Source organism: Melopsittacus undulatus, chromosome Z (assembly GCF_012275295.1).
Source record: "Melopsittacus undulatus isolate bMelUnd1 chromosome Z, bMelUnd1.mat.Z, whole genome shotgun sequence".
NCBI classification, from domain to species: domain Eukaryota; kingdom Metazoa; phylum Chordata; class Aves; order Psittaciformes; family Psittaculidae; genus Melopsittacus; species Melopsittacus undulatus.
The window spans coordinates 84,961,330-85,033,418 of NC_047557.1; the positions used below are offsets into that span (position 1 = coordinate 84,961,330).

The 72,089-nt window shown below is 39.2% G+C and overlaps 1 protein-coding gene across 1 annotated transcript; it reads right to left on the bottom strand.

Moving 5' to 3' along the window:
* Positions 1-3,411: 3,411 nt before the first annotated feature.
* On the bottom strand, positions 3,412-39,785 carry MMP2 (matrix metallopeptidase 2). The gene is made up of 13 exons (XM_005152222.3): positions 39,446-39,785; positions 34,698-34,924; positions 33,001-33,149; positions 30,763-30,891; positions 28,919-29,092; positions 22,470-22,643; positions 20,683-20,856; positions 19,391-19,546; positions 17,474-17,627; positions 12,151-12,287; positions 10,359-10,518; positions 6,172-6,281; positions 3,412-4,408 (listed from the first exon to the last, which is right to left on the bottom strand). Exons 1-13 carry the CDS (start codon positions 39,587-39,589, stop codon positions 4,305-4,307), a joined length of 1,992 nt encoding a protein of 663 aa, XP_005152279.1. The 5' UTR covers positions 39,590-39,785; the 3' UTR covers positions 3,412-4,304.
* Between the last annotated feature and the right edge of the window lie 32,304 nt (positions 39,786-72,089).

A 72,089-nucleotide genomic window follows, 5' to 3' on the forward strand; every position in this document is an offset into this window, starting at 1 on the left:
TACCTGCAAAATTTGAGCGCTTTTATTTCTGTGGGTGAAGACTTGCTGTTGTAGTCAGGGTGGGGGAGGCCATACAGCCAGCTTCCTGGCTAGGTGTGTGGGAAATCATGGCTGTTTGTGTGCAAGTTTAAATCTTGCAGCTGGACAATGTAACTGAAGATGCTGTTTTGCTCTCACTCTGTTTTAAGAGGAAATGCCAGAAAGAGATGTATTTCTAGTAATAGCATGTGACTGATAGGCTTGGTATACAGAATCCTTACTGGGAGCTTTTGAGACACTACCATTTCTGCCTGACAGTCTTGGGGTTGTGGGTTCTGTTGTTTTGGAGGGTTTGTTCTGGTTTATGGTTTAGTCCTTGCTACAGTTCCTTATGTTGAAATACCTTAGTACTTATGAGCATTACATAGCTGCTCTGGAACAAGTCTCTTTTCCCTTGCAGATATAAATCTGTGCATTTTCAGTGATTCCATGGAGCCCAATTCCTCCTCATTTGTTGGCTTTATCTTTTCCAAAAGCAGCCTTTGCTGCTAAAAATGTGCATGTCTGAGTTTGTAAATAGAAATAACTTGTCCCAAATGGGCCCAAAGGACCTACTTCCTCCTGATTTAAAGAGCAGCACAGTTACAGTCAATTGTTTAAATTTATGGGTAGCTGATGCTTTGTAAAATCATGACAGAATAGCAGGAAGAAAATGTGTTTTTAACAAATACAGAGTGTTAGTGAGACACAAACAGTTAAGCATGATTCCCAGTTCAGACTGCTGTGTCTATTAAGTCTTTGAAGTATGGCATTTCATTATAGCCTTGGCTGCCTTGTATGTATTGTGGCACAGAGATTACTAAACCAGTGCCCTTTACTCTATTGGGTTGGAACTGCCCTGCTGAGTGTGTACAGGCTGTCCTGCTCTGAACTGGTAGAAAATGTCCTTCAGCTCAAGAAGCAAGTGTATGAGCTCTATCCATGTTTCAACAAGCCTTTGTGCAACTCTACCCTGAAACCCAAAAGTCCCAAGTGAATCTGACTTCAATTTAATAAAACTGTAGATCAACTTAGGTAAAGACTTGATAGAGGTTTATGATGGGTTTTATATGGCTTTGAAATGAAGACTCATGCTTTTGGGCTTTGTTTCTTCCTCTGTAAAGATGGTAGGTAAAAGTCTTCGTTCACTTATGAAAATGTCTTAGGAGGAACATGTTAAGAGCAGGAAAGGCAAGGGCAGCAGCCTTGCTGACCAGGTGCAGTTTCACTGTGCCCAAGAGAGGTGAAAAAAGCAGATGTGGGGAGAATGATCTGCTTCAGCCAAGAGTCCAGGGGTCACCAGACAAGTACACAGTGTTGAGGCATGTTCAAAGTCAAACAGGGAAGCAAGTCAGTGGGACCAGTTAGCATGGGAAGTGACCAGGTACAGGCAGAGCTGCAATGCTGCTCAGGGAAAGACTTTCCATCTTATGGTTAACTCATTACAAACAGGAAAGAAGAGGTACGAAATCATTGAGAAAGTGTACAATTTCTTGAGTTTTGCCCATAGGAAAAAGAAAAGCATCCTTAGCTGCAGAAGATGCATTGAAGTAACCTTAAAGCTTCTTCTCAATTACCATGATTAGCTGATATCCTGGAGATGGAGAGGGTTGTTTCTGAGTTCCAACAGTGAGATTTTAAGAGGGGCTACCAGCAAGTGGAATAAGAACCAAAGATCTTTTCAGGCCACATTTGTGACTTTTGGCATTTCACAGGTCAAATGTGAAAAGCTACTGAGAAGGGTCAGTATTCTCCAGCTTATCTGATATACGTAGGTAATAACCTGCAAATGTTACCGTTTGTGAGCATAATCAGGTGTTTACAAATGGCCTATGATAAGCTTAAGGTTGCCAGTCTGAAACTGAACCCATAGAAGTGGGAGTTGATTTAAGGGTACAAAATTTATTTCTGTTTTTCTGACAGTGATGTAGTCATTGGATTTACAGGGGCAAGAACAAAACAAGAACCTTAGCAGAATTCCTTAAACCCACCAGATGTGCAGGGTTTTGTGGGATAACAGTCTTACTATGACAGAAAGTAAGTTGGTAGATTTGCCAGTGTTGCAAAACAAATACATAAATTGTATAAAAAAAGAAACTGTTTCAGTCATCAGTAGAAATGTGATTTAGGGAGTTGAGAGCTGAAAAGGCCTATTGCAAATGTTCCTCCAGTATATCTGTTTCTGAAACCCCTTCCATATTTAATACAGATGATAGACTGCATGGTTTGGGGCAGCATTGACTCAAGAACATAAAAAGTCTTCAGGGGATAGTTATTGAGGATGCTTAAAACAGAGCTTAAATTCTCTAGGGAGAAATTATTGAAAATCTCAAAAGGAACTCCTGACAGTCATTAAAGCTACAGAGTATTTTTAGCACTAGCATAGGAAGATGTTTATGGTCAGAACAGACCATACGTGCCTGCAGTGGCTCACTAGATCCTGCAATCCTGAGAAGGTTGCCAATTGTATGTAGAAATTGCCGCAGTGACATTTTGCAATTACAGCTACTTTGTTTTGTGCTTTGTTTTGTTGATGCTGGTGCAGGACTAAGTGGGAAGGTGGTTAATGGTTTCTGTAGAGAATGAGTATGCCGAGAAGGAGATGAGCCACCTTTTCTTTTGGCATAGGTGAAAATAGGACTGTTCATCTAGGTGAGGATTGTGTGTAATAATCAGTAGCTTCCCAAAGTGTTTGGATAGTGTGCAATGGAAAAATGGTTTGGCCACACTTTAGAAGTGATATAATTTCAGAATACCGTAGTAAAACCCACTGCTTAGAACAAGAAAGCACTTCATGTCAGCATGAAGAGGACATGAGAAGAAACCAACTGGTCACTGACTCAGGTATTAGTGGGTTACTAGCCAGTTCTATGAATCATGGACACATTGTAAGAGGTGTGTTAAGATGGATCTGGTTTGACCATTTGAGTGATGTAGTGCAGTCTCTCACAAAGCATTTCATGTGCATGGAGCAAGATAAGATCCTTGCCCAAATGATGTCTGATCTCATGGGCAGGGTTGAGGTTTTTCTTCTGTTTTTCTCAAGCTTACAATCCATATATATATATATATATATACCATGTCTATGTTGATGCTTCCTCACTGGGTTGTGGTGAAGTAGTTGCTGGTAAGGAGAAAGAGCATGGATAAAAAAATAGGTGTGTAAACTGTTGTGAGAAGGCAGTGGGCTTTGTGGAGCATGGACCATATTATCTGTTTAATGTAAATTGCTATAGTTACATCTTAGAACTAACAGAGAAGATAATGTAAAATAAATCCAGTAAGCAGTTATATACTGGAGTAATATTGTCTTTTCTTTGACAGGTATTTCACTGCAGTATACTACTGAATTTCTAATTTGAAGTGATACAAGAAAGCCTGGCATGAGAAGTGTTGACAGTGTAATTTGATTGCATTTGTATCATTGGCACTTAATATGTGGGACATTCTTTTCTGGTTTATATTTTAATGAGAAACATTGCATTACGTTGTGAAAAGAATATTTTCTGTTGCCCAATGCATAAGCAAAAAACCTAACCAAACAAACCCCAATATTATAAAGAACAGAAAAATAAAACAAACAATAATACATGACTTTTATGTATAACGCATTGACTTAAAAAATCTGAGTCATTCCATCCATATAAACAAGTAATATAGTAGTAACAAAGTGCATGAAGCAAATTGCTAAATTTAACTAAGATATTAAAATAAAAAGTACTTTAAAACAATACTTTACAGTTTCTTGCCATGATTCCATCATGCATCATCAACACAAATCAAATCCTAAGGCAACCTGTGCCTTTGACAGTCTTTCTGTATTATTATGTAAATAAATGGAAGTAATGATCAAACTCACAAGAGGGTGAAAAACACCAAGACAAACCATCTATTTATAACAGAGTTGTATTAAAAAAAAATAAAAATCAAAGTGCACTGCTGGTACATCTCATTTGAGCCTATTCTGGGATATGTGTAACACAGGGGCATGATCCAGTCTCCAATGGCTTCAATGCTTTGTTTAAGCATCCAGGGAATAAAGAATGATGGATATTCTATTACTAGCTTTACTATGAATCAAAAATTGTACCAGAATATATACGTAAACATCTTTTGTATACTGAGGAGGCAAACACTTAAATTATCTGATGTGTACAGTACTGGTACTTAATGTTTAGGTGCCAGTACCAGACTGGTCCAGTATTTAGCATTCAGATCTATTTCTAATTACAGATAAGGCATATAACAAAAAAGTAAATAAAATGGTTATTAATAGCTCATACAGTTCAGCAACCCAACCAGTCAGAATTTATCTTGCCAATTTTAACAATCTTCAAACTCTTGTCTTCCATTTGTAGATAGTACTGATCTTTGAAAAAGTAAGTGTATCCTGTGAAGGTAAATGAAAAAGCATACTCAGATTATAGAGCGAAGCTCATTGTACTGGAAAACTTATTTTCCAAAATATTGGTACGCAACAAAAAAGATTTATTTTAGAAACAAATAAAAGTTCCCACTCTGGAGAAGACAGGTCTTGTTCAATTGGAGCCTGAAGCCAGGTCACCATTTTGTGAGCCAGAATTTTCTGGGAAGAAGTGTTTGCTGGCAAAATAGATGTTGAAAATGTAATTGTGTCGAGACTCATGATACCAAGTGGTGCTTCCAGACATTTAGGCATATCTGTGCAACATAAGAGGCCACTTAAAACCATGGGCCAGGCTCTCAGCTGCAGTTGATAGGAGGGTAAAAAAAAAAGGCAAAATACAACCCATTTATGATAATCAAGAAGATTATCATACTTGAGTTCTGGTTGTGTTAGAGTAGGAAGATCCTGAAATGGTGCTATGAGTGCATGCTGGTACTGAGGAAATTACGGAGCTGTCAGGAAGTCAGGAAATTTCCAAGCCATACAGATTGGTCTGATAATGCCTTGTGGTTTTAGGACATCCTGGGTGGCAGGAGTCACTTTACTGTGTTTCAAATCAAACTGCATTAGAGAGTTCTCCACAGAGCTAATTTTTCCCATGCCCAGGTTAGAAAGTCAGCATGAATCCAGGTCTGAGCCTTTGGAACATATTGACATAAAAGTGACTGCATCAGCTTTCACTTTTCTGCATCTCCAGCCTACATTTACGCAGCAGATTTCTAGACCTGTACAGCATAGCAGTTAAAAATAGTAAGATGCTTCAAAACATTTAAGACATACTTTTTTTTTTTTTTTTAAGGCTAAGAGAGTAAATTATAAAGAGTAGTAGCAGATTAAAATTAAATGACCTTCCCTTAAATGAAAAGGGAAACTATCATATTTGCTTGATAAAAACATACAAAAAATATCATATTCTCTTGTGGTTTAACTCCAGCCAGCAGCTAAGTACCATGCAGCTGCTTCATTACTGGTAGTTATACACACACTCTCCCTAATGAGGGGGGGAGGAGAACTGGAAAAGGGTAAAAACCCCTGTGGGTTGAGAGAAGAATAGTTTGACAATTGAAATAAAGTATAATAATAACAATAGGTAAAAGGGGAGATAAATAAACCCCAAGGAACCAAAGTGATGCACAATACAACTGCTCACCACCCACTGACCAATGCCCAGCATGTCCCTGAGCAGTGATTAATCCCTTCCAGACAACTCCCCCCACTTTCTATACTAAGCATGATGTGCTGTGGTATGGAATACTGCTTTGGCTAGTTTGGTCAGGCGTCATTGTCTCTGCTTTGTCACAGCTTCTCATGCCCTTCCTCACTGGCAGAGCATGACAGACTAAAAGGTCTTTGATTAGGGTAGACACTAATGAGCAACATCTAAAACATCAGTGTCTTATCAGCATTATTCTCATACTAAATCCAAAGCACTGCACTGTACCAGTTACTACTATGAAAAAAAACCAAAACTCTATTCTAGCTGAACCAAAGACTTCCCACAATATTTCCCTTTAAAAGTCTAAACTGGATTAGTAGGGTATTTATCAACTGGTGTTTAATAGGAAAATAGAGAGACAATAAAAGTTTATTTGAACCAATAGTTTGAAAACCTGAACGGGAATTTGGCTCCATTTGGCTTCTGCTCAGTAAGAAATTAAATTCTCCAATAAGTTTCACAGCAGATGTATAAGAGCTTGTTAGTAACTTGAATCAGAATTACAGCTTACCACTGTCACCAAGACCCAGGACAGCATCAAGGTTATCTGGAATGCCATTCCAAGAGTCTGCAATGAATTTAGGGGATGCAAGTTCCATTTTCTTTTTTTCTTCGTTGTACCTGAAGAAAATTATACCACTGCATTATGAGTCTGTAATTAATGTTAAATTTTAACATAATTTTTAGGGAGTCCTCAGCAAATGTGACTATATATAACAATCAAATAAAATATAATAACTAAGATTGTAACATTTTCCATTTCATAATAATTGCATTATAATTATTCCTATCTCCTTTAAAACACCATCAAATTTTATGTCTTTCCTTTTGGAAATGCAATTCTTGCTATATAGAAAACATATTTTCTAAGCAAAACCCTTTTCAGAAATGTAGCTTTAAAATTCCAGACATAATTCTAAGGAAGGTAACTTTTTTTCTGGCAGCTGCCAACGTCTGAAGATAGTAGATTTTAATGTGAAATGGCTATCTTTTCAAAATTTTATTTGAAATATTCTTTTAGTCCATGCAATTGATAGAATGCTATTAAATTACTAATTGCTTTCCCTAATATTTCATTAAAAACCCATATGATTTTCACACAGTCTCTGATGATGAATAGATAAATGCCAGGATAAAAATGGATGTTTTTCTGTTTGAGGATGAACCAAAACCACAATGGCTTTCACAATCTATGCTTTCAAGAGGAAAACTCAGCTGATATAAATACACCTAACATGGAAGCTGGATCTAGACTGCAGTGCCATTCAGGAGAGAGTGGAGGTATTGGTGTCCACACCTGCAGATCATGAGTTGTTTCATTTACTTGTTTACTTCAGTGTGATTTCCACTGTAGAATGCAAACATAGACTTGTGCAAAGCCAGTTGTGCACTCCCGCATCCAAGAAATCCAAGATCTCCCTTTCCATATATAGGAAATAAATGTTCCAGATATGCAAGGTTCTTGAAAGGAAAGAAGGTGCAAGACTGTGGCCTGTTTTCCCCATTTATGTGATCCATAGATGGGAGTCAGTGCTGAGCAGAAGTGGAGATGTCCTATGGAGCAGTGACATGGGATATAATTTAAATCAAGCTTCCAATGCATGTGAGGCCTCAGTCACCCTAGCAGTACCTCTTCAGGAGCAATGGGCTTCAAAGAGGTCATCTTTCACTAGTACTGGAGGGAGGGTTTATGTTCTTTTTTTCTATTTATCCATATCTGTATGCATCTCGGGTTACCTTTCCCTCATTACTGTATAGACCTGGATTCTATCCAAAGTTACATCAATACTAATGAGCAGTAGGTTGGCCAAAATAAATTCAAGTGATTAATTTAAATTACTTGCTATTTTTCCTAGGACATTAAAAAAATCTAGTACCTTAAAATCATAGAATAGTTAGGGCTGGAAAGGACCTCAAGATCATACAGTTCCAACCCCCCTGCCATGGGCAGGGACACCTCACACTAAACCATATCACTCAAGGCTTCATCCATCCTGGCCTTGAACACCGCCAGGGATGGAGCATTCACAACCTCCCTGGGCAACCCATTCCAGCATCTCACTACCCTAACAGTAAAGAATTTCTTCCTTATATCCAATCTAAACCTCCCCTGTTTACGTTTTAACCCATTATCCCTTGTCCTATCACTACAGTCCCTAATGAAGAGTCCCTCCCCAGCATCCCTATAGGCCCCCTTCAGATACTGGAAGGCTGCTATGAGGTCTCCATGCAGCCTTCTCTTCTCCAGACTGAACAGCCCCAGCTTTCTCAGCCTGTCTTCATATGGGAGGTGCTCCAGTCCCCTGATCATCCTCGTGGCCCTCCTCTGGACTTGTTCTAACAGTGCCATGTCCTTTTTATGTTGAGGACACCAGAACTGTACCTTGCTGTGTAGCTTTAAAACTTCAGCTGTAGAATCTGAGCCAGCTTCTCTTCCTCTCTTTCACCAAACTTTGCTTAACAATCTAGTTATAATAACACTAAAATAGTTTGGAGCTGGAAGGAGAGAGAGAAGAAAGCTTCCAAAAAATCCACTTAAAGCAAGTGTGATAATGGCACAGGAAGGACTATTGTGTGTAACTGTTTTGCTCCCATGTGGCAGGGTCCTTGTATAAAATAAAACATACTTTAGGGTTACAGCATCTGCGTTAAACAGAGATGCATTTTTTTCTGAAATATTTGTCAACTGCTTTCTTCTTTACACAGATAGGAATAATTTAAGCTTATTTTGGTTCCTTAGAAATAAGTTATGCTTTCTACAGTGACTGCAGTTGATAAGGTACTTTGATAGAATTACTGTCTGTGATTAGGCTGATGAATTAGTTGGAGGCTCTGGAGTACAGCTAATCAAAACAATAGTTGGTACAGAGGGGACTTGCAGCTTTGCTGATTCACAGTCTGTAGGTTTTGGTAGGAATATGAAGTATTACAAATGGCTACATTAGAACTACTTGCAAATGTGTAAAATGATCTCTACATTATGACATTAAAAATTAATAATAGTCTAGTTTTTACAGTTTAGCCTTTTGGGTTTTTTTTTCTCTTTAAATAATGGAGAAGTGCACTGTCATCAAAGTAATTGAAAGTTATGAGCAAGTGGCAATTGTGAAAGGGTATTTACTTACAGGAATCCACATACATTAGGATACAATAAAGACACTCAGTTTGATTATAACATGAAATTAATGTTCACATAAAATGGACTCAATGCCTTTGATATTTTATACAGAGCATCTCTCAGGAGGAATCTTTATAGCTTGGTGAATCTTCTAGATTTCTGGTGGGTGTTTCTGATGCTATAATAATGAAATTCTATTTAAATACATTTAGTAAACTTTTCACCAGGTGTGGGGTAGGATATTTATTTCTTCCACAGTAATGGCCTTAGACATTTTAAGGACATCCCTTCCTGATCTAAGAGCGCAAGATCTTTCCTGGGTAGAGCATGGTAGCAGGTCACCTGAGTTTGGTTCCTTATGTTGTGTCATATTTTGTTTGTCATACAGTCTTTCAAACAGAAACCTTAATGTAAGTACATTCACATGCATCTGTGGAATACCATGTTTGTGGTGTTCTTTGCAACAAAAACTTCCCTGAGCATGCACAAAGACAAAAAAAAAAAGATTGTAGAGACTCTCAAAATAAATAAAATCTAAGACTGGGTTGAGCTAAGGATGGATTGGGAGCAGCTTTGAGGAGAAAGACTTGGGGCTGTTGGTTGACTGGAAGCTCAATGTGACCCGGCAGTCTATGCTTGCAGCCCAGAAAGCCAACTACGCCCTGGGCTGCATCAAAAGGAGCATGAGCAACACGTCAAGGGAGGTGATTCTCCTCCTTTACTCCGCTATGAAGATGGTGAGACACTGGAACAGGTTGCCCGGAGAAGTTGTAGATGCCCTATCCCTGGCAGTGTTCAAGGCCAGGTTGGATAAGGTTTGAAACAACCTGGTCTAGTGGAAGGCGTGTAGCAGAGGGGGTTGGAACAAGATGGTCTTTGAGGTCCCTTCCAACCCAAAACATTCAATGATTTTCCCAGAGTACTAACACTCACTTCTTGTGGTTTGTTCATATCTCCTCAGTGCCAACTCTATTAGTAGAGCAGATGTGTTAGTGACTGGTATATCAGGTGCTGAAGGATTTTCAGTCATCCCCAGCATGCTCTGCTAGTCACACTGCTGTTTCTTTTACATCCAGTGCCTCCAAAGCTGATGGTTTACTGAAAGAATTTCTAAGGTAATCTGGTCAGTCTTTGGCTTAAGGTGATTTTGGGTCAGCCCATTTTTAAGGAATTCTGTCAGAATTTTCTGCCAGCAGTTGTAATCTGACAGTAGGTAAGTTTACCCCTCTTAAGAGCCTGGCACTCATGTGGGGCAGTTTGCTGGTACGTAGGAGTTGAGGCATAGGTTGTTAGGAGCAGCCTGACTAGGACTCCCAGATATCCTCTTCCATTGCAAGCTGTTTTCAGAAAAGCATGCTTGCTCTCTGCTGCTGTACTAATGTTCTTTCCTAGCCATGCTCTGTGGTTGAGCATCCTCACTTGCCACTGCTCAGTTCTGTCCTGGCAGCCCTTATTTTGTATTCTTCAAGGATGCCCTCCCTGAGTTTGTTCCTGCTTACTGAACCTCAGTGTGCACTTAACCCTAGAGATGAGGCTTGGTAACAGTGTACCATCACCATCACCACTTCAATGGGTCTTACTTCCAGTATCTGTCTCCAGCAAAAATGTATGTCCTCTTGTTTCTGCCCCAGTTGAAAGCTGCATCAACACGTTGCACATCCGGGGGTAGTCCCAGGTTGGTGAGTTTCTTTGGATAACCCCTATCCAAGTTACTGGCTGAATAAACCCAGTACTCGTTTCCTAATAGGAGAGAAAACAAACCCAGCACTGTTAAGTAGTTGGATACAGAGGAGTATTCCTTTTTTTATGCTTGCCTCTCAGAAAAAGACATCACGTCAGTGTGCTCTTGCTTTCTCCCTTCTTAGCTGCCTTATCTTTGAGGCAGACACTGTCTTAATATGGCTGGGGTTATGTTAAAACTGATGGTTATTATTAGTATTTTTTGTATAATGAAGATGGTCTGAAAAGAGGCATGGGCACCTGAAGGTCGAATGTAGATGTTCATGCTCAACCTTCATTTGTTTGGTTGAGTGTTTTTATTGAGCAATTAACAGATAGTTTTTGCCCAGAATTCCTATTTCCATTGTCTCTTGTCATACAACATTTTCTCATGTCTGTCCAAATATGTATTAATGGAAGAGGTACTAGTATTCTGTTCTTTAAATGGAATTACAGTTTACTTAGTAAATACCCTTACTACATTCACTGAAAACCATGGAAATATTAATTAATGAAAGAACATTTCTTTGATTCTATGCTAGTGGGAAAGTTAGTAAACTGTTAATACGAAAAAAGTGTAAATGTAGGATTTGAGATCCTGAGAAGTTACTGGCTCACCATTCAGGAACAAAGGGTGTGTCTCAGTAGTCAGTGTTCTAAGTTAGTTGGGCTACATGTAACTTTCAAACCAATCTTTGATCTTATTTTTTTAAAAGCAGGTTAGTTATATTTTCCTGGAAATTATAAAGAGAGGGAGAGAGGTTTAGATGGAGTAGGATTATATATAGTATATGCAATATTTCAAGTGTTATGGCTTGCCTGAAATAAAACTTCAAGCTTCCTCTCCCCCATGTAACCAAAGCGAATGGCCTTTGAGACATATGGAATAGGTTATTATTACTTTTTTCCGTCCTGTGCAGAAAATGTACAGCAGCATCGGCCATATGGTTTTTACATGATTGGAGGTGTTTAGTCATGGTTTTTAGTAGATACTGGAGCCCAGTTTTGCTGGCTCAGTTCTTCACGTTGAAAACAGTTTCCTAGCTCTGCTAATTTGGCCAGTACAGGGGAACCATGTGTGGCTTAGGATAGACAGAGCGATGCTTCCTGTTATTCTCCTCTCCCATGGAGGCACCTAGGATGACTGCCAGTATCCTCTGCATGGTGAGCCACCAAGGAAGACACTTGGAAGCCAGAGTGGAAGTTAGTCCACAAAAGAGGAGGATGAAGGAAAGGCATGGGGGAAGAGGGAGATCTAATCTTCTCAAGCAACTGTACAGAGTCAATAGCTTGAAATTAGAGGAAACAGAAGGAAAACAGAGCAGTGACTAATGAAACAGAACTCCTGCTGTGGTTGCTTTTTGGTTTAAATAATTACTCTTGTTTAGTCTTGCTTATTTTTGAATGTGTCTTTTTTGATGCTTATAGCTCCCCTTTGTTGTAATGGAGGCTAAATGCTCTTCAGTCTTTCAGATGCAGCCCTTGTCCTAATATCCTCTCCACGGGATGTTTGACATCTGTCACCCATACCCTGTGGCTATACTTGCTCTTAGGCAGGCCATTTCCTGGCCCAGTTACAGCTGGGAGGAAACTGAGCTTGAATGCAACATTTATGCAAATAGTTGCTTACATTTTAAAGCTTAAAACCAGTACCTGAAAAGAATACAGCCTTCTCATCCTGGGGGGCCTCGTAGACAGCATCGATTTTCTCTGGCAGATCAGGCCAGAATGTAGCAACAAGAAGAGGACCTGTGGGTTTTCCTCGGGGGTTTACAGTCCTCCACATGAATCTGAGCAGAACAGAGCATTGTATGAGTTTACAATGAACTAATTCACCAGCACATCTGGTTTTCATAATTTCTGGCAAAGGCCGCATAAGCGTGCATGCACACACACACATGCACACACACACGTTAGTAGCAACGCACATTTGTAACTGTTTTCCTACAGTGACTGAAAAGCAAATCATCCATTTGGAAGCCTGTTGCTAAAACAGCTGCACAATAAGCTGCATACTAGACTGTGGGTGATATTGCTTGCACTGATTGCACTGGTTGCTTTGGAGTTTCTGTTGCTTTTTGAAGCAGGGCAGAATTTATTCTGTGCTTTGAGTATAAAACTAAACTCCTTTACAAGGCATTTAAATTGTTAGAGCTCTCGTGCTGTTGTGTATGGAGCAGATGGACGAGTGAGAAAAGCAGAGATTTCTATTCCATGAATTGCTCTTGCAATTACTATTGTAGTGACTAAAAGTTCAAATTTAATGACAGTATATCAAACTGCTTGGAAGTGAGCTTGGCTGTAAAGGAAACTGCTAGCACTAAAAATGTTCATTAGAGAAATGCATAGGGTAATTTATTAGCTATTTTATGTGTAAGTAGAATCATCATTTGATTTAAGCTTTAAAAAGCTGTAATTATCTTTAAATGGCAGAGCTTTGTGCTGAGGGCTTTTGGTTAAAAATGGTTCTGCTATTTCGTCCTTTGCAGAAGGAACAAATTTTTCCTCAACAGAATGAAATTTTTGCCATGGTGATAAAATGAAAAATCAGCAGCTCATGGACCAAGCTATAGCTCTTACATTCTCAGGTCAAACTGCTTTTACCACTATTGCGTTACAGAAGCTCAAGGTGCTATTGGCATCTTACTTTTTGCAAGATATAAATAGCCATTACCCATTCCCACTTAGAATAATTATACCTTGAGAAACACAGCATCTGACACCGAATCTTGGTTTTGCCTAAAACTTGAAGGAGAGATTCTAAATTCATTTATTAAATTGCTGTATTTTTATCAGTGAAGTTTGATTGCAAACAGAGCTAGACAGGACAAAGAAAACATCTTGAAACCCATTTTTTCAATCTCTTAATTAAAAACATGTATTTATTTAATATGACATATGATACTAATAATTATGATAGTAATATGTTAACCTACTCTCATTTTGCATACATATATGTATTTTTAACCTGTACAAAAAATATCTAAGCATAACTCATCATAATTTTCATTTTAAAAAAAGGGCAAAGAATAAGGTATTTAATTACTCTTGCCCTTGACAGTATTTAGACACTGTAAAAGGGAATAACATTTTTTTCACGTATCTCTCTTTAGACAGAAAAGCAGATCCTGTATGGTATGAAATGGAAACCCAGATAACAAATCTTTCTAACGCTGCATTTACGAAAATATCTCCTTTGAAAATCCAAGTTACAGAATTTCAATCAGATTGGGACTTGACTTATTGCTGAGTCAGCACTAATAATCACTGTCCACATGAATTCCGAAATCTCCAGAGCCAATGGATACTTGAACATCAGGCTTTTCTTAAAGCACACATTTGAAGGGACGTATTAAAATGATGAGGTTTTCTTGTGGAAAAGGAAGCTTGGTCAAAGCTGAATTTTCTTTTGCTTTTGAATTGGGCAGGAGGTATTTTTATTGCTACTCATCTTATTGAGGAATGGTGAAATAAATTATTTGATTTTCTCATTTCACTTTGAGCTTGTTGAAATACTTTAAGTCATTCAGGTTAAATTTTAATATTATCTTTATAGACAGATTTAATACCCTTTTAGAGTAAGTATTTTATATTTTAACATAATCAAGATTTGCCATTATTAGTATAATTATTATTAGCAGATATCTAAAGGGACTGAATCAGTGGGTCTTTTTTAATGTCATGGTAAGCTTCAGAAGTTTGAATTTTGTTCATTTTCAGAGCAAAGCCATCTGTGTAAATGCTATAGTTGGGCACTCTGGTTGCTTGGAGGATTCTGTGCCCGGTGGAAAAGCTCTGTAAATGGCCCACAGCAGCTCCAGTAATTCCCATTTATTTCCTTGCATTGAAGAAGGATTTTTTTTTTTTAATTCATCTTATCTGACTTCCTTTTTGCTAACTGTTCCTTTTGCCTGTGTAATATGACAGATGCTGCAGTCTTTTGCATGAATCATAAAAGTCACACAACATATGATAGACATTTGTTTTTAGAATTCCAAAAGTGAGTCATAATGCTGTGTGCCTGATGTTTGAAAAGCTGCAAGACTGACAGGCAAAGCCATTCCAGAACAAAACAATGCAACAATTGTCTGCTTTTGCTGCATGTTAGATAAAGCATGAATTGGTTGCAACAGACTGTTTTGGTATTTGCATGGTTTTTTGACCAGCTGTATCTGAATGTGAAATACTTCTGTTGGGATTAATTATATAGAATACTGAGTCACTTTGACACTATGGATACTATGAAACTTCAAATAATTTCTGCTGCTGCGAGGGTATGTTTTAATTTTTGTTTTATGCAATGAGCTGAGGTTGATACTTCAGCTTCCTGATGACTATGTTAGAAAAAGTGGGTACCAGTTTTGGCAAACTTGTTAGACCAAAGTGATGGGGCCAGCTCTGTGCAGCTTGGTGGAAGAGTCCAGTGCCGGCATTCTGTAGTGCTGGTCTGTTGGTACTGTGGGACCATTTTGTTGCCAAGAAAGAGCTGTTTCTTGACACTAGGGATTACTAGATTGTGAGGAATTTTATCCTGCCATTGACAGGGGCCAAGAGGAATAGTACAAAAGCTATTACAGGTGAACCCTTTGTGCCCCTCGCAACTGTAATGGAATTATATTCTCACGACCAGAAGTTTTAAATCCCATTTCTGCATTGCTAAAGCATGAAGCCTGTGGTAAAGGTTAAGTCAAACTTCAAACCCAAAGCACACACCTGTGATTGGGTATCACGCAGATGGGAATTAGAAGGAAATGCACTGAAAAAATTGCAGTGTACCATAGCCTGTAAAATTACCTCAAAGTCCATGACTTTTTGTTATGAAAAGCTGGTAAGTAGAGTTAAACCATGCAGCATAGTAATAATTATTCATAGCTTCTAGTTGAAAATGTAAATCTGGAAAAGATGGCTGGACTTTTACAGCACCAGGAGACACAAATAACTGGTGTTTCATGAGGAGGACCTTGTTTATTGGTTCCTGCTTCCTCTTAAATTTCACCTGACATCTGGGAAGAAGCAATGAACAGGTTGGTTGTAATATTTCCATCAGCTTCACATGCTTGTGTATGTTTCTATATGATAGCAGACAGTGTCTGATTTATACGCACACAGTGCATGCATGGGCTCAGACCTTCAGTGACTTTGGGAAAATGTTCAAGGTAACTGAGGATAAATTATTTCAAATTGGGCATTTATTTAAGGTGAAGAGAAAGAGGATTTAGTGTGTTTCACTGTGGTACTGCCATGTCCTGTACTTCTTAGGAGATGCTTTTCATTGCTGAGCAGCTGGGTAATACAGACCCTGGCAAAGGCAGCAGGAGCTGCAGCTGTGCAGCTACCTTATTTTATCAGGAATATCTCTGCTCTTGCACCAAAACTGCCTTTTGTGTCTTCTGCCTAGGAGGCCTTGCACGTGTGGAGACTATCCCAATCACCGGTGTCCTTACAGTACCATGAGTCACATAATTTTGTTACTTTATGGACTCAACCTGGATTCAACCATTCAGGCACAAGACTTTTCTCATATATTTCCAATTTTGTATCTTTATGAACATGGGGACCAGTCTACAAAATGCTACAAAAAGCATCCGGAAATACTTTATAGGGAATGAATCTTTATTTGGCAGGTAGTAGACTGGCTAATGCATCTCTTCCATTGCTAATTTTGTTATTAACATTACAGATGTGTTAATCTCTAAGGATCTGGGGGGTCATATCTGGTTTGCATAAACATTTAGAGGTTTGGATGCATCTCCAAACTACTTCACTCTTTTAAGCAACCCTTGTGTGACTCCATAGAAGCCAGCAGGGGCAGCATCAGGGTTAATTTTGTTCTCCAAAATGTGAAGCTGGGTAGCAAATATGAGAACAGGCTTTTATGTGAGGTTTGTGGCATTTTCTTGTCCTGCTTTTAGCTAGAACTACCACCAGCCTGGTTGTTGTCATAACATCTTGTCATGTGTTATCCCAGTCTAGTGCAGAAACCAGAAATCACAAAATACCACAAAACTGCCTAAAATTATCACTGAAGTTGAAAATTCCACATTCTTGAAGAAGTTTGAGGGTAGCTCTAAGAATAGGTGAATTTAAGCATAATCATCTCACATACATCTGATTACAGACAATCTTTTGGACATGAATGTGGTTGGAAGTAGTCAGCATAATTCTCAAATGGGAAATCATGCTTGACCAACCTGATAATGTTCCATGGTGAAATGACTGGTTTTGTAGATAAGGGGAGAGCATCTCAAAAAGGTTTGTGATCTCCTTTCCAATGAGATTCACTTAGAGATGCCATTGAAGTATGGGTGAAGTAAGCAGACAGTGAGGTGCACTGAAAACTGGCTGACTGTATAGGTTTAGAGAGCACAGTCAGAGGTATGAGGTCAAGCTGGAGGCCAGTAGGCAGTGGTGTAACTGTCCCAGGCATCAGTACTGGATAGAAGACTGTTTAACATCTTCAGTAGTGATCTATCTGTATGATAGGGCAGAGTGCACCCTCAGCAAGTTTGCTGATGACCCAGTAGTAGGAGTGGCTGATACACCAAGGGTTTGTGCTGCCATTCAGACAGACCTTGATCCCTGGAGAAATGGAATGTCAGGAACCTTACACAGTCCAACGAGTGGCAATGCAAAGACATACACCTGGGGAGGAAAAGTTCCAAACAGCAGTTCAGCCTGGGGGCAAACAGGCTGGAACACAGCTTTGTGAAAAGGAAGCTAGGAGAGCTGGTGGAAACCAAGTTGACCATGAACCAGCCATGTACCCTTGTGGCATAGAAGGCCATATTATTTAACCATGAAATCAGACTTCACCATCTCTTTCCCTTAGGAGTTGATAGGACATTTTGCTGTCTCTGAACACACAAAAGAAAGGGCAGAGATTGTGCCTGGTCATAAATGTCTAGGTTTTGATGAATAAGTCTGACAGGTTCCTCCATGTGTGAAGCCCCATTGATAAGAAATTTATCTCACTTACCTATCTTTGAAGAAAAATGTTTCTCCTCTAATTTGTGCGACTCCATCAAATACAATGTCGTGCTTGCAGAGCTCTGGAGTGACAGGTCCGAGGGTTGGACGTGGGCCGGGCCCTGGCCCTGGCCCTGGCCCAGGCTCTACATCAGTCGACACTTCTGTAATGGTGAACAGAGAAGTTCTGTTACACTGAAATACAGTGTGGCATAGGTTCCACATAGCACATGAGCTACCATCATTTCTAGAAGACTAAGAACTTGGAGGCAGTGCTTGAAGAAGGAAAAACTTATAACCTTTTCAGAGGAAGGGTGGTCAAATATTGCTGAGAAGGCCATAGCTTTCCTTCCTGCATTAGTTTACTCTGTGGGCTTATTCACATTGCCTGTGAATGTCTATTCATGCTGAGCTGTCTGTTTAACTTGAAAGATACTCAGAGGTGGCTATACTGGGTATAAATGTTAACATTACAGGTTTTATTTCACTGGCTTCTAAAAAGATGAGAAATGCATTTCAAAGTCCTTCTACTCAGAATTATCTGCAACTCCACTGAGATATATATCAAAGCAAATTTCTGTTCTACAAAGAAGTACCAATATTTTGCAAGTTACAAACATGCATTTTGAGCCATTTGTATGATCTTTTTGCCCTCATCAGCAATCAAAATGTGCACTTACAAATATGCACTTTGCCATTTGGTTTATTTTGGTTTATTATTTGGCTGTGGCTGTATTGCCTTATGAAGCATTTGCCTTTTTTCTTAAATATCAGGTTGATTTACTATTGAAACAAAGTGGAGTGTAGCTGACGGAGATACCAATGGAAGAAAAAAAGTTTTTTTTAGTACTTATTTTATATAGGAAGCAGTTTGTAAAGGGCTCTATCAGTATGAAGAGACAAGAAAGATAGTTTTGTCTCAAGTTTTGAAGTGTGCCTTGAGACAACCCAGTTAAATTCTGAACTCTATCAAAGATATGTTATGTAAGCTTAGAAAATTCATGGAGCCTTGCCCATGTCTCAATTCCCAGTCTTAATTAAAGCAGTTAAGAACAAGGGGGAAATTGAAGATTCAAAACAGATTTTTGATAAAAAGGTATCTCATGTGGTAATCATTCTGGTATATTCCTATTACCATTTCTAAGGTGTTGAATGCTGTAGTATATAGTGACTTACAATTAGGAAGATATCTCAGCAGAAAAGTGAAAAGCACAGAAAAATAAATGGCATAGATTTTCTCTGCTTAATTGACTGTAGCAGATTTGTGTCTCTACAAGGTAGAAAACATATATGTGGAAGGAATTTTCATCATAATAGTACCTATGAATTTTACTAAGTATATCTGTGAGGAAAATAATAATTTTTTAAAGATGTACCAACACAAGAACACTTAAATCCACTTTTTCTCCAGGAGCTTGACAAATACATTTATGTCAACAAATCAGCTCCCATACATTCTGCAAATGTTATTGTGATGGTACAGTCTGGATTGTGAGCAGGCAATGTGAACTGTTTCCAAGCTGGGACAGGAAGTAAGGTCCTTTCCCTCCCTTTACAGCGAGTTGCAGTCTGGAAAGCTCAGAGTGCTGTAGACAGTAACACCCAAACCCACCCACATGAGGTATTCCAAGCTAGAGAAAAGCATGGGATTTCATTGTCCCAGTAAAGGCATTAGAAATTTTCATCTAACGTTTTGGCCAAGGGGAGTTTTGGGCCTTCTATTAGTTTAGTAAATTTAGTGACTCCTCATCCTTAAAATGTGATTTTTTAATTTAAGTAGGAGCCTCTTAATAACATAAAGTAGGGAGAAAGACACAGGGTTTTTCTGGCATTTCTGGTATTGTGCAGTATGTCATTTACTGCAGGTTCTGAGTCCCATATTTCAACCTGTGCTGCATGCTTTTCTGCTGCCAGGGGAGGACCTTACCATATAGCTCCTGTATCCCTTTAATATCATCCTGAGAAAGTCGAAAGTTCTTGGTGTAGGTGTAGATAGGGGCCATCAGGGCTCCTGGATCCTCAGAATGCTCTAATCCCATGGCATGGCCAAATTCATGGGCAGCAACCAAGAAGAGACTGTATCCTAAATAACACAGCAAGATAGTATTAGCTGCTTGCATCTAAATAGAAGTGTCCCACACAGGTTATTCATAGTCTTACAATTTTATTTTCTTTGCTACTCATAAAAAATCTCCCAACAGTAAATATCATCATTATTTACAGATGCCAGTGGTGAATGTTACATATATATTGCCAGAAATGACATTTCAATAGAGAGATTCTGAGGTTTTAGAGGCTGATATTTGCTCTTGTATCAAATGAGAGTGACTTTGACTGCATACTTCATGCTTGCTGTAAAAAAAAAGGAAGTGCAGCAGATAAAATCAAACAATTTTTTTAAGCATGGAGAGTTAAACTTGCATTCTAGACCTCAAATCTTACTTTTTGTCATGAAGTGGCATGCAGGTGATAAACAGGTCTGTATACCTGTCTGTCCATGAACAGAGCCTGGCTCACCAGTGTTATACCAAATATTGCCAGGTTAAAAAAAGTCTTTTATCACAAGATGACATTTTATCAATTATGCTCAAACAGTCTTTGAAATTTGGCAGTTATTTCCCTCTTAAAGGAAAAATACCAAATCTTGCATTTGTTTGTACATGTGTAAAAAGCCTTTTGCTATATTTAATTTTATCCATGTTAAAAATGACAAATATTAACCAAAATAATTTAAAATATTCACCAGATAAAAATCATGCTGCCTCACTTTTAAACATGTTTTTCACCCTCAGCAATATCAGTCACAAATGTCTTTTACATTCAGCATTTGTTCCTAATTTGACCAATATCAGAGTATAGTTATTATATATGTAATGCACTTGTGGCTTTTAGCCTTGGAAGGAAAAACTGGTGGTGAGAAAATAATTTATTTATCTAATTTATTTTTAAAAATGTTTTTTGGTTTTTGTGATTTCAAAAGACACTTCATGGTTATAAATTACCAAAAAATGTGAATGTTTCGGGCAGATGAGCTACGGGATTGATTCTTGAAAGAGTCTCCAATTCAGATACAGAGATTTTGCTCAGATTTCAGGCTGGGGAGAATGTAAATTGTAACTATATATAAGTGCTAAATGTGAGGATGAAATCATCCTGAGTGTGATGTCATCAGTGGGGTCAGTATGCTGGTACCAATGTATTGCTGTGACAATCTATTACCTTGATCAGGACAAAAGCCCCACTTGCGGTCATCATCATAGCTACTGGTAGAAGCACACCACAGCTTGCCATCATTGCGACCTGCACTTGTACAGGACTCGTATTTATTCCCAAGGAAGATGAAAGGGAATACGCAAGGGGCTCCCTCTGAATTTCCACCAACTGTTGACATGGCTGTGGAAAATGACAGGAAAATGCAGAGAGAAGGAAGTCTCTTTTGTGAGATTAAGCTGATGCAACTTCTTCTAAAACACATGCTAAAATCAGAATGCAAGCAAAAAAAAATGTAATCCTCTTAAGAACATGAGGAGTCAGATTGAAAGTAATATTTGAAAATAAGATTGCCTGGCACAGAGGAAAAGGGAAAAGTCTAGGCATTGCCATTGCAATTAACTTGCCAACAGTTTTGGTGAGAGTAAGAATGTGTTCACAGCTCTGAGAAAACAGCAGTTCATAATGTTCTGTGGAAGATGATTATGGAGCGTCTCCCTTTGTTATTTCCCTTATCATTATTGTTACTGGTTGTAGCAGTAGTCATTTGTGTTATACCTTAGCTGCTGGACTGTTCTTATCTCAAACCATGGGACTTGCATTCTTTCAATTCTCCTTCCCATTTCTCTGGGGGCTGGAGGGAGGAATAAGTCAGGAGAGAGTGAGCAAGTGGCTGCGTGGTTCTGAGTTACTGGCTGGGTGTAAACCATGACAGGAGTGAAAAAAGTATGATTTAAACATTTTCTATAGAAAAGGATATAAAATGTGGGTTACTTTTTTTTTTACCAATATTTTTTACAAGAACTTGTAATTATTTCCTCTAAGTATGTTCTTGTCTATGTAGTGTATGGTGGTAGTATATAAGAAATAACATTTGTATATGAATGTGCAAGTATTTTCTGGAAGAAAGAGGGTATATTTCAAATGACAGTTTAAAGTAGGTATTGTAAACAGAATATGAAAAGAATATAAAACTAATTTAAATTAATTTACACTGCTATCTGGCCATTACAGTTCCTTTTAAACTATGGTTTATCTTCTGGGAAGGTAGAGGAGGCAAAGCTGATTGTGTCCCTTATTATTTATAATTATTTATTTCTCATTCATTATTATTAATTAATAAAACAGATTAAAAAAAAAGAAAGAAATCACATCTTCCTCAATCAATAACTATTATGCTGAAAAAAGCATAAAGTGTATCTCTTGGTTCCAATAATAGACTGTTACCTAGGACTCTGGATATATTGAGTCTAGGTTCTTATGTTTGTTGAACTAACCCTTACATGTTTTTCTTCCTATATAATAAAGCTCAAGTTAAAAAGTATAAAAAATTGTGAAGAAAGCAGAAATCTATTTTTGCTGGCTAAACCATTTCCCTTAGTTCTTCTGAATTGCTGAAAATATCTGATGACACAAGCTTGACGTACTAAACAGGATTTTTTTTTTAAGTATAAACGATAAGTATTAAGCTAAAATATTGTTCATGTTTTCTTCTGTCACATGAGACTTCTCTTTCAGGGCCATTAGCAAATTGTAATCTACATGTAATTATCCTGTAGTGGTAGATGTTTATTTCTGTGGTTCAGTCACATATGTGTGTCTTTCATAAACTTGGTGTGCTATGGCATAGCATATCCTTCACATAGACCTGTTCTTGTTATTTCCTTGGCCACCTACACTGAAATGGTGCCTGCTTCATCAACTTCTGTGTGCTCTGATGGAGATGTAAAAAAGGAGACTTTTGCTAGTTAAAATAATGACAAATTAGATTGTTATACAAGTAATGTTCCTCATACCAGTCTCTGGACAGAATCCATATTTCTTATCTCTGTCATAGTCTTCAGTGGTTCCACACCATCGGTATCCATCTGTCCTGCCTTCGGTTGTGCACTGGTCATATGACTGTCCTTGAAATTTAAAAGGGAATTTACATGGCTGCCCCTCACCATTGCCACCCATTGTGAAAAGTGCTGTAGGGAGAATGAGAGAAATGTCACAGGAAATGCTCAATATAAACAAGGAGTCACTATGTGACAATAGTTTTTACAGAGATTAGACAGCTATTGTGTGTGGAGCTGTTCACATTTAGAACCTCTATTTTACACCAACAGTGAAATGCTTTGGAAAGATAGACAAGGGATGTTACAATCTCACAATTGTATAGAAAAGAATGAGTGGTTGATCTTTATGAATGAATTGGGAGTGAAGAAAATTCTACCAAACTGTTTGAATGTGGTTTGAATCCTTTATAGCGTGCTCATAAAGGAAATTAATACCCCTTCTTGAAGCAACATTCAGAGGATTCTGAGAAAGTCACTCATGTTCCTTAGTGCTCTGCAGATTTACCTTACATCAAAAGTGTTAGATAAAATGGCAAACTGCACAAAGCCACAGAGAGGCCAGACTGATTTTTCCTGACAGCCATCTGTGTATGTTCTCAGTTTCTTTAAGATGCTGACATACATTAAAGCTAGAGTCAGATAATAACCTGTAGGCTTTTCCTCTATGTGTTGTTTCTCATTTCTGAGAATCTTCACAGCTGGACTCAGTCACTCAACAGACAAGCAAGAGATGACCAATATGATTCCTCCAGCAAAGTTAGGCACTGGAGGCCTCTCCTGTCTTTTGCTTCATTAATTTTCCTGGAGGTAGTGTACCTTCCAGGGGTTGTTTATTGTCCAGCATACACAAACAAGGCCCCATGGCTCAACCCTGAGAACCAGAAATCTCTCCTGTGAATGAAGAAGTACAGATTGAACTCAGTTAAGAGTTCTGGGTCCTGTTTTAGGATTTTAGTAAACTTCCTGGAGTATTTAGAGGAAGACAGAAAAAATATCTCATGCTGATAGTTAAAAAAATATATATATGTCCAAATTGAATCATATGAAAATGCAGATGATTGGAAGGATCTGACATCTTGTTAATCTGCACGTGTCTTCTCTTGGCTGCTGTGGGAATCCTCCATGGTAGAACAGTGTCTGGGGGTGCCATGTGCTGGTGCGAGGAAACCATGAGGGCAACAAACTGGTCCAGGCCTTGCACTGAAGCAGGGACAAATCTGTCATGCAGCCATACACTAATTCTCCTTGTATTTAAGAACAGCACCTCAGAATGAAATGTGTCTGTTTGAATTCCCAGTGCAAAGTATACACTATTTGGCCTTTTATAAGGTGACATGGGGGAATACCTTTCTCTCTTCTTCCTCAGTTTAAAGCTAAAACCCAAACGTGTATGTGGGAAGGCTTGGCACGTTATTTTGAAGTTTGCTATTGTCATTTTTGATGACCAAAAAGCCATGATAGCCTCAGCATCTTTGTGTAGGACTTGAAGGGTTTTGTCTTCCCTTGGTCTGACATATCCATGGGAAGAGATATTGTGAGTGTACTTGGTTTTTTAGAGTAGTAATAAATAAAAAGCAAAGGCCTTTTCTGGCTGAAGGGTGACTGGGAAGGGTTCTAATGATGGAGTATTTTGACATAGATGATTCATTTTGCCTTTTCCATTTAAATCAGTAATTGGCCACAGTATCAGGGTCACGAACCATTAAGTTACTGGACTAAATTCCAGTCCACCAAGGAGAGGACTTAAAACTTTGCAGTCTGGCTCACACACACAAGTTCACTGAGCTTCTCATCTAGCCAAGGTCTCATCTGTATCCTTCTGCATCCTGGAAATGGAAGCAGTCACACAGAGGTCCTATCTGTAGGCAAAAGTAACTCCAGCACACATTGTGCCTCCCAGAAGAGAAAGTTGCAACTGTTTGGTTTTGTCTCAGATCCTGCCATAAGTTAGGAAACATGCATTAACTGGGACTGGAGTTATCATGATTGGAAAGAGACTTTATTTTTTATAAAGAAATGATAGATTGCAAGGCAAAATTAAACTGAGTTGTTTAGATGACTCATTTACCACATGAGCAGCTTCCAGTTCTAGATCTGGCAAACTCTACTGGTCTTTTTTTTATTTTTAAATTGTTTTAAATGTGGCTAAGTTGCAAAAACCTTATGGAAAGTCAATCTCTTACTGCTTTGCATAGTCTTTCTGAGTCATTGTCAAAATGCAGTTTCTCATTTTGCTTGAGGTAACATCATGTGATGGTGACAACAACAGTTTATTAACTTTTCAAATCCTTCCCTCTGCCTTAACTAGAAAGTTCTTTGCTTTAATGTAAATGAAAGTTAAAGACAGACTAGCTGAGTTTTCCCCAAAACAAACTAAAAGCTTTTTTTACTTGCAAGGGATCTTAAGGGGCCTGCATCATGGTAAGCTCAGCAATTTAAAAATACGATCATCATATATCCTGATGTGAGAACAGATTCAGACTGGACATTACTGATCTGTGACCTACATTGTATGGTTAGCTCTTCCCAGAAGGTCAGTCAGCTGTGATGTAAGGAAACTCATGGCTGGAAGGCTGCTGAAAGCCCTGCAGCACAGACCCAGGGTGGAGGTAGCTGCAGTTTCATGAGGGCTCTGCCTTGGAGAACATGAGAGCAGCAGCCTACAACAGCTGTGACCAGTGTGAGGGAGGTACAGGCAAAGTAAAGATCTCTGTACCATTAAACATGAGAGGGCAAAAGTCAGGAGCCTAAACTCCCTGTAGTATCAGTGAAGTCTGTCAAAAAAGAGATTCAAGATCCCTTGATCCTATATGGCAAAACGGAGTTTCAGCATGCCTTTGTAAGATTTGTGTAGTAGGTAGATAACTTTCTGCTTTCCATTCTTCTGCTTTGCCAGATAGTTGAAACCTACAAAATGAGGGTACAGATCTGGGATTGACTTTAGAAAAGCCTGGTGCAGTACTAGAGCTTTAAAAATATTTCCAAACTTGCAGCCTGGCTCTATAATGAAAAGAATTGAAACTAACTTCAGTGAATTAAACATGAGAGAAGAAAACACAGCTTGGAATGTTGACCCCAGTACAGCCTCTGTGATGTAAATCCTTTCCTGTCTGAATTGATTAGCTGGGTTTTAGCAAATGGTGTCTTGGAATAATGAGTGAATAGCACCACTCTGTATTTAATAAGAAACATGTGTGCATAACTGTTCAAGGGTCTTGCGAAACAATTACATCAGAAACAAAAGGCTGAAACCCTTCTGTTTGATTTCAGAGACCTTGACGGAAGCATTTCAGGAACATCAGCTTCCAGACCAGTTCTCCCTAAGAATGATTTTCAGTCTTGTATGACTTAGAGATTTCACAAAGGTATCAGTTAGGGAATGTGGACCTCAGTTTGTCCCACTAGGTGTAATGTGAGCTTTGTTCTGACTATATCTGAGTATTTGGACTACTTTACAGAAATCCAATTTTGCTCTTTTTCAGGTGGAGGGATTAAACTGAGGGAGATGAGGACAGGAGATTTGGGGAAAGGTGCAGAATAAAGGAGATGGCAGAGTTTTAGGAAAAATTATGTGATGGGCACACATATGATCTCCTGAAGTAAATGTTAGGCTAAAGAAGCCAGTTCTGAAAGCCATATGACTGACAGTAACTTTTGGGTTTTTTATTAGCTCAAGTTACATGTTCCTGCTTCTTTGTCTCTCATAGTCGTATAAATAGCTGTCACCATGGTAGGTCCCAGCTCTAGATGTGACCTATAATGGGCAAATAGGGTTTTGGAAATTAAAGAATATTTTTTATCACATCAGGGCTAGAAGACTAGTATGTTCTACAGCAGATTATCTTTGCAAACCACAAATGCCCTGATGCAAAAATATTATAATCTTATACTGGAAGCTGTATGGTCTTGCAAATGAACTTGAGAGATCCAGAAATGGTGTCAAGCAGGAATCTAGTGTTTGGCTACAATAGGATATCAGAGAATATACAAGGACAGGGTGTCTGAACTTTTCCTATGCACATGTATTTGTGATCTGTTGAAAAATTATGTACTTGACTGACGCATACATATTAACACACATACATGTGTTTTTACAGTTCTCACGAGACTTATCTGGGAGTGTGATGCTGCACTTGTGCATTCTTGTTTTGGCAAACACCTGAACATGTCTTGTTTTGTTAGCTGTGCCTCTCAGGCATCACTAATTTTCTTTCAACAATCTGCATTCTCTTACGTTGTACTGACTGCATGTAGCCATGATATTTAAGAAAGCCTAGTACTATTTTTCCAAGCAGGATTATCATGAGTCTGATAAAAGCTCTGCTGTTTTCTGTTTCATTCTTTTTCTTAACTCTTTTATCATTTGTTATGACATGGCAGTAACAGGCAGGAGGTTTAGTAACCCTGTGGATCCATTGCTCAGGATGTAAGGTAACAAGAGCGATGAAACACTCCCTGCTGCCAAAAGCTTATAGCAATCAGTTATGTACAAAGAGAAAAAAGAGGATGTGGGAAACTGCAGTACTGGGAATGTCTGTGAATACAGGTGCTAGCGCTGGAACTGGCAAACAGGAGATGGAACAAGTGTCTGAAAGCCCTTTGCCTTTTCAACTTGACTTCCTGCTGATAAATTAGCACAGTAGGGTATAGCCCATTATACTTAATTGCTTCTTTAAAGATTTCCTGCTGTGTGATATACAGGAGATCAAATTAACACTCATATGATAATAAATTGTCTGAAATTTTGTATCTAGTATACTCATCAAGGTTTTCAAGTGTATAAATAAGTTTCTTGATGTTTAAAAGGAAACATAGTGTCATAATTTCATTTGAAAGACAATAAACGTGTATATTTTTAGAGTTGTGGCTACATAGAAACATTATACACATTGTCTAATCAGAATATGAGTGTTTCCAAATATGAAATAAATTGCTTGTGAAACAGAAGATTCTGTTCACATTCCAAAAAGTTAGAGATTAAGTAGGATCTCAGCTTTCCTAGACCCTCTAACAGTTTTGTACAGAAACCATTTATGAAATACAGTGTCATTCTGGTACCTAAAGTGAGCTGTTGGCACTGCTTTGTCAGGAAGAGTCGTAAGATGTGGTTGAAAATAAAAACCTAATTTCTAAAAAAGTCAGTTCTCTCCTGGCTAGCAATTTCCAATGCACCAACATATAAATAACTTTGCTCCAGCATAGATACTCACTTGAAATGCAGTCATTTTTATTTTGAAAAGCAGTATGAGGTCATTTAAAGGGTGATTTGTAACAATAATAGTGTCACATTGCAGTAGAAGGGTTGCTAGACTCAGAGGACCTGGACCACAGGTTGGTAAAATTGGTGTGCAAAGTTGCAGAGGTTTAGCTTAATGGGTTTTATCCTTAACTGCTCATTTTTGTCACTCCTCTTGATGGAGACACAACTTTGGTTGTTTGCGGAATGTGTTTAGGGAGAGATTTCTGTCATTTAGTGTGCTCCATCTCTGAATTTAGTTCTTTTCTTACTCTAAAAGGTAGCTGCCTTCCTGGGTTGCAAAACTCAGCATGTAAAATATATGCATATATGGGGCCAACATTGCTTCAGACCTATCTTCAGTATGTCCTCGTTTTTAGAGAAAGACCTCAGGCTGGGTCATTATTAGTGTCCTAGGTTCAGCAGTAGCAGTCATTTTTCTCCTTAGTAGCTGGTGCAGTGCTGTGATTTTGAATTTCAGCCTGAGAACAATGCTGATAACACCGATGTTTTTACTTGATGTTCAGGAATGTTTATCTGACCAAGGACATTGTGAGTCTCATGCTCTGCCAGGGAGGAAGGGCATGGGAAACTGGAAGGAAACAAAGACAGGACACCTGATCCAAACTAGCCAAAGAGGTATTCCATACCACAGTGTGTCATGCCCAGTATATAAACTGGGGGCAGTTACCTGAAAGAGCTAGATTGCTGCTGGGGTTGGGCTGGATATTAGTTGGCTGGTGATGAGCAGTTGTATTCTCTTCCCTTGTTATTTCCTTTATCATTATTATTATTTGTGGTAGCAGTAGTGATTTGTGTTATACCTTAGTTACTGGACTGTTCTTATCTCAACCCATGGGAGTTACATTCTTTTGATTCTCCTCCCTATCCCCTCGGGAGCTGGGGGGGAGGAAGAAGGGAGGGAGTGAGCGAGTGGCTGCGTGTTTCTGGGGTACTGGCTGGACTTAAACCACAACAATAAGTTACCCCAAGGGAATCTTTAGGGAGCTTTGCCTGCTTAGATACTGAGGAAATATTAAAGACCGGTAAATCTAAATCTATCAGGCAGGAAGTAGAAACACTAGAGAAGTGGACGGTCAAATAGGTAGGAACAGTCTACCAAAACCAGCCTACCAGGAAATAACAGTCAAAACAGTGGTTTACTTACACTCATGGGGACAAAAGCCATATTTGCCGTCTGTGTCAAAGTCTTTGGTTGTGGAACACCAGAGGAATCCATCATTACGTCCTGCATCTGTGCAGCTGTTGTATTCCTTGCCATTGAACCAGAAGGGAAATTTGCAGTATTCACCATCTGCATTTCCATACTTCACTCTAACCACTGTGAAGAGAACAAATGCAGAAGTGAAATCTGCCACCAGCTGGTATAAAAAGTATAGTTTCTGTAAACCTTCTTTTCCTGAAGGACACTTGTATAGAAATGCAGTCTGAATTTGAAATTCAATGTGCTCCTGATCTCTCTATTGTCAAGATGATCATAACTGAAATGATAAGTGGTAGTTTTGAAAGAATTAAATGTATATAACTCATGGGGAACTGTTAGAAGGAACAATCCTTAAAAGCAATCAAAAAATACATATGTTGTTGTTACTATGCCAAGGCAAACTTATAAACATGCTGTTAACACATTTAGTAATTTAATTCTTTGCTAATATGGTCTAAAATGTTGAGTATAGTTTGAAAGGTTCCAGGCAGCAGCTGAGCATGAGCTGAATATGCCTTTTGTATCTTAAACCACTTTAGTATTTCCAGTTTGCCTTGAATGAGATTTGCACTGAGGGATAGGGTGGTACTGCAGGCAAACCCGAGCTAGGGGTGTATTTAAGTTTGTCACATGTAGTATTGAGGCTATAGTACTAGTGTTGTAATGTCTGTTGATGTACAGATAATTCATGTATCCATAGCATTTCTTTTAATGGCAGTAACTAACTGGATGCTTGTGCAGTATTTCCACTAACATGGAAAACAGCTTTTTCCTGTTTGTTGTTAGTCAGAGCCAGGGATCCAGTCCAAATAGTACAGCTACTGGTCAGTGCTTCTGTTAAAGTTAAAAGAAAGCCAAACAGAAGGACGTTAACTGTTTTGGTATTAAAGTTCAATTATCTTTTCAATGAGAAGACAGCTGAGGAAACTAGAATTTGAAATGCAAGGCAAACATGAATTTTGCATTCATCTTGGAAAGTGTTCCAGTGGGGCTGGAACTAGATCATATTTTAGGTCCCTTCCAACCCAAACCATTCAGTGATTCTGAGTTTTCCAAATTATTTTACAGAAGAAGAATTATAATCAGAACTATATGATTGTGGCAAAGTTTAAGCAGAAAAAAAGTTTCCAAACTACTATTACTTAGCCTTGTATGTCTAGTTCAGGTGATATTATCTGTCCTTCAGTTTTTTTCTTCTAAAGTATATGGCAAACTGCCTGTTAAGATTCTTGGAGATGTTCGTAATCCACTGTTTGATGTCAGTTTTGTTTCAATCACCACCATGAGGGATTTACATTCTCTTTGGTTTTAAGTGTATAAAAACTCATTTAGGTGGATGGGTCAGTTTTGAACAACTGGAGCCACAGCTTGAGTTGTCTTAAAAAGGGTATGTCAGCAGAAGAGCCCTGTCCAGTCTGCCTCTTACACATGAACTTTAAGATGTTGTAGTTGGAGTCCTGAGAACTGAAAAATTCAAAATTGCAGTTGAGGCTTTGTACTTTTCCTAAAATTCATGAAGGTTGTGCAGCATCAGGGTCATTGTAAATTCAGTTGTTCAGGAGGCAACAGTGGAGGGAAAGGGAAATCTTAGGTAACATTTATGTAGGTAACATTTTTATAGGAATTATATAGATATCTTGTAAAGAACAATTTAAACTGTATAAATTAATTTTCACATACATAACATTTATTGACATGCCAATGAAAGCATTTAGTGCGGTGCCTGAAATAGCATTGAAACAGCAGCCAGCAAGCCATATGTTCTGAAATATTAGAAAGTCTGCTACCTTGCCCCTCTCCAAGAGTCCACAGTTCATCATCATCAAAATGGGAGTCTCCTCCGATTCCTGGCCCCGGTGCAAAGGCATGAGCCAGGAGACCATCTTTGCCATCAAATGGATAGCCATCACCATGTTCTGCAGGAGGAAGCAGGCAAAAAATTACCTCAGCTGTGTCAGAGTCTATATATGAATGATAATCACCATCCCACCCAAGACAGCAGCAGAGTAATCTAGTAAGTATCGGTGTGGGTTGTGCTGAGAAAACTGAACCAGTAGGGAAGAAGCAAGTTCTTACAAAGAACAGTAAGTGTCAGTACTGCAGCATGTTATTTTGTATCTTATAAGTATTATGGAAAGGAATCAAAGAGAGTGAAGAATAGTGAAATATTGTCCATTAGATGTATGGCTGCATACACACTGCTGTTTCTTAATGAGACTGGTAGGCAGCTGCAGAATAATCATTATAGATGATGGGCATTTTCAGATAATTTGTATCAATCTCTAATAGAAATATTTGGAAAGTAAAGGCAGATTTCTTTTTGAAGGCTACTCTTTTTCTGCTGCACCTCAGACTGCTATGGTTTTTGTGCAGGATAACAACTACTTTAATCTGGAAAGCATATCATCTGAGTGTTTCAGCAGTTGAGGTCTGGAAAGCTAGCTCTGAGTCCTGTGAATGAGCCTATTCCTCCTCCACATCAACCACTCCAAGACTTGGGTCCTCCTCCACATCAACCACTCCAAGACACAGGCAGATCTCAGGGCAGCAGCAGGTTAAGTAGTGCCCCTGTTATTACACTGTAGGCTTTTCTTGGAAGTACACCGCATGTGGGTAAGGCAGGCTGGCAAGGGCATAACTCTGGTATTCATAGCTTTCCCACCACACTGACCTGTGCTTCAGAGCTGTCTGCCAGCATTTCCAGTTGCATCATTTCAGGCCTTTTGGTCTGATGTCTTGCCATTTAACAGAAGCCTTAAATACACAGGCCTGATTCTTTGCTCTGTTACACTGTTTTCATCCTGGCGATACTCTCTTAATACTGGCTCAGTCGACTAATATCAGTAGTCTAGTGTGTCAGTTGTGAAGGACAACATTCTGACATATAGCAAATGCTCTACTCCCATTTATTTCCAAGAAGATCCTTGCTCAAGAGAAAGCTTAAAAAAGGAAAAACCCTGTGGACGTCCCACTTTCTGTGAATCTGACATGCAGTAAAGTGATAAGAATGAATGAATGTGGAAGAAGCTCTTCTGAGATGACTGGAACTAAACGCAGCAGAAACACTTCTGCTCTTGTAAGACTTCTGTTTTGTGAACCAGGTCAGCCTGGATGAGGATCTGAAGTTTTGAGTTCTGTACAGAATCTCTGAAGCTTTTGAGGTCAACTCATCTGTAGCTAGAGCACAGAAAACCAACTGGAAATAGAAGCCTTTACAAAGAGCTTACTTATTCTTTGAACTGTTCACTTCCAAAGTCCACCCCCAACGTGGCTGGCTGCACAAGTATCTTCATTAGAATTAAAAAGTCCATGACTGTGGATAAGGAGTTGAAATGCACCAGGTTTACCCTGGAAAGCTATAAACCTTCTTTCAGTGGAAAACAAAATTAATTGAGAAGTCATGTACAACAAGATGAATCAAGTCACTTACCATCAGCTGGACTCAAACCGTGCTTCAGCTTATGATCCATATTTTTTAAGTTTCTCAGGACCAAAGAAGACCTTTAAAGCCTATATTCTGCTGTGCTAAAGAACTGAGGCTAGCTAAAGAATCAAAATTGGAAGGCACAAATCCAGTTTTAAGCTCCAGTATGTTAGGACCTCCACCATTATCACTGGAAAACTGAGTATGTAGCTATAAGCAGTACAACGGCATTCCATTCTTTTCCATGGCAGAAAGCCAGCTCACATCATCTGAAAATTTGTAGCAATATTTCCCAGTTCTATTTCTGATTTGTAAATTTAAAAATAAAATGTTGCCCTTAGCGATTCTCTTTTGAAAAGATAAATATAGTATAAGCATATTGTATAAATACGTCTCTTTCTCCCTCTCTCTCTCTCTCTTGTATAAGAAAGAAAAAAAATCTTATTGAAATTAGATCTTAGCCTGTATAAGCCAAATGCAAACTAGGACAAGGCTTGCCAGAAATTCTCACAGGTACTACTTATTGAGGGTAGATCATTCCAGTACTTAGGATTAAGCAAAGGAACAAAACCAAAAACAATGTAAAAATAGAAAAATATACCCCATCGGCCAAAATTAATCATTATGTCTGCTTCTCCATCATTTATTCGGTTAAATCTCAGCGGTGTGACATCACTCCAGACTTGAAAGGCTCGAGCAAAGGCATCATCTACTGTCTCAGGGTCCAAATCTGGGGTATAGCCTATAATCCTTAGAGGTAAAAGGAAGAGTTAAATAACACATAAAACCCCTCCCAGTATTTGCTGATTACTAATCAAACTGCTGAGTAAACTCAGTAGTGAAACTGTTAAGAGGTAATACTGCTGCAGTGGAGATGTGTGTTTAGATGTGGTGCTTAATATTTATTTTCCTTTGAAACTGATGCAGTAGGATGAAAATAATTCAGCCAGGGGCTGTAAGGTCTGCATGGCAGTGGGCCCTGCACAAAATATCCAAGGCTTTGCATCAGTGCTGAGGTGCTGGCAAGTCATGCTGTCACCTTGGACATGAACATACAAGGACATCTTGATATGTAAGATTTACTTGTCAGAAAAAGAGCTCAATAATGTGAAATCAATAATGTCAAAATTAAATTTGATTGAAATCAATAATTTGATTTAAATCAATATTGATTGAAATCAATAATGTGAAATCAATAATGTCAAAAATGATTTGCTCTTTATTACTAACCAGCCTCACCTTTATAGTTAGCTGTATATCCCTGTTTCATCTGCGATGAAAGCTGTTTACTGTTTCATCCCAGCTGAATGCTAATCCTTTCCAAGTGTGTTGGTTACATTGGCAATAGTATATTGTAGTAGTAGGTAAAGCATGTAAGATAGAGCCATGGACCCAACATGGGAAAGGGACAAACTCTTAAGTGCATTGCCTTCTTCTTCTTAGTTTTTAATTGGACCTTATGTTATAACCTCCACATAAAAGAGGTTTCCAATTGGCTGCTAGGGCTGTGCATAGTGAGGGAAACTGCTGTGTGCCTAAGGAGAATGAGGAAGAACCAGAGGAAGCACATCAGCAAGCAGGGGCTGTGAGAGCTGCCATGGGTTTTCAGTATTTATTAGGCTGGTCACAGCATGATGGATGCTTTGAGTCCTAACTTGTGAGGGAGCAGCAGGTCAAGCAGATAAGACAAGTCTTCTGTTTTGTTCTCATTGGTGCAGAAAGTTTGTTCCTGAACTACCTAGGATAAAGAGAGGGTAATTTTTATTACTGACTTAAGTGAGAGCTATACTGGTCCATAACTCTTCAGAGTAAGAGTAAGAAATTAAAATGCGCCAAACCCTATCGCAATGTCTGTATTTATGCAAAATATGATTATTTAATTTTAAAATTTATTTGATGACCTTCATTTTTATGACTGTTGAATGCAGAGGAGTTAGTCCTCCTACATGGCCTTTGCAGTTCATGAGTGGTTCCAGATGAGCCTGTGGGCAGGTGAGATACTGCTACTGCAGTACTTTTTGGGTGCTTGCAGCAGAGCAAAGAATAAAATCAAAATCTCCTTAGTCCCAACTAGAACAATGAAGTTGATCTTTAGATGATTATTGCTGAAATTTTACAATGTGAAGTTTCAGAGGTGTTTGCTAAAGCATCTAGTAGTTATCCGAACACAGAGATATCCTAACTCAAGAAATCCTGTCTAGCCCTCTGAGCAGCTACTCCAATTCCAAGTGTCTGGTTTGATGGCTTCTTACAAGTGCTTCTTATAGGTGAGCAAAACCCAACACCACCAGTCAGTACCTGTATGTTATATGATTCTTCTCCCATTTTGGTTTTCTTGGAAAGAAGTTGTAATTGGCTACATCAGGGTTACCACAGCGAGGTTTCTTCATTGTCTCAATAGTATTTTGATCCAAATCTCCTGTTTCAGGCAGCCCAAAAAATTTCTGCATTTTCTTCAAAGTGTCTTTCAGGACAAACAAGTTGCAATTGTCTTTTGGGCACCCATAGTATTTATTCAGGTATTGCTTGGGAAAAATGTACAGAACAAAGACTTTAAAAATCATAAAAGAAGTAATTAATCATTGCAAATAAATACTGTAATTCCATGTTAGATTTCCATCTGTAATTTGTAATTTTTTTTTCCAAAATTACTATTGTTAGTAACTGAGGGACCATCAGAATCTCCTTAATTTACACAAACCAACCTTGATCACACAACATTGTTAATTAAGTAGTCATTTCTACTATTAGCTATCAGCTTTACTTAATGAATTGCTTTATTAGTAAGTAGAGCATAGAGCTTTAATGTAGAACTACAAAGTAAAAATGGATTTATCTTTCTGGGTTTCTTTATGATGTATAAATCTACTTATAGTTTTAGATTTTGTGTTTTTGTGTGGGTTTTCTGTATTTTTTTTGTATTTTTGTGTATATTCTTGGAAGGATCTGGAATATTGGGAAGCTTGTCAAAGTATCAAAGCAACCACACACGTGAGACCACATAAATTGCAAAGAAAAAAATCCACCATTGTTTAGTCAAACTGCACACAGGTATTTGCATCCTGTGTATGTTTGCTTTTGAGTCAAACATTGCGAAGACCTGAGGAAGAAGGTTGATGGTAACAGTTCAGTTGCCTGGACATTGCTGCCAATCAACACCAGCAACTCCATCAAACACTCCAGCAGATTGTGGCCAAGCTGATCTTTGTGATACAGCCATTATGGTGATTACAAAATTATCTCTCCTCAGAAAAACAGAGGTCATAAAGATCAAACAGGCAGCACAAATCCCATTACCTTAATGTCTTATCTAAAATGATACCCACTCAGGTCTCCTTCACTTTCCATTTTGATCAATGTGACCTAATCAGCAGGTGTAGTGCTGTAAAAAAAAGGAAAGTCTGCCTGTCTGTCTGCTGCTGCTTCTAATCCTGGAAGAGCAATGGGTTAGTCTGCTCCCTGGTGATTCTTCCAGGTAAGCAGCCACTCTTTCAGATGCGTGTTGATAAGCTGTGTATTTATGTTAAATTGAACTGTAGATAAGCAGCTCTGGTTCTGGTTATCCATACATGATCCCCAAATTTTGTGCAATGCACATGTGAGATCGCACATTTTTACCTCAAGTTCAGTGTTGATGGGCAGAATAACTGTGAAATCATGGGGTAGGGATCAACCCAGAGAAAATGCCTGCAGTCTCTAGCATGTGGTGAATCATAGAATCATTGAATGGTTTGAGTCAGAAAGGGCCTTAAGATCATTCAGTTCCAACCTCCCTGCCACGGGCAGGGACACCTCACACTAGACCATGTCACCAAAGCTTCCATCCAGCCTGGCCTTGAATGCTGCCAGGAATAGAACTTTTGCCACTTCTTTGGGCATCCTGTTGCAGTGCCTCACCACCCTCACAGTAAGTACTTCTTCCTTATGTCTAACCTGAACTTCCTCTGTTTAAGTTTAAACCTATTACCCCTTGTGCTGTCACTACAGTCCCCGATGAAGAATCCCTCTCTGGCATATCTTCAGCAACTGCATAAAATCGTTTATCAACTCTGTTCCTAACTGGAGACTAGCAAGCACAGCCACACAACAGGCTGCTGGCTAGCAAGAGATTCAGTGTTTGGATTCAGATTGAATCTGAGAAAATCTGTAGCTCAAACTGTAGCTTGGATTGTAGCACAAGTAGGCTCAATCACACAGCTTAGGCTACATGCAGCTTTAGAATATTGAATTTACCTCCTTATTGAGTAGACAAATGGATGATGATGATGATGATGTTAATTTTGGTACTTTAATAATAATAACAACAACATATCATTACCGAATTACTTTTATTCACAGGTTCTAAACAGCTTGACTAAACTATCTGGAGTTGTAGGGTTTATCCAGTAAAGTGGATCATATGGTTCTCTTGCTCACAGATTTCAGGAACTCCAAACTCAAGTGGGTTTGCAATATTTTTATGCCTGTATCTGAAAAAAGCTACAGCCATACCAAAAGGCAGGTGTTCCCAAACTGATGCTTACGTTGCCAGTGGTGCTGTTAGACAGGAAGGTTACAAGTTACCTATCTTTTTGGTAAACCTGTCTGCAACAGATGCAATAGCATCCTTTGGGTATTGTATACAAAATATTACCTACAAATTCACGGTAAGAAAGCATCCCAAATAAGGTAAAGGAATATTTGCCAAAAACATATCAGAAATATCAGGGAGAATTATTTCTGAGGGTCATGAGAAGCTTGACAAAATGCGCAAAGTTCTTGTGCAAAGAAATATTCCTGAGGAAAACCTTACTTTATGTATCTAATTAATTGACTGAAGGTCACCAGGGAGACTGGGAAAAAGACCGCTACATCAGCAAAATATAGCACAAGACACTTGATGACTGCAGTTGGTCAAGCCTGGATTTCACCGCCCTTTTCATTAAGTCCTGGCATACCTCATCTGTCTTGCATAGGAAATGGTTCAGAGCTTACTCAGAAGGATTTAATCAAGATGTTACACTATTTACTTCAGAGGGTCTTCCATCCATCTACTGGCTAAGCACAGACTACGCCTATTTTTTTATGATTTTTATAATTTCTGATGTGGCATTTCTGCAGTGGACTGGCACTGCCAAATAACAGACACAGGATGGTTTCACCTTCCCCACCAATAAGAATCTGTCCACTGTATTACTAGGGCCAGGTTGAAATAATGTGAAATGCACTAAGAATGTAATCAAGCAAGCTAGTCTGGAGGACCTGTTCTTATCCCAGTTTTTATTGTAATGTAGTTTGATAGATAAAGCTTCTATGTGCATCTGCCAGTGAGCTACCATGATGTAATATAGGCTGCACATCAGAACTGAAGTTTAGTTAAGAAGCATGATGCACTGCTGTTGCCATTTTAGGTTTGGGAGTAAGATACACAACCAAAAATATAAAATAAGGCATGGTAAAGAATCTTACTTGGTAGGATTCTAAGTAAAAGCTAACCCCTCTCAATTTTTCCTAAAATGGAGTTTTTACTGAAAATGAGAAGTGAACATAACCAGCTGTTCTATGAGAAGAGAATCCTGAAGAAAATGTAGTGTCTGTGTAAACCACATCTTGGCCTAGGCTGCGCAATTCAGTTTCCCCAGAGTCAGCAGGGAGCTGTGGTGATCTGGAATTCTGATCCAGCCCATTAATGAAACAGGGTCCAGCTGCAACACAGCAATCTGTGTTCTGATGCCGACTGTTGGGGCTGCTCTGATGGAGAGTGTGAGGGAAAGGCAGCCTGTCAGCATTGCCCTAGAATACTACAAGGAAGACAAAGAAGAGCTGCAGTTTTAAACCAGTTTGTAGTTTTCTTTTGAGTACACATAACAGATAGGTTGTTCAAAAGAAGCAGAGATGAGGGGAGATGTGGATTGCTCTTATAAAAGCCTTCCCATATCTAAGAAAATAGATTATTTAAGAGTGGTTAAACTGCTCTTTGACATATGGGACCCCACTTTCCTCTCCCACATGCACTGGCCTCCCACCCCCTGGCTGCTGTGCTCCTAAGGCAAAAACTTGGGTGAATTTGTTTTGTTAAAGGCCGAGGAGTGCCCTTTTAGGGTCAGTTTCTCTGTGTTTTTCCAACTTTTCCCCCACATCTCCCATCTGGATATTCTCTCTCTACCCTCCCCCAAACCTTCTTTAACCTGACAAGCTTTCCCAAAATGCACACCAGTTTCCAAAGAAAAGTGATCAATTTTCAAACCTTTATGTCCTGAAATAAGAATAGTTTAGCTCAATCTTCCTTAAAGCAGACTTACTGCTGAAGAAGAGAAATGTCTATAATTTACATGCTAAAATAAGGATAATCCATCTCATTCTCCCTTTAAATGGACTTCACAATGTCATTTTTATGAAGGTCCACAGGACTAAGGTTAGAATAAAATGTTGTAGAGTTATAGCTATGATTTGTTAATGTCATAGAAATCCAAACTCTTTTTTTTTTCAGATTGAATTTGGAAAAAAAATATTTCTTTAAGCCTCTGATGTGATTTTTTTTTTCTTTTGTTAACGTTAGAACTAGTCACAATGGCTCCTGAGCCTCCAGCCAAGCCTTCAAGTGCAATTGTCCCTTAAAGCTATGTTTGTGCAGCACACAGTAAACAATCTGGAAAACAAACTGCCAAGAGCTGCAATACATGTGTTAAGTGAGCCTCCACAGCCCTCACTTCTACTCGACTTAAGTAAAATATTAGATGGCTTTTAATTCCCCTTCTTCCCTTTTGCTGTTTCAATCTTCTGATTATAATCATGGTGACTTAATGAAATCTTTTTTATGTTCAGTCTTAAGGAACAAGAAGAAAAAAAGACACTTTCTTTGCCAGCTTTAAGAAATTTAAGAGAAGAAACATTACATGGCACTAGCTTTAACTTCTGAAAGCTGATACCTTTACTAGCTAGCTAGCACTTCCAGAGACTGGGGAGAGAATGCTAAAGTCACTCCTTTCCTCAGCTGAAACAAGAAAGAAACATCTGCTTATGAAACAACAATAGAAAACTGAAGCAAAGATGAAACCAACACTTACCACTGCTAGTTCTTTGTCTGTTTTGGGAGTGCTGTCTCCAGGAAACTTAATAATTGGTGACGGTGCAGCTAAAGTTTTGTTAAAAAGATACACTTGGATTAATACTACTTTAAAAACGAAGCCACAGACACTGTGAGTCTTCATTCTGCCTAAACTTGTGCTCTTCTCTTTGGAAAAAAGCTTTTCCCCTCCCGCCTGTCCCTTCCTTTAGCTGCACAGTACACCAGTTGCTTATCCGCACATCTTCTCTCTGTAGTTTTCTCTTTTGCTTGCTCTAGCGATTCCCTTGTATGTTTAAAACCTCCAGATGCGCAGTCTCAAGCTACCACAAGAGGAAGTCTGAAAACTAGTGGAAACATGAGAAAAGGGCAGTTACCAGATGTGATTGCTGTGATTTTAAGGTAGCAACAGGCAGATACTTATTACTGCTGAAAGAGGCCACCTTTTCTCCTTATTTGCATATGTGAACGCGTTTAGTTACATCAGGGAGCAGAAAAAAGCAAACTATGATCTTGATGTGTCCAACATATATTTTAAATTAAAAATAAATAAATTCATAAACATTACCTTCCTGGCTAAGTATTGTTTTTGTGCCAGAGACATAATAATCTGCTTTAAGCATATGTGGTTGCACTCCTTCTGTGCCTTACAACAGACATTTTGACGAGGGATTCTGAGGCAGAGCCTGTGCAGTCCAGGGAGGCTTCTTGTCCCGCTGCTGCTTAGGCTGTGCAAACTGTAGGTCTGTCTACAGAGTGCTCACCAGTGCTTGGTGCCAGCGTCCTCCCTCCCTGCTCTGTGCAGAGCTCTAAGATTCTTGTGGCTTGTTTGGGTTCAGAACCAGCTTGAGGCTTTGCACCAATAGGCACCATGTATCACCTTGATAGATGGTGAGAGATACAGCGTTAAGAGATAATCAGACAGATTCAGCAGTAGAAATTATCCTCAGTGGTTAATGTCATGGGAATTGTACAAAAATCAGGGTTTCCTCATGCTGAAATTTGGTCTGCTGATGCAGCTGCATTAGTCTGAAATTTTGATGTAAACACCACCATTGCCATGGACAATCTTTTATTGTGTCATTTATAGTATTGTCAGCTTTGAGATGTTTTTGCAAGTGGAATATTTTTGTAGCTGTATATCCCTAATCTAGGCACTTGGCTCATGACTTTTTAAGACAGGAGGCTGGCAATTCTGCATGAATGCAAACTGTGTTCTGGCCAGCCAAGTGTCTACAGTTTATAATAATCGTGAGTACAGCCATCCCTGTTTCTGTGAGCTGTATGTCAGTGTAAAGGTTGTCACAGTCTTTCACTGAATGTTAAATGAAAGTTTTTCAGATATGACTCTTGTGGTAATAAAGAGGAAATACTTTTCTGGTGTTTGGTATTCGCATTATTTTGACACTTAATTGTAAATAGTGAATATTGACAGTTTTTTGATTTATGCTAATATCAAGCTATTTTACTAACTGCACCCCACCACCCATGAGCTGACTAGTCTCAAACAAAGGGAAGAAATTCAAAGGGTGTGCTGAGGGGTTTAGGAAGGAAGCATTAGCAGGAGGTTTTGCTGCCCATACAGTTCCACTGTCAACCCAGCATGGCAGCTGTATGCATGGCCACTGGGTGAATCAGCCGTGCTAAGCAGCACTTAATGCTTAACGGACAAAGAGGAGTTGCAGGGACTTTGTACATGAATGGAGCTTTCTTTATAAGATTTGTATTCATGCCATCTTATCCTTTCTTGATTCCAATGGCACTTAAGTTACAGTTAACAACTTTCCCCTATTGGTTTGGCTTTGAAATTACATCTTTTTTAGATTTTCCCCATCAGCAAAAATCCACAGTTATTTCTAAGAGTTGCCTTGATAAACAGCAGTTCTGAAAATGTGATCCATATTTTTCACAGCCCTGCACTTGATTGTGGGAAGTGATTCTCCTGCTTTGTTTGTGATGGCAGCTTATATTTGTGTCCAGCTGTGTGAAACTGTAAGAGAAGAAAGGCTAAGAAAGCCTTCAGTAGATGTGCCAAGATACTCTTAGCTTCTCCTTAATTAAGCAAGTGAAAATATTATGTTTTGTCGCAATATTCTGCAGTTATCTCTCTGCTCTGCATTAGGTCAAGAGCTGCTGTAAATCTTAAAGCATAAGAACCATGTAATTTTCATAAGAATTTAAATGTAATTTATGATGGCTTAGTAGCTTTCATTTAGCAGGGTACTGCAGTGAAACCATTTAAAGCCAAATGTGTCCTGGCACATTTCTGTTGCACTCATAAGCCTCACTGAAATCTAATGAATGTTCAGTTCTCAGTGTGTCCTAATGAATATTGAAATGGATGAGGGAAATTTGGACTCTGATGTCTGTGCAGTTTGAGAGTCTCCTATAGTTTGTTTCTTATCTTTGCTGGCAGTGAGTAGACTGAAGTCACCTTCTAAATACATTTCCTCAAAGAAAACAACAAAACAACAGAAATCATACAGACCTGCAGTAGGCCGTTGTTTCTCACCTTTGATTGCAGTTTTGCTGGTAAACTTCAGTTAGTGAGCAGTTAAACAAGTTACATTCAATTAGAAAATGTAATATGTAATGGAATATTGGATTTATGGGTTCTGGCTGAACCAGCCTATTGAGTTTCTGACCATTCAGTGGAAGGTGTGCTCTTCCATTAGCATGGGAGATCAGCAGCAGTTTATCAGATCCTGGCTGAGGTGCCCTCTTTTAGATAAACCAAGCAAAATAAACACTGGTGACACTTTGTTAGAGTGGAAGTCCTATCGTATTACAGCTAATTATACTATTGTATGACTGTTTTCTGTTCTCAGACTAGGTAAGCTAAAATAAGTGAGGCTCTGAAACGTTTGAACTGATGAGTTTTGACATTGATGGTTTAACTGCTATTAACTTTTAGTGCATAAACATTCCTTGACATTCCATACTTTGGAGAAGCAATCTCTAAATTAATTAGTTACTTCTAAATAAATTAATTCAAGTTAAAAATTAAGGAAAGAAGCAATACAAAACAAAGAGAAAGAAGCCCCCCCTCCCCCCAGAAGAGAACTCTATGGAAGAGCTGAAACTGTAACCTAAATCTCCTTTCTCCTACCTTAATAGTCACTCTATAAAATATTTTGTTGCTGTACATAGATATTACCTCTGGATTAGCTACAGGAAATTAGCACAGTTATAACTGCAATGATAGTCTTTTTGCATTTGTGGAAAATATTCAATTCAATGTTGTGTATAACTTTTATTTTAGATAAAATATTTATCTGATATATACATTCATTTATCTCTTCTGAGTCACAAAAAGCTCCTCTCTAGTTACTGTGTGTGTTTCAGGTTAGAACCACTCCATAGTGAAAACTTTAAACCATCTACTTTGAGTAAGATGCCAGATTTGCTTTTTAAATGCCTACTTTCATACATTAGTAGGAACTGTACGGCAGAAACCACACAGTCTGAGATGGCAAATGCCTCTTTTAAGGACATACTTCAGTAATAACAGTAAAAAAGGAATCATGATGTCTTTTAAGCTGTAAGCTATATATCTCAGGAGTTCTGACTGTGATAAGAGACACATTCATGTGTATTAACATGCTGTTTTTATCAAAGGCTTTTTCTGTTTCAGAAAATTATTTTTGAAATTATTCAGGAGCACTCAGCAGTTCAGGATTAGACTTCAGATGGTGCCCTGGGTAACTTGCTGGCAGAGTAGTCAACCCTCCAGAAATGCACTGTAGCAATTCCTACCATCACTAATTTCAGAGTTTTATCAAAAGCTTATGACTTCCTAGTCATTCCAGAGGAACATGTTGGGCCACAAGAGAATGATGGATTTATTGTAGTGCAGTTTCATGTTTTAAATTGAAACCTGTTGCTAGGCTGAAGAAATAAATAATCATCAGGACAATTAAGACTTCAAGAAAGCAGCTGATCCTCTGATTACTGAGTCAGCTGACTAACTGAGTGCAGTGGGATGTGTGTCCTCAAGTAAACTATTGTGGAATATGTATGTAATCTCTTCTTGTATTTGTTGTTTCTAGGTTCTGTGCTGTCAGTTTAGGGCTTGTAGTTTAGAAAGCAAAACAAAAGCTTGATTAATGTAGATGGACTTGCATTGATTTTAGCAGGGTTTGTGAAAAACAAATAACCAATTAAAACTGTCAGAGATAATGTGGTATTCTCAGAGTGTTCCATGCAGAACCTCCAAGCGGCTGGAAAACCTGAAGCTCAGATGATGGAGAAGCTTGACTGGGCATCACCTGGTGACCCATTTTCCTTCAGCCAAACCCTATTTTGTCATTTCTCCTGGATCATCATTTCAGTGCCACCTTTCTTCTTGTATGAGGAAGAGAAGTTTCTAAGTACCAGGAAACCAAAGAGCCTATAAAAGAAAGCATGTGACTGAACTAAGCTAGAGGAGGAATTTTGATGCATTCTGTCTGACATGTCTGACATGTAGGGCACTGTGATAGAGGGCAGCAGGGCTACCAGTGTGAAGCCAGGCTGAAGCCCTGCTGAAACTCAGGTGTATAAGACTCATTTACCTACTCACTGCTTGCTCTTAGTGGTACCTCTGAGGCAGATGGACCATCTATACAAGTAATAGTATTGATATACTAATGGACTGCATTCTGTCTGGTGTTTGGCACTTACAAGACCCCCATGTCTGTATAAGCTCTGAGTTCTTGGCATTCAATGACCTTAACAGAAATACTGGGTGTCTGTTGCAGCTGGCTGCTGGAGACACGTGTCTGTGTAGGAACAGACAAAGACACAATATTAGGCGTTTATCTGTTTTAGTAAAGTTGTCTCCAGGAAGCAATGATTAGTCACAGCAGTCCCCATTTGGCTTTAAAAGGATTAATAACTTCAGTGAGAACTCATTTATACTGCAGGCAAGTGAGCTCATCAAAGACATGTACATTGAAGGCTTGCTCCTACCAGAACATGTGCCTTAAACATCCACATCATTTGTTATCTGGAAATGCTCTCTGTCTGCTCTGTGTCTGGCTAACTCCAGTCATCTAATTCACCATATCTGACCACCACATGAGGGAGTCTTTAAACTGTTTCAAATCAGTGCGTGTGTGTGCACAGAGGGGTGAGAGGAGGACAATGTACAGAGAGTCAACAGTTGGTACCAGATGTGATTTTCAGCATTTAAGGTAATAATTATATTTTTGCTTTTTTTCAATCATCCCCTCTGTTTTGGGAAGTTAAGTCCTAGGATGTAAAGTTCTGTTGACACATGGATTTCATTTGTTAGCCTGCAACTGAATTAGAGATTAATTTTAAGTAAATCTGTTGCTCTCAACAAAGCATTTTCCATTGCATTTGATCATTATGCTTCTGCCTGAACCAGAAACTCCTGCTTGTGTCCTCAGCTGGTGTTAACTCCATTGCAAAGCTTCTGTTGGGTGAATTAGTTCAGCAGAAATACACTCAACTACTTTGGTCAAAACACACTGCCAAGTTCACATGTGTCTCCAGGGCAAATTACTTTGTGCCTTCTTAGCACTGATAGATGGTCTAGAGAAGGTTTAAAGTACAGAATTCTTTGATAAATTTATCTCTTGTTCCTACATTTTTCCCAATGATATTACATGCTTTATCTATTTTAAGTTCAAGTATCTAGTAGAATAAAGTGACATCTGATGAGTTCTTGTATCCTGAATTTGGAGTGCTCCAAGTACTTATTGCTGTTAAGCTTTCTACTAGATAGTTAGTTCAGAAATCATGAAGCCTTTGTGAATTCAGCTAGAAATTAATTTAAAACACTTCTGTGTGCTGTTGGTCATTGCCTGCTTGCCACCCCTGAATTTCATACAGAGTATATACAATTAAAAAAAATGTGTATTTTTGATATGCCCATTTGTAGTAAGTGGCATATGCCTGACCTGTTAACGGTTAATGTCACTAATTGAAATGTGACTTCAGTGAAAATCATGCCAGTAAAATGGAAAATATAGTGCTTTCACTAAAAATGACATAGTTTAATAATGTAAGGGATGTGAATGGGGAAATATTCCTAAATTGCCATAAATGGAGCACACGATAAGGCAATTCCTTATGATGAAACTATGAAGAGACTCAGACAAATAGTTTCTCTACAAGAACAATTAATAATAGAGATCACAAATTGGACTAGTGTGGAATATAGTGAAAGTGGGTATTGATAATGTCATTTAGAATGAGTCCAATAAAGTCCTTTCTAGCTTAAAGGACTGAATGTAAAGAAAATCAGATTTGTCTGTCATCAAGACAAGATGTTGAGGAAAGAAAAGCTTGAGCAAGGAGATGGTTCTGACTTCTCCTGGGTCTTGCACCAGCAGAGGTGGCTGCCCACACCACCCGTGGGTTAGAGAGATAAAACAAAGTTCAAGCTGCTCCTCAGCAGTGAGATGAGAAAAAGGTGTTAGGGTCAAGCTTTCCATTGCAAAAGTAAGAAGAAGCCTTTATTTTGGAGAAGGAGTCAAGCTGATTTTGAATAAGGATATTTTAGTTTTTTGTTACCAGCATTCTCTGAGGCCAGTGCATCTGTGAAGGGCACAGTAAAACTGAGTTGTGTCTAAAGTAACCCTAAACACTCTGCTTAAAACATAAAGTGCATCAGTTTGTTTTAATTCAAATAAAAACATCATGACTATTAGTATTTGTATATTTCTCCTTTTTCTCACTTTTCTGTTGTTGATTCTTTCCCTTATTTTCCAGCATCCAATTCCACAGTGACTTACTTACAAATGAGGTTGTCACCATTAGAACTGCTCAGTTGATTGCAGTGTATGAAACCCACCTAGCTATTTCGTGTTTCTTTGTATTTCTATTTGTGAAGTGCCTAAAGGAAAAAAAAAAAAAAAAAAAAAAAAAAGAAAAAAACGTGTGGCTACTTGTAGGGAAAAGGAAGGACATCTGGGCAATGATTTCTCCAAAAAGGAACGGGATCTTGCAGATATAATGCGCAGAACTAATTTGCCTTTAAAAGAGACTCTGCAGCACTGGTGGCTCAGCAGAAGAATGAAGTGTGGATGCTGCTATATTTGCTTGGTAAGCTCAGCATGATCATTAACACTGGCAGCAGGTCCTGCCATCCATGGTGGTGTTGGCTTGTTATATTTTGTTGGTGAGCCTTCTGGTCTTAATGAGGCACCTTGCAGGGAAAGATATAAGGATAATGGGATTAGCTCTTAGCTAGTAGGGTAGCCACGACTACACAGTAAGAGTAACAGCTAAGCTGATATGATTGCATGATCAGCACCTAAGCCCCACAGTATAGAGCTATGGAGTTTCTGCTTTCAAATTTCAGAGGCAGACCTTAAGGATTTCCTCACCAAGTGACCCATATCTCAGGTTCTGGGAAGAGACAGTTACAAATGGCACCACACCAAAGCTGACTACTCCACACCATTGTCCCGCTTGCATTCATAGGAGATCTCTGCTGCAGTAGTAGGTAAAGTGCAATCCTGAACTTGTCAGAATAATAGTTCTGCTTGCTTTGCTGCTGCTTCTGTGCAGCTGCTGGTTGATAGGCACTGTACACCTCACTTGTCATTACAGTCTCAGTATTCAGACACTGAGGGGCCTTAATTAATGACTTTGAAGATCTGGTCTTTTATAATTCATGACAGAACCTTAATTAAAATCAAATATATAGCAGTTGAACTAGCAAAGGATTTAAAATGTACAATCTCTGATGGAGACAGTGATTCCCTCTGACCACTGGTGCCATACACTGAATGCAAATTTTGCTTCATCACAGCAGATTCAGAGAACAGTATGGGCTTTTTTGAAACAGAGGTCCCTGTTGTTACAGACTCTGGAAAAAAGGTAAGGCCAAGGGGCCTGCAGTCATCTGATTCCCCCTCCTACCCTCTTTTTCTTTCTAACATCCTTATGTATTTTAAATGTCTTTATTGGTAGGAAAAAAAGGACACACATTTGCATGATGCTTATACACTCATTTATTCTTTGTAGAGAAGGTGTATTAAAATGTTGTGTATGGATCAGGTACTCACTCTGGGACTCTTGGCAAGGCAGTAGAATTCTTATCTTGTGTAATGGGAAACTGATCCAGTGCTTTCAGTCAGACAACACAGAGGAAATTCATGTACTTTTTAAGAGTTCAGCCTCGTGCACTCATCAATTATATCGCTTTCTGGCCTACATTATGATAGCTGGACTTAAGCAAATATGTAGCAGAATATGTTGCTGTAGATTAAATGTGTTGTGCCAGGGACCATGGTTTGCTTATGACAGTTGAATCTGTTTCAGTTTATTTGGTCTTGATTCACCTGAATTTCTCATCACATTTGTTTTTTATCTAGGGGACTTGTACTGCTATCCTGTTATTGCAGTGACTTCCATGAAGTTCTTTGAATGGTTCTTCTTCATAGTCTTGTTGTTTACATTGCCTTCTCAGGGTAAAGATTCAGAGGATGTTTGTGGCTCTGATTTTACAGCTGTGGGTTGTATTTTAAGTTTTGTCATCTGTTCTGGTCTACTAAGGGATGGATTTTCCTTTCTGTGGGGTTAGTTGATTGTCTGGGGTTGCTAAGTTTCCCTATCCTGTGTATGGAGGCCAATCTCTGATCTTTCCATCATAAACAAATCCAACCAAAAAGAATAACTACCAGCTGGGTATACAAATCTAATAAATCAAACAAAATTTGCAATTTAATAGAGCTAAGCGAAATTGGTCAATAAGTCACATCAAGATCTTTAAAAAAAAATCCTTTAGAGGGAGGTGAATGATGGAAATAATTGCATTTGAATGAATTAGTCACAACAAGCTGGCAAAAATCCATAAATGTCTCATTTAGTAGCTATAGAAATTGTGTAACTGTAGGAAAGTATGATTTGCGGTTTTTCTTTGGTTGGTGAAAAATGCGTTTGATAAATCTTGAACATCATTCAACCATCTGTAGTTACCATCTTGACTGTTAATGGTGCAATAATTTCTTAGTTATAAACATAAAAATAAGTAAATTTTATAAATATAAAATAACTTCCCTGGAAAGGAGGCATTACTTGATTTCTCGAGTTGTTGCTCTTTGTAATGTTGCAAAAAATTTCTTGGGTTTATGTTAATAACTTTTTGCATAGTACCTTAACCAGCTGCTAAAACTACAATTTGTGAAGTGTTAACATTGAGCTTCTGGGCACAGTCATGGGTGAATTTTATCTGGAGATTTTTTTTAATCAGCAGTTGGCTACAATAACCTGTTACATCAGGTATTTCATTATTTAAAGCTGTTTGGGTGGCAGGTATATTTGTATATGAGTTTTAATAGTTACTGCACACCCAGCTATTGTCAGGGCAGCTGTGGCTGGGCTTGGGTCATTTTCAGAGAGCTCAAAGTGAATATCATCTAATGGCAGAGTCTCCTCTGGTTGAACAGTATTTTGTGGCATCGTACTAAAAAAGCTTTTGATTATTTTCAAGCTCAGATGTGCAGAAGTATATTCAGTGCGTATACCAGGAATGTTCAGACATGTGTGGCAGGAACTGTTTGAGCAGGCTGTTAAGGAAATCTGGCTCACAGCTTTTATTTAGTGACTGCCTCTCTTGTGTAATTAGGTGTCAAGGTCAGCTGCTTTTCCTTTAATAAGATGTACTAGGTCATTGGTCCATCAAGATAATCTCAGGAACAGAAATACAATCTCAAAGATGCCAAAAAGGAGAAAAATCTAAGGGTATCTTGGGAATTCCGAAAGGGAGAAATGAGGGAAGTCCACTTGCCCTCAGTTGTTAGGGAGGAAGTATTGAGTTCAAAGGGAGACCTCCATCCAAGTGAAAACCTGGACCAGAAGTACCACCTGCCTATCCTTCAGCATCTGCTTAGTGCATAATGGGAATGACTGAATAAAGGCAGCATTTTAATGTTTCTAGAAAGGGATTAAATTCCAGCTTTTGTCTTTCAGCATTTTTATTACTCTTTCTATGCCTTTTATGAGCCATTAATTTCTTCCATACTTGACCATTATTGATACAAGACAAATAAATGGCTAAACTACTTCCAGAGGCAACCTGATGGGCCATAGAGCTTGTCTACATTTCCCTGTGTTAAATAGAATACAGGAAAATACTGTATTTTCTGAGGCCATTTGCAGAGGTTTTACACTGGTTTTTATTCCTGATTTTAAGATTGTATGTAATAATATTAGTACTGTTGTGCACAAAATTCAGATCACATATATTTTTCTCTTTCAAAAATAAAGTACTTAAGGTTTTACTCTAAAACGTAAATGGAGATTTACTTTGGATTTATTTCTCGATTTCCTTCCTTCTCTCTGTGCCTCCCCCGATGTAATAGACAAAGATCTGAACCAGGAAGTATGATCATAAACAAATCAATACATGTTTTCTGATAAAAGTAAAATAAGCAGTGGGAAGTTTTCTGTACAGTGATGGATTTAAAAGCATTACTGAAAACTTGCCATCTTTCATGGTACAGCAGCGCCTGTACAGTATTACTAACTTTCCCTTATTTAATTTTTTTTTTTTAGCATTACCATCTGTGATGGAGTAATTTTCCTATTCCAGGAGGGGATATACTGTAAAATGCAGCAAGACTTCTTGCTTCCAGCTCTTCACATTGAGAGCCTCTGCAACCTTAGTAGACATAGTTGATTATAATTTTCCGTTTGATCCCCTGAGCAGCTTTGGGAGTGGCATTCCACACCTCACCTGAGATGAGACATGATTTTTGCACTGGTTGCATTTTGTAGGCTGCTTCACTGAGCTTTTGTCCAATCCTATGGTGCTCATACCTGCAGACTACAAATCTCTTGCAGGTAATTGCAGATCAGAAATCTGTAACCTTAAAAAAAAACAAATTTATCTATTCCCAAGGGAGAGTAGGACATTAAGCTTATTTGGAGAAGGAAATAAGGATTTACTGGTCTACAGAGATCTCATAAATTAAGACAACAAGCTTTTTCACATGTGTGGTCCAAGACTCAGTCCTCTCTTTCCACCACCCCTTTCTGAGCATACTGACACTCTCCATTTGCTGTTGCTGATTGTATTTAAGTTAATATTAACCATATTTTACAAAACCTGATCCAATACCTTTCCTGATGACAGAATTTACGTTTTGCTTGGCTTAATACTACCTGAGTTTGAGGAAGGAGGGCTCTTCAGGTTTCCCTGCTACTCAAATACTTTATTAGGTTTTGCATTGCATGCCCACTAGAGGCTTTTACACATTACCTTTTCCAGTTTTCTGCTCCAGACAGAAAGGCCCTGGCTTTTCCCCCAGGATTCACCATTTCAAGAAATATTTGCATATATGTTGCTCATTAATTCAGTCTTACTATGTGCTGGGCTTTTCCTCAGGTGCATTATCTTATATGCACAGAAACTTCCATTTTCATTTGGTTCATCAGGTCTAGCTTTTCAGTAAAGCTGATGAGATCATTTCAAGAAGCTCTTTAGGACTCCACAGTATGGTGTACGGAGTTGGGGCTATGATTGTTTGTCTCATCATATCTCAAGATTTCGAAGTTTTGATGCCAAAAGGGGGTAAGGGGAAGGAGAAAGATCATCATCTGCCTTCTGGATTTCATTTCAATTAAGGAAACCTGTTTATATTGCAGTCAGATGAAATCCTAATAATCCATAATATTGCAGATCACAAACTGCAGCCCTCATCACAGTGAGTCTCTGACCTAAACAACATCTTAGGAAAACCAGCCTAAGTGAGCACTGTTTGTATTATTTTGTGGTTATTGCAGATAGCATACACATTGATTCATAGCAGTTATTTGTTATTATGTGAAAATACAGATCTGAAATATGAAATGAAATATGCATGTATATAGCTCATTTCACTGCATGAAGGGGGGGCTATATGGATGCTGGGGAGGGACTCTTCATTAGGGACTGTAGTGACAGCACGAGGGGTAATGGGTTAAAACTTAAACAGGGGAAGTTTAGACCGGATATAAGGAAGAAATTCTTTACTGTGAGGGTGGTGAGGCACTGGAATGGGTTGCCCAAGGAAGATGTGAATGCTCCATCCCTGGCAGTGTTCAGGGCCAGGTTGGATGAAGCCTTGGGTGGCATGGTTTAGTGTGAGGTGTCCCTGCCCATGGCAGGGGGGCTGGAACTAGATGATCTCAAGGTCCTTTCCAACCTTAAGTATTCTATGATTCCATGTTCTCTAAAGGGATTCAAGAATTTATACCTCATAGGTTGCACAAACCTCCATATATCCTGGATCAATTTTTAGATTGTGTAGGAAATATAACTCACTGATACATGCTAAACAGAAAGAGAGCAGAAATGGTCACAGTCACTGTTGGTGTATCAGAGCTTTAGGAAATGCATCACACTTGGTAAAATTGCAGAATAAAGCTCTCATAAGGCTGCTGAAGGGGGAAAATTGCCTCTGTTACAGGCGATATTGCAGTTCCAGAGGAAGAGTTATGTCTATGCTGGAAATTTGTATATTTTTTTTTGTTTGCTTGTTTGTTTTTAGCCTGTGTGTACATATACTACATCACATCCACTTTGGTGGGATGGCAAGCAAATTATTGATAGCTTCTTCAGGATCTGGAAGAGATCTTTCTTCAAATCACAGGGCTCAATTCCTGATTGCTGCTCATTCTTGCAAAAGCACTTGTGGCCTCAGTTTGACAAAGCACTTGAGCACTTGGTTTTACACAATAGTCATGTGAAACAAAAGATTAGTCTTATACTTAAATGCTGGATTGGAATGTATTTGCTTGAGGAAAATTAAACGCATTTATCATTGCAAAGACTGTAAATTCTATACTGTCAAGTTCCAATGGGATGAAATTCAGTCAAAAGAATGTCACTACTCCTGAACAGTTTGAAGAGTAAAGCAAGCATAATAGCAAGAAGAATATTTAATACTTTCAAGGTACCATTCACCCAATGAGTTCACACTGCTGTGTGCATAAAAATGATCAACATTTCAACACCTGTGTGAACTAAGCTGAATATCTCCTTTCTCAGATTGGAAAGTCAAAGCACATAGACTTTGAATGATTTATCTGCATGAATTGGTAGCAGAGCTAAGAATCAAATCTTGGCTTGACTCAATCTGCCGTGGTATTATTGCTCATCCCAACTATTCAGTCATTTATACTGCGCAGAAGTGACAAGCTCTGTCATTCAGCTGGATAAAAATAATTTAAAAATATGATTTCAGTACAGCTCTTGCCATTCTCCAAGTTCATTTTGTAAGAAGTTAGCCTTTTTCTCTCCTATGACACCAAGCCTTGGATTTAAATTTTACTGCACTTGTTCTGCTTTTCATTTCCACCAAACAGTAAGTTTGAGCTGGCCAAGTCAATTCCTCCAGTGTCAGTACACTGCTGTAATAAAATTGGGAAGAGGCAAGGCTGTGTGGAAAAATCATTCTCCCCTTACTGACATATGATATTAGTTATGAAGTCTGTTACTGGCTTCTCATTCTGAGAGCTATGCAGCAATGTAGATGTGTAATGTACTGTGCTGAAGCATGGGCAGAACCTTTTCTCATACGACTCAGCGATACTTCTCTCTCTCCCATTCCCTGTGAGCTAAAGGTGCTATCTCTGCTCTCTCCCCATATAAGTCATGAGAATGTTTTTTTTACAGTCCTTGTTGCATAGAATCTACTGCAGAAAATTATTTTGTTCTCATTATGTAGCAAACTGGAATTTCTAGATCCTAAGGAAAATTGCATAAGGAAGAGCCTTAACATTATGAGGTTTTTACAACAAAAACCTTTGTGTTTTGACAAAGAGTGTTTCAAGTGTAGTAAATCAAATAGCTGGTGTTTTACTCCTGAAAGGTTTGATGGTGGACAATTCCTCTTGTAGACCTTGGCAGATTGGCCATTCACTTTACTGGTGAATAGGAGATGGTCCCTTACTTTAAAGACCTTTAACACTTTAAGGTTTAAGATTACTATTGTACAGAAACCAGATGCTTTTCTTAGTCCAGCTGTCTCTTGCACAATGCCTACATGCATGTCCTACTTCTAGTTTACATGCTGCCAGTAACTTTTTAAATGCCATTACAGTGAGTGAAATGACTACAAAGCAACAGCACTCGCCCCTGGACCTACTCTCCATATGTCTGATGTATCTGCTTACTTAACGGAAATGAAGTTCTATTATTGCTGACAATTAAGAGACAATATCATTGTGGGAAAGAGAGCTGGTTTCTTCTCTGACGCATTAACAGCATCACTCTTCGGCAAATTTTAGGTACCTTATTTTTATTATTGGTGATGATATTTGAGCCCTTAGGATCAGACCGCTGATTCCAGGTTGCATTTGCAGAACTGGCAGCATGGGAAAAAGTTTAAAAGGAAAAGAGAAAATAACTTGATATGTAAATTGAATAGTCTTAGCCTGGAAGACATTGAGAGGTGCTAATAGTTCATTACAGCACATTTTCATCATTTTTAAGCTCAAACGAATTTGGAGGATCCTGAGGAGGGAGCTGTTAATGGGTTTGTAGAAAAAATATGTCAAGGTATGAGAGAGAAATCATGATGGATTATGGGTCTGTCTTTTTGAAAAGGTGTTACATGTTACCTGTGTGACCTTCCCTGTTACCTCCAGGACTTCGGCCTCACCCCACACACCCACTTGTCCTCCTGCCCTCCAGCACATTCCCCACAGGCACAGCTTGCACATGCCATTCCATATAAAACTCACTGCAGGGACATTTCTGGCCATTCTGTTTCTACTTCTGGATACTTTACTACACAAGTCTTACCTGACTAGTACTGTCAAAAATTCAGGGTTTTTGTTGTTGTTTACGTATAGTATTAAATAATTCAGAGAGTAATTAGTTTTTCTGCATAATTAGTTGTTTCTGCAAATGCAGTCAGAAGGCTTAGCACCAGCTGTAATGATATACAAGCTGTTGTAGTTTAACCACTAGGTTGCTGGTGATTTAAGACAAAGCCACTTGCTAAATGGTTTTTAAAGTGAGGCAAGGGGCTCCCACCCCATGATTTAGACACATTAGACTTCTAAGCAACGTGCACCCCCTGTTTTATTCAGATGTGACATCTGTAAAACTAATTTTTTCTTTGATTGTGCATGTTCCTTGGAGGCTCCAGCCCATAGGAACCAGACACGGCTCTGTGCTTTGCAAAATACATATCCTAAGTCTGAAAACATAGAATCAAATTAACTTGGAGGGGAGCTGTGCCATTCCCAGATTCTGGACATGCCAGGAAATATCTGTTGTGTTTTTGCTCTTCAGCACCACTTGAGTATACACAGCCAGAGTTGGAAGTTTAGGGCTTTGTTTTTTTTTCTGCCTGGTAATGCAAAACAATAGTTAGGGCCCTTTAGCAGGCAAGTTCAGCTGAGGTGATGGTGGCAGAGAAGCCAAACCTGGTGAAATCTGTCCCAAAATGTAACACTGGCATGCTAATTCATGCCTATAATGTCTGGAGCACAGGAACTGTCGCATATATTGCTGGAGATTGCTGCCTGGTCTTTCCTGCACTGTCAGCAGTTGAATGAGACATGAGGATGACAGGAATGTCAACAAAGAGAGGTTTGGAAGTGGGCCCAGCTATGTATGTGTAGATATGAACAAGAGAGAGAGTAGAATGTGAAACTCCACATTTTTTGACTTACCCATAACAATAACAAAGAATAAAAACCCTCACAAACAATGGTGCTGGATGGTTCAAAACTAACCCAGTATGGTTGAGGTGGGTTTACACCAGCTGCCTTTTGCTTTGGTTTTACTTAATATTTGGGAAAGAACTAAAGAGTCAACAGGACAATAAAATATCTGTTGTACTCATGTGGATGGTTGACTTGTAAGAGGAAATTTCTTTTCCCTTCATAAACTGGGGAGCTACCAGCTCCAATATTGCTTTGTGAAGTGGGGAGTGTTGGTAATCCGTTAGGATATTGGTGGTCCCTCTCAAACTGGAAGGTGCAGAGGTGCCAAGCTCCCTCTAAATCACAATTTTATGCATTCTGTGACTTGATTATGTTTTTGTATCCTCACTGGGGTGGACAAAAAGCAGGTAAATAGGCAGGTCTTTATCCCTTTCATGAAGCTGTGACTTGCAGTCTCAGACCAGTCTGACTTCTGGGTCACTAGTGATCAACAGCACAAAGCTGCATGTCCTGACTCTTGCTGGGAGCATCTCCTGGGGCCAATGTCTCTGTTCCTTTAGACCATGGCTGAAGGGTTCCATTGCCACCCCTCCTGTTCTTTGACATCACCTTTTTAAGCCCTACTTTTCAGAAGTCCCAAAAATATTTATAACTGGAAAGATGTTTTGTGTCTGTTTGTCTGAGGATGCCTGTGGGAATGTAATAGATCATTTAGGCTAAAAAAAGACTTTAAGATCATCAAATCCAACAGTTATTAATCCTGTTACATCATTAATCCTGGAAAAGGTCTGAAATACAGCTTTGACTCCCAGTAAAGGCATGTTGGGATGGGTAGGTTTAGGTTATATATTAGTGGAATAGAGAGCACAGCATAAAATCACGGATATGCAAAAAGAAAGTGGTCATTCTTTGTGCTTTCATTTGTGCACTAGGAAGTAGCTGTAGTAGTGAAAGAGCTGTCCCACACAGATTTGCCCATGGAACAGTGTGTTTGATTCCCTTTCAATGGACAGTGTTACAAGCAGAACGTGAACTCTTAGTGTCTTCACTCTAACGTATGATATTCAGGAAAAAGTTGAGTAACCTACTAGTTAGCCTTGTGTCTGCAGCAGCTTCAGGGTAAAGCAACTGACAAAATGTCAGTTGATACAATAGCACATAATTTCCTGTGGACTACCAATTCTTTGCTAAGTATCAAGATTCCTCCTTTGATGAGACTTGATATTCCTGACTGTATGCCTTGTTTTGTTCTCAGTATTAGAATACTGCCATGCTTCATTTATGAGATTTGCATAAATCTACACATCCTCTTCTTTAATGGGATGTACAGTACTAAGATCTTAACTTAGGCTAGAGTTGCTTCCTCCCTCATATTTTATGGAGCACACGGACTTGATTTTTTAATTTTTAATTCAAACACATCTTATTAAACGTGCAAGCATAGAGAAGCGCCACCGGTGAAAGACATCATTATTATATGCATGGAGGGTTATCTTCTGCCTTTCTACCCTCATCATTCATTAATGATGCACAGAGACTTGTCATTTGTCTTTTCAATTCTTTGACTTTATTTTATTGCTCATATTTTATGACACATGGAGAGCTCTGTAGAAAGCATTTATCATCAGCCTTACATATCTATGGAAATATCACCTCTGCTAGGCCAGAAAAAGTACCTTTTGTTCTGTTTATGTTTTGCTTATGAACTTGGTCTAACATCACTTTCTTTCAGTCTTCAATTTTCTAAGAAAACTACTGACACAGCTGTGCTGTATGTTGAAAAAGCAGCTAATCCATTCAGCCTCACCTTTGTCTCATTTCATAGCGGCTCATATACCCCTCTACACACCAGGTATCTTCATTTGAACCTTGGCTGTAACTCCAGGTTACCATTCAGATAGTGACCTTAGATGTGATTAAGATGCTGCTTAGTCTTTGTAAACTGCCAGATAGAAATTTCTTCTGCCACCTCCATTCAGTGAGTGTCTTTGCAAGGCAAGTTGTGGTCCTCTGGGAACAGTGAGGAGACTATTAAAGCAGTCCTGACTTCTGCATGTCACTTCGGAAAACCCCCCAGGATACTCTAATCAGAGTGTTTGGAGTGTTTTGAGTTTTTCAAGTTCAGTTTAAAGAGCTTAATCAAACTTTCTGACACAACTGGCACACATTAACATTTTTCAGCTATAAACACACAAACTCAGGAATTTCTAATTGCCAGTAATTAAAGTGTGTGGTTGGTTTTGAAATGCTTTCCTATTTTGAAGAAGTCTGAAGTGGTACAGCTCCCCAGTGACATTCCCAAGGAGAAAGAGGCCTGCCTGAGGCTGCCTCTCAGAAGGTAACAGGGAAGAAACTGGGCTGTGTACTCATCTTGTATAAACATTTGAGCTGAGGATACTGTTGTGTATGTTCACAGCAAAAATTTGGTTGGATGGCTCCCTTTAAAAAAATTAATTAGTTCACGGTGCAAAATATCACTTACTGCCTGATATGACATTTAAAAGGATCCTGGTGTGCATCATTTTTTTGCTGGAATGGGTCAAGAGCTCAGAAGCACAAACCCACATTGTCCCAGCAGAATGTGGGTGGCTTCCACTGCTTTATTAAAAACATTTACGAATGCAATGTTCTTTGGACTAGAGCTAACCCTGCATTACTCTGAGAGGATCCAGAGACGTACCAGTTAGGAGCATTTCCTCTGAGCTCTGTAAAGTGCAAAGGGAAACAGTCCTCCACTGGTGCTTCAGTGCTTTATCCAGATGCTGACTCTGGGAGACAACGGGATGGTCTCCTGGGGAATATGATACACTAGAACTGTCTCACCTCCTCTGGAGCATCTGGTGCTGATGACTGCTAAGAGGCCATAGCTTAATCTAATATGGTAATTTCCAGATTTTCCTGATAGTTTGATGCTTGACAAAAGCCACTGCCGCTTTTCCCTTCCTTTCTCCACTCACAGAAGATTCTTGCATAACCTAGCTCAAAAAAAAAAAGGAGAGCTGCTGAGCCAGGGCTTGGCAGTCCATTCTCTGGGGATGCACTTGCAAGTATTTTTGCTTCTGAGAGTGGTATTTCTGGTGGCCACATCACAGTTCAGTTTTCAAGTGCTTGTCTTTTATTATCTTTCACAGGGTTTCTTGATCTTCCTGTCTCTTCTAGTCAGTTCGAAAATACGGTAAGAGTAGCCTTTATTGTGGTGTTCTGGCACTTCTGTTTTCAGTTTCATCTGTAGTGAGGAAGCCCAGAAGGAAAAATGCCCCTTTTTTATCTTTTTTCTTGTAAGAGGTTAAACATTTGGAACCTGAATTGGTTCATCAAGTACAGGATGGGGTGATTCTTACATTGAAGGTTCTAATTGAAAGAATTAAACATAATCTAATGTACCTGTGCTTACACTGACATGAAATTAATTAAAAAGATTTAATATTTAGGTCGTTAAAATGTGTTCCATTGCAGTGCTAGCAATCCACAAGAAGGACATTCTTTTACAACTTGACCAGTCAGTAAGTGCACATGCTTTTAAAATACTGTCATGCATTTTCAGAGTATCAGTGAGACCACGAGGAAATGTTAGGCAAGTGGGCATCTGAATTTGATTCCTATCTGCCATCTTTTATTGTTGCTTCTGCTTCAGGCCAAAGAATTATGATACAGCAGAAGGGCTATAGTTAACGTGTACTAGAGCAATGATTGCTTTTCCTGTAAATGTCGTGTTTCTTGTGGATACATATGTGTGCCAATGAAATGAGTAAATATATTAAAAATGTATCTGACATCCTGACAAACGGAAGAGAGAGTAATTTACTGACAAAGTTAGGTTTATAGTTAGGTACTTAAACAGCAAGTGTGTTGAAAGATTAAATGAAAAATCCTAAATTCCAATCACTTCGTTATTCTAAGGTGTTCGGCAAGTGCGTATTCTCCAGAGCACCCATTTCCTACTGGCTGTGCACAAAGTCACCTATCAAGAGGAAAGACATTTCCATGTCACACAGACTGGGAAAGAACAAGAATCAGCAGCTTAACAGTGCATTTATTGCCTAGTAAGAAGAACTGATGCATGACTTCTATTTTGTTGATTTGTATTTTATTTTATATTTTTCAAAAGGGAACATGGTGTTGGGGGTTTTGCCAGACTCAGCTCTGCTCTGCTAATGGAGGACATACATTCAGCAGTACTTTGGGTCACTGTGATAAAATGACTAAGGTGTTAGCAATTCTGCTACTTCCTTTGAAGACTGTTTCACAGCTGAATAAACAGTACTACAGGAGTTCTTCCCGCTGTGCTTTCATTCAGAGGAAAAGTAAAAAGAATCGTGGTCCCCTCATTCTGTAGGGAAGAATAGCAGTGGGATCTCTGGGAAACAACGTGAAGGTGTTTGGAGCAGAAAAGAAGAAAGTATAAATGTGTGGGAGAGAAAATGTGTACTGAGAATTTATGCTTTTAAAACCAGACAATGAATAAAAGTAAACCAGTAACAGAATGAAAGTAAAATATCCATTCTAATGAAGAAGGCTGCAGAATATCAGACAGATGGCAATTATGGGATAGTGATGTTTTCCTTTACACTCCTGCTTCCAGGAGATCCCACTTATAAGCAGAATCTGTTGAGTGGCAACATTAACTACTCAACTTGCTGTCAAGCAAATTGTTTCTTAAATATCAAAATCTTGGAACACCAGGATTCTAAATGTCCTGCTTAGAGCTTTTCCATGGCATTTTTCAAGTTCCAGCTCTGACTCTTGGAAGTCCAGACCATAGCTCTGCCATTAGCCTTCCAGAAACTCACTGAGTAATTTTACAGGGATTTACTCAGGAAGTGATCATGCATCTGTCCCACCTCTGCGCAGGAAGGTTCTAGCTTTAGGGCTAGAAGCAAGTCCCTGAGAGACTGAGCAAATTGCTAAAAATACAAGATTATGTGCTCTTGGTAAAAATTGCTTGCAACCAGGATCCAAGGGGTGTCTGCCTGCTTCTTTTGTATCCAGGGTAATGAAAATTTTTCCACTTAGTTTATTTTAATGAGCATAATTACACACACTTGCTGTATGTAGTTTGTAATGCTCTGACTTCTCATGTTTGCAAACCACAAATCAGAATGCTATTTTTAGAGGAGACAGTGTCTTGGATTCATACTGCATATAAATATTTATGAGAATATGGAGCCCAAATAATTCAAGAATGTTAAATTCATCTAAATACTTCCAACACATGGGTGAAGTTAGTTGGCAAGTAAAGAAGCTAAAGGTTAGTTTCTCTGTGCTTTTACAGAATTTACTGGAGTTAATACATATTTTCCAGACTTGTATTTACTCAGAGATTATCTAGACTAATGGCAGAAAAAAGAGACATTAGAAAGATTTGGCATTAAAATCTGTTTTGTGTTCTCTGTGTTAACAGATGCAAGACTGTGTTCCTCTGCAGGCAGTGAGTACTAATGGAGGGATCATGAGTGATAATGAGATTTATCAAAGTTTGCTACAGCCATTTGTGGGTGACTTTCAGACACTTGTGCAGTACACATCACCTGGGATCATGTGTAGCTGAAAAGCATTGCTGCTTCTACTCTGGAGGTATCCAACTTTTCTTCTGAAAAGATTCCCTGCTGAAATGTCAGGAGAATGGAGCCATGCGAAGTGTTACGGGACTTGGTAAGTCTGCATTGGGTTGTGATGCAATGGAATAGGGTGAAAGAAGGAAATTGCAATTTATTCTCCTTGTTCTAAACTTAAAATTAGTCCAAGACAAACAAGACCTTTACTCCTCTTACACTGACAGCAGGAGTACTTACGGGAGTACCATACATATGCTGTACTTAATGAAGGGAGCACATCTGGGGTGCTGCTAATGCTATCCCGCAGTTTGAAAGCTCTCTTGTGACACAGATGCTACATTGGTAACTTCGCATCCTTTGTGTGTGGTGAGTGTGCCAAATACCACATCAATGAACCAACTGAAGAAGATGTGAGAGTGGTGGCTGTTTATAGCTGCCAAGTAGACTGTTTTCTCAGGTGCTTCAGTTGCTCATTAAGAGCACATATGGTGATGAAAGCTCTTATGCTACAGGTCTGTGAGCTCTTATGAGCAAGAAAGATTATGAGCTACCTCAAAATGAGGGTGCCCAGGTGAGCTGGCTAACTCAATTTCATTCACTTTCATTAAGCAGTGAAATACAGTCTCTGCAGTTGGTGTTCACAGCCCACAGATGAGGTAGAAAGTGTTAATGCCAATTAATATACATAGAGTCATGGTGAGTATTACCAGGTGTGATCCTCAGTCTAGTACTAAACTTACCAAGTTCATACTAAACTCCATGAGTTCACAGATCAATAAGCTGCTGTTGAAGTGGTCTAAAGGCATCCTCCAGTTCTGGCAGCCCCTGAACCACTGATTCATAGAAGCCTGTAAAGTTTATCCAAGTTAAAATCATGCTGTGTGCTTATTGTCTCATGGTCTTCTCTAGACATGTATCCTGATTAGCAGGGAGAGCCACAGCAGAGTTAGATCGGACTTTTTTGTTTGAATTACAGCCTTTCTTAAAGTCTTAAAGGCACCTACTAAACTTAACTTTAGGTCTAAGAAGGGTTGTGAATACAAGAGCTGAGAAATATAAAATGCCTCTTGGCATGAACTTGGGAACATTTTTATGTGTGTCCCAGAGAATTTAATTAGGAGTGACACTATTCTGGGGAGAGATTCAGTTTCTCAGACATAGCAGAAACCCACCATATTAGTCATTTTAGATCAAGATCATTTTCTGTTATACCAATCAGTAAATTGAAAGCAGACTGAAAGGAAAGGTATTCTGTACTATATTGGTTCAAGAGAAGCATTCAGCAGTAACTATGCCCCTTCAGGCTGGCCAACAGGGTCAGCCTTATAGAGGGTACTGTGAGATTTCCAGATTGTAAAGTTTCCTCAGCCACACTGTGGTAGGCCGTTGTACAGCATTTCTATTCATCCTTCCTGCATTCACTAGTGCAGGTCAGAGGGGCAATAGTAGACATCAACTCTTAGTTTTTGGACATGCAAAGAGTTGCTAAGAAGAATTTTTTTGCTGAAATGTGAAGGACAGTCGAACCTCTTCGTGAGCAGTTGGCCAGAATCTAATGTTTGGATTTCAGGCTCCTCAAACCATGTGCTTTATGTCTGCATTTATCTGCAAAATGCCTTTCAGCACCCTATTAAAAAATGCAAACAGTTATAATCTCAAGCCATTCCATTTGTGCTTGTCTAACCATGAACAAAACATTCCTCTCACCCCTCATTCTCATCCTAGTTTTTATCCTTTCTCAGCTTCTCACTCAGACATGAAGGAGTGAAGGTATTTCTAGGTTCTTTCTGACTCTTCTATTCTGCTATATTTCCCAGTGGAATTAATGGAAATGTAGCAGGAATTAATGGAATTAATGGTTATGTAGCATGGCAAGAAGTGAATGAAACAAAGGCCTGCCTTGTGGCTTGTAGATTGCTAAGAGAGAAAGGCAAGGATGAACTCTACATATACACAAGAATGGTGATCCCACTTGGTATTCCACTGTCAGGTACTATATGGGATGCAACATCAAAAAGGAAAAGGAGCAGTCACTACAAACATGATTATCAAGTTTTTTTATAACTGCCTCTCATAGCTTTCAGTAACTTAGTGAGAGATCCTTTTGTTTAATGCTTTCTGACACATGAACAAAATCCTCAGCACATCTGATTTCTAAGGCTTTAGATGATGGCATGTATTTCTCTGCCATCCAAAACATAAATAAATATGAAAATACCTCTTTATCTAATACTGATTATGGTCTCAGTTCTGAGCAATATGGAGGAGATTAAAGCCTGATGCTTCTGTGTACAGCCTAAGGCACTCTCACAGCAGGAGAATGGTGGTCCCCTTGTTCCATGTAATGTTCCAGATTCCATAAATGTCTCTGTCACTGCTGTCACCTGCTACCATGTAAAAGATCAGTCTGGTTCTCTGCATCAACTTAGCTAAATGCTTGCTCTTCTTAGGTTGAACAGTGCCAATTTGTTATTTCAGGCTGCTCTGGGATATTTCCCTCTCCTATAGTACATTGTTTGCCAAATCTACATGTTACTGCATTTGTCTCCGCAGTGCAGACTGCTTGATGATGCTAGGTTTTAAAGCTTGAACACTTTGTAGCCGTAGGTCAAATTCTGTTCTCCATTACATCTGATCAGATCAAGACTGGCTTTTAGTCATGTCGTGCAAATACCTCTACTCTTTCATTTACATCAGGATAACTGTTGGCAGAATTGGTCACTCAGATCTGGATGTCTTTGGTTTAGTAAAATGTAACAAAACATCTTTTCTGTTAGTTTTATTTGTAGACTTTCATATAAGTATTAGAAACAACTAGGTGTTTTGAGAATCATTAAAGATGCTTAAGAAAACAGTAAAGTTATTTTTGGGGTAAAGTATAGCAGGGCCATTTGATGGAGCAAACCAAACACTTTTGCAATCACTTCTATGATGGGAAGCTTAGGGTAGCTACATTAGGGTAGCAAGGAGTTAGATGCATGAAACTGGATCAGTGAACCTCACAGGGGCATAAAAAGACTATATGTCTCCAGGAGAGCTGTGGTGGTGATATCTGCTGCACATCCTTAGCAAGCAGTGTGGATGAGGAAGTACTTAAAATTTCTGTGCCTTTTTTTTTGCAACCTAGTTCTCTGGAGAAATAAAACAATTCTCTTACAAGACAACAAAACACTGATTTTTAAGCAAGCAAGACGGTTGTAAACCAAACACAACCAAAAACTGAACTGCTCAAATTACTTTGGTTCCTGGCCATCCCTATGGTTACTGATAGACTTCTGACTCAGAGCTATGCTGTCCTTAGACAGATATATCTTTACCTAAGAGATTTGCTGCATTAGGTCTCCATAAATACATCTACATGAATACATCTACAGGAATGTCTCAGCTGATGTAACTGAGAATGAGTTCCATTAAAGTCAAAGGGAATTGAAATCACTTGAACTACCTAGATTTTCAGAAGCTGAAAATCTCATTGATAATCTGCATTGCAAGTGAACCCAATGTTTCTTTTCCCTCACTCCCCAAAGGTTGCTTTCACTTAGGAGGAGTTAGTCTGTATGAATGCTGGAGTGCATCTGAGCCCTTTTGAAGGCATTATCTGCAGCAAAGTAAGTTTTACTCAATAATGGATATTTTTTAGTAGTAGTTTTTCTATGTGTTCCAAGGATAGCATGAGTAATGCAGATTTTTTTAGAGTGGTTTTACTTTCCTTGTTCTTTTCTCCCATTAGAGAGCAAAAGAGTTTTAACAGAAATATTGTCTATTTTCTGCTTTAAATATGTAGCTGATTCTGTTCAGTTGGTAGTTGAAAAAAAGGCTTGTTTATATTTGGGAATAATTAGTGTCAATATCATTTAGTGAAAAATATTATGAAAACATTTCAATATGTAAAACTCTCTCACATACCTTCACTGAAGATAGCAGCCCTGGACTAGTTAAAATTTCAGACATGTGTAGCAAGCACAGAAATTAAGTGCTAGAAATCTTTCTTTAAATGGTATATAATAAGATTCATATTCAACATTATAAAAATAATTAACAGTTAGCTGTTAGTTTCAGGCTACTGAATAATAAAGCATGTTGGGCCTTAAAGGAACTTGACAGCAATGTTCTCTCTCAAAACGAAGGGGGCTTTTTGTGGGTCAGGTTTATAGGTATCTTGTTTACCTAGCAGCTGCATGTGGATAAAGCTGAAGTACAAGAGGCGAGTAACTGTATTTCTGGGCCTATCTGCTTTTTGGGATGTCTGGGTGATAAACTGATGTGACCATTGCAAGTTTAAACAAACCTCAGAAAGTAACATGAAGCTTCTGATGTGGCAACTTGAAAAGGTGCAGGGTTTTTGTCATTAGATTAATTGAATCTTTTAAGGTGTGTGGGTCTGATTAAGGAAAAATCATGATTGTGTCATTTCTTTAATGCACTTATGATTGAGGCTGGGCTGGTTATTGTTATTATATATTGTAGCTCTGCCAGGACATGATAGAGGTACTGCAGACTTCTTAATGTTTAAGAAGAAAAGAAAGCAAATGTGTGGGATGGAATGTTTTCTAATGGAACACACTATCTCAAATATTTTCTTCCTATTAGAGAACTGTGTCTTGTAGTGGGCATTGATGCAATCTCAACAGAAAGAAGTTCACTGAAACAGTGTATTTTGATTAGCAACTATTCCTCATTTTCTCTAAGCCATTTATTTGGGTTACTTCTAATTACAAAGAGTATCAGCACTAGGCTGCTTATGTGGGCAGCTTAAAAGATATGATGAGGGGCTTTTTTAATTTGCTTTTTTTATTTCTTCAAGCCTTAATGTAGACTCCTCTGCCTTCAGTCTGTTGGGCCTATAGGAGCCAGTTTGGCTTTCTAAGCCCAGGGCTCTGTTGAGACAGCATTGTAATAAATTATTTCAGTATTTTGGGAAGCATAAATTTAATATGTATTAATGACTCTAAGGGGCTAAATTCTCAAAAGGAAATGGGCATTGCTAGGTGGACAAAACTGAGAGAATTCCTGAGTGTATTTTCAGTTTTACTGTACATACATAAAGGAAGCCATGCTCATTTGTGAAGCAAACTATACATGAATCAGTCAGTTACTGTCAGTAACTACAGCGTATCTATAGCTGTGGAGCTGAAATGGATATTTTATATCAGCTTAGTTTGAAAACCAGAAAGTCTTGAGAGTGCTTCCTGTATTGTCTTGGAAATAGTCTTGAATATTATTGTTACTATTACCTTGGCAATTCACACTGTTATAAGTATTAATGTCTACTAAACTTGGGGCATGGATTTCTGTGCAGGTGTAGAGCATTGCTTAGTTTAGCTGTGAATGAGTTCAAGAGTATTTTCTGTGAGGTTTGACAGTGTATCTAGTGTGCGTAAGAGAACTAAAATGTGATGAACTGCACATTCATTTACAGTGCCATGTAATGGCTTCACCTGAATTCAGAAGCTGTGGAACTTACTCGACAAGAGAGGGAGAGAGTGTGGGAACTGGAGTTTTCCAAGTTCTGAGAGTTGACAGCTGCAGAGAGTGTTCTGAATCTGGAGAAAATTCTTTTATTTGGGTCTTTCAAGGAAATAAAAATCTAATATTGTAGGTGTGATCTGGGGGGTTTGGTGGTGGTTTTGTTGTGTTTAATTGTTTGCATGTGTGTCCCTCTCCCCCCCCCGCCCTACAAGATTATTCAGGGCTGAAGTGGAACTATGGAGAGCTTATGCAGGTCACCTATATCTTATACCTGAACTAATGTGCTATGTTGCAGCACAGAGGGATTACAGATATCTTAATCTGAAACTCATTGACCACTAGGGATTATTCTTCTTGCTGTTCACTATTTCATTGTGTGGACATTTGATTCTGGTTATCAAATGACATAGGTTCTCCAGCATACATTGGTACTTCTGCCTACCAAAAATAAATTGTTGTTCAATTCCTCGAGCACAGTGGTGTTATAAAAATTTTGTCTTAGCCATGATCTAATCCAGTTAATTTTATTTACAATTGATTAATATCGAGAGGCAATAAGCAAGCAGTGCTGGGTGTGCCTGGGATTCTCTGCTCCACCAAGGACGCACACGGGGATCTTTGGAGTAAGATCGGCCCAAGTTGCTGAATCATAATAAGAGATTATTCTTTCAGGTGGCCACTCATTGTCTTTCCAATTACCAATTTGTAGCTCTCTTTTATATTGTTTTCTCCTTAATAAGAAGAGACTAGTTCTGATCGTTCCTAATATACATGATCCTGTCCAATTTGGGGGTAAAAATGCAAAGGCTATTTTACCACAGATTCAGTAATGTCCATTTGGAATGGGCCAACTGTTTGGTATGTTAGTTCCATTAGTCCAGTTACTGAATTGTTGATTTATTTCTATGGGATTTCCCCATTTTTCCCAGTCTTTCCTTGCTGTCTTCCACATATAACCCCCTTCACAAAGTAAATTTCCTATTGGTTTTACACCATTTTCTAAATTTTGCCAACAACTTTTTCCGATTATATCCGTTTGCAAGATCCATTGTTGTCTCCTTTTGTTTCCTTTTCGATTTTTCCAGACTGCAGGGTCACTTATATTACTCTCCATTGCCTCCTAGGCCCATCTCTTTCCCTGGTTAGTTCCCCCACAAACATAGCAGTTAGTTACATTCAGTGCTTTGAGTATATTTTCAGCAAGATTTACAAAGAGATTTTTAGCAACTTTGAGAATTTCATATTGGAGTCCAGTTTCCATTTCATTATAGAAGGAATTGAATAATAAATGAAGTTGTATTGACTCTCTATATTTTTCTTTGATCTTAATACTAATAATCACACCTGGGTCTTCCCCAGTTCCATATATCTTAAGTCCAATTTTAGTTACTTGCTTCTGTTTCCAATTTTTCAAATCTATGAGAGTTAAATTTATTGGATTGCAGGCATGAGTTGTACAGTTATTGTTTGTTTGCATTCTTGCTATTGAAGCTTGTAAAGTCTTACATTGATAATCATATCCCCAGCCTGCAGTATCCCAGCATACACAAGACCATCCTTTTCTTCCACAGAGGTGTGATGACTGATACCTAGCTGTTTGATTAGGTACATAATCAGGATTTATGTGACATTGGTATCCACCTGGGCAAATATATTTTGGTTGTACCGCCTCCACTCTAAACTTCCATGATTAGTATCTAAATCATCATCTATAATAACACATGCATCAAAAATCATTGGCAGTGAGGTACTCAAATTGGTTATAACTTCACTTATTCCAATTAATCTCCCTTCTTCTGAATTTGTTCTCATTTCTACCCAATACAAGGTTGGAAGTTCCTTTGGATCATAACACACAGTTTTGGTTTTTTTTTCCTGACACAATTCATACTGGGTTTGATTATATATGCAACTGCCTATCTTTGTTCCTTTGCATTCATAAACAGTATGATATACCAAGGTTTTAGAGGTTATCCTGCCTCATCTAGCTGTGGTAATACATTCACTACAGTTGTTGTGAATGTTTTTAAAAGCCACTGCATTTCCCCATATGGTTCCTATCAGAACCGACACCAAAAGAGGTCCAGTCAGGATCATAGTGTTCAGCAGTCACAGGCCCAGGGGTTGCAGCCCTCGGCAGACCTTTTCAGCTGCGGCACCAATTCCCTCCGGTCTTGCCCTCTCTGGTAGGTTAAAGGTATATTCCCCGTCGGCTATTACGGCAATAGTATTTGACCCACAACAACTGTTCCAACGAAGTGGTAATTTCACACCGAATGCAAAAAGAACTGTAATTGATTTCTCAAAAATTGTTCATGGTCTCCCCTATGAGTAATAATATACTTCAAACAATTGGGACACTTGGCTCTAATATACAAATTGCAGTGTTTGCTTATAGGAGGACATGGACTAGTACTGGCCCTTATCCTATGGTTTCTTAAAATAATTTCAACTATATCTTCATTTCCCATATCAGATTTACAGGAGTCAATATGAATTCCCTCAGTTACTTATCCAAGTCCTCTTGAGGGTCAGCTTGGCATCTCTGGGTTCAATCACAACTTTCCATTCTTTTATGGGTCCTTTTACTCGAGAGGCGTGTGTCCACCTTTTTTTCAGCAGTTCTTATCGCCATTTCTGTAGTTAAAAGAACAAGAAATGGTCCCTCCCAACGAGGGGATAAACTCTCTTCAGCTTTTTATTAGTATCCTGTCATTCTAGTTCTAATTCATTCACCGGAGCCGCCCCATGGCACTACCCCCCAGGGCGGTCTCACTTCCAGGGTCCAGACTCCCCATAGCACACACACAGATCCGGTTCCACAGAAGAGCCTACTCCCCCACCTCTGCTCAACATTCCTTCTCCACCAGTTTCAAAGCAACCACTTTCTTTTTTATACACTTTCCATGTTTCCTTCTTTACTCCTGGTCCACATTTATCCAACAGCCCTTCAGTCCCATCTGTCAACATGTCTGTTTCCACTTGTTTGCCTACCCCGGCACCCATCCCATGCTCAAACACAGGAGCTGCTCGAGCTCTCCTCCTTTCCCTTTGGTTTTCCTTAACTTTAAACATCTTTCCCCAGTATCACAATCTGAACAACATCTCTTCAGCTTAGCTTTCAGTTTTTCCTGTCCTTTTCCAAAGCCAAAATTAAGGGATCTGGCAGAGGTATATTAATTTTGCACTCTGTCACATCTGCATACATTACTTCATTCCATTTTCCTTGCCACCTCAAAAACAACATTAATTATAACAATGTATCATAATTCAAAGTTCCATTTTAGGCCATTTTTCCTAATCTTCTACAGTGTATGAAGGTCAGCATTGGTTACAATATTTTACCAACCTTTTCTTGTTTACAGAGGCCTCAGAAGATCCTCTCAGTTCTTTCCAATGTGCCAAAATGTAACCCAAGGGGCTTTTCTTCAGAATTTCCTTGTTTTGACCGGCTCCCATTTCAGCCAATCTTTTACAAATCTCTATAGCTTCTCTTTCCCAGTGCTCTGCAAATGCACTTATGAAAATGAGAGCATCTACATACAAGTTGTATGATATTCTTAAGGGGATCAGTACAATAATATCTCTGGGTTCTGCAGATCAGCTCCCCTGTTGTTAGATCATAGTTTCGGTTACAGCAAAATTTCCTTTGCAATCATGCCTCTTCAAATTTTCTTTGATACATTTTACAAACCCTTTTCCAGTTTTCCTTTCTAACCTCCCAGAGGTCCTCCAGAACTTTTGTGGCTTTTTCCACAAAACAATCCTTTCATTTCTGTTCTGTTCTCAGAGAATTACCGATTGGGTATCTATAATTTCCGACCCGCCAGTGTTTCATAAGAAACCCCGAGCAATATCTGCCCCACTGGCACTCTGCATGTCTGTAAAAGTGGAATCTGCACCTAGAGCACTGCCACAGTATCCTAGCAAAATGCTACACATCACATACAGTTACACTCTCACAAGGCACACAGGGATTTTCTGAGCTACTTAATGGCTGTACACAGACAAGAAGATACACAGGACAGAAAAACAGAGTGAGAGGGGCCGCTGGATTCCCCCCCTCCCCACCTCCTCCCTTTTTCTAAGCTGCTTACACAGACAGGGCACACAGGCTTACACAGGAAGGACAGCGGAATCATAGAATCATAGAATAGTTAGGATCGGAAAGGACCTCAAGATCATCTAGTTCGAACCCCCCTGCCATGGGCAGGGAGACCTCACACTAAACCATATCACCCAAGGCTTCATCCAACCTGGTCTTGATCACTGCCAGGGATGGAGCATTCACTACCTCCCTGGGCAACCCATTCCAGTGCCTCTCCACCCTAACAGTAAAGAATTTCTTCCTTATATCCAATCTAAACCTCCCCTGTTTAAGTTTCAACCCATTAACCCTTGTCCTGTCACTACAGTCCCTAATGAAGAGTCCCTTCCCAGCATCCCTGTAGGCCCCCTTCAGATACTGGAAGGCTGCTATGAGGTCTCCATGCAGCCTTCTCTTCTCCAGGCTGAACAGCCCCAACTTTCTCAGCCTATCTTCATATGGGAGGTGCTCCAGTCCCCTGATCATCCTCGTGGCCCTCCTCTGGACTTGTTCTAACAGTACCATGTCCTTTCTATGTTGAGGACACCAGAACTGCACACAGTGCTACAAGTGAGGTCTCATGAGAGCAGAGTAGAGGGGCAGGGTCACCTCCTTTGACCTGCTGATCACAATCCTTTTGATGCAGCCCAGGATACGGTTGGCTTTCTGGGCTGTGAGTGCACACTGCTGGCTCATGTTCATTTTCTCATTGACTAACACTCCCAAGTCCTTCTCTGCAAGACTACCATGAATTTCCTTTTTGCCCAACCTGTAGCTGTGCCTGGGATTGCTCCGACCCAGGTGTAGGACCTTGCACTTGGCATGGTTAAACTTCATGAGGTTGGCATCAGCTCACCTCACAAGTGTGTCAAGGTCCCTCTGAATGGCATTCCTTCCCTCTAGCATATCAACAGAACCACACAGCTTGGTGTCATTGGCAAACTTGCTGAGGGCACACTCAATCCCACTGTCCCTGTCAGCGACAAAAATATTAAACAAGACCGGTCCCAACACCGATCCCTGAGGGACACCACTCGTTACTGGTCTCCAGCTGGACACTGAACCAAAGGGGCAGCCAGGCCCCACTGCTCACACAGACAGGTCACACAGCCAAAAAAAAAAAAAAAAAAAAACAAACAACAAAATCAAAAACAAAAGCGTGAACACGTCGTCCGTCTCCAGCCGCTCTCCTCGCGGAGACACGGAACCACGGATTGGGACTCCACGCTTGCTTCATAGCTCTGCTACGTCTCAGTCACACAGAAACACAAACTTACACTTGGGATCCCACACACTCACACTATGGCTCTGCCTACCCTTCTCCTGCTTCTTATGGTAGCAGGTCAGTCCTGGCTCACAAAACTTGGGTTGCAGCGAAAACCCAGGCTCACCCGATCTGTTCCCAGGATCGCTATCAGCCACTCTACCGGTAGATGAGCCCCTTGCTTGCAAGCCCTACCTGCCAATGGGAACTTCGCTGTGCACCAGATGTCTCTGCGTGCCTTACCAGCAGCCCCAGGCCATGCGTCAGGCCGAATTTCCTCTTTAGTCCACACTTCCATATTGTAATGGACCTTTTTCTTCTTCCTTATTCCTTCCTTCCTGGGACAGCCAGGAGCCCCAGTATTTTAGCATTAACCCCAAGGGACTGTCTGGGGGTATATCTGGTAATTCGTTCCCTGTCTTATTCCTGGGACCTCTCCGTGGGCCCTGTCCTGGGTTATAGTTACAACTCCTACTCTGACCTGTTTCCCGCCACGTGTATCTTCTTTCAATCGATCACTATCTCTTCCCTCCTTCAGCGGTGTCATGGTTTGAGCATGTTTTGAGGTTGTTTTTGTTCAAGGTTTTTTCCAGCCAGGTGCAGGAGGGGAGGCCGGAAGGAAAGAGAGACAGGACACCTGACCCAGGCTAGC

Bases quoted from the DNA above. Each gene is read 5' to 3' on its own strand.
- MMP2 (XM_005152222.3), bottom strand. From the start codon at position 39,589: ATGAAGACTCACAGTGTCTGTGGCTTCGTTTTTAAAGTAGTATTAATC. The intron at 30,892-33,000 runs GTATATTTTTCT...TTCCTCCTGCAG, and splicing joins GATTAATTTTGGCCGATGGG to AACATGGTGATGGCTATCCA. The intron at 12,288-17,473 runs GTAAGTGAGATA...TGTTCTGCTCAG, and splicing joins ACATTTTTCTTCAAAGATAG to ATTCATGTGGAGGACTGTAA.